This window comes from Suncus etruscus, chromosome 9 (assembly GCF_024139225.1).
Source record: "Suncus etruscus isolate mSunEtr1 chromosome 9, mSunEtr1.pri.cur, whole genome shotgun sequence".
Classification (NCBI taxonomy): Eukaryota; Metazoa; Chordata; class Mammalia; order Eulipotyphla; family Soricidae; genus Suncus; species Suncus etruscus.
This window is the reverse complement of record NC_064856.1, coordinates 12,781,343-12,852,960: the sequence shown is the minus strand read 5'-3', so window position 1 is coordinate 12,852,960 and position 71,618 is coordinate 12,781,343. Positions and strand designations below refer to the sequence as shown.

The 71,618-nt window shown below is 43.1% G+C and overlaps 3 protein-coding genes and 2 non-coding genes across 5 annotated transcripts; 4 read left to right on the top strand and 1 right to left on the bottom strand.

The window, feature by feature from the left end:
• The first annotated feature begins 2,988 nt into the window (after positions 1 to 2,988).
• On the top strand, positions 2,989 to 3,095 carry LOC126019668 (U6 spliceosomal RNA). The gene has a single exon (XR_007499298.1). It is a non-coding gene; the product is annotated as a U6 spliceosomal RNA (small nuclear RNA).
• A 127-nt stretch (positions 3,096 to 3,222) lies between these two features.
• On the bottom strand, positions 3,223 to 4,547 carry LOC126017488 (BLOC-1-related complex subunit 7-like). Its single transcript, XM_049779432.1, is given in 2 exon segments — positions 3,223 to 4,291; positions 4,293 to 4,547. Coding segments are annotated over 2 exon segments (321 nt in total). The 5' UTR covers positions 4,539 to 4,547; the 3' UTR covers positions 3,223 to 4,216.
• A 15,072-nt stretch (positions 4,548 to 19,619) lies between these two features.
• SIRPB2 (signal regulatory protein beta 2) lies at positions 19,620 to 25,905 on the top strand. Its single transcript, XM_049779509.1, has 5 exons — positions 19,620 to 19,695; positions 21,825 to 22,190; positions 23,586 to 23,927; positions 24,731 to 24,796; positions 25,859 to 25,905. The coding sequence occupies exons 1-5, from the start codon at positions 19,620 to 19,622 to the stop codon at positions 25,903 to 25,905; spliced, it is 897 nt and encodes a 298-aa protein (XP_049635466.1).
• Positions 25,906 to 34,687: 8,782 nt separating this feature from the next.
• Positions 34,688 to 62,897, top strand: NSFL1C (NSFL1 cofactor). Its single transcript, XM_049779305.1, has 9 exons — positions 34,688 to 34,800; positions 36,604 to 36,701; positions 43,550 to 43,624; positions 47,864 to 48,029; positions 48,497 to 48,589; positions 51,084 to 51,193; positions 51,928 to 52,065; positions 60,556 to 60,720; positions 62,393 to 62,897. Exons 1-9 carry the CDS (start codon positions 34,696 to 34,698, stop codon positions 62,553 to 62,555), a joined length of 1,113 nt encoding a protein of 370 aa, XP_049635262.1. The 5' UTR covers positions 34,688 to 34,695; the 3' UTR covers positions 62,556 to 62,897.
• Positions 49,593 to 49,755, top strand: LOC126019240 (U1 spliceosomal RNA). The gene has a single exon (XR_007498978.1). It is a non-coding gene; the product is annotated as a U1 spliceosomal RNA (small nuclear RNA).
• Positions 62,898 to 71,618: the final 8,721 nt, after the last annotated feature.

The window sequence follows — 71,618 nt, the reverse complement described above, 5'->3', positions numbered from 1 at the left end:
TAACAGACAGACCAGACTTCTACACACAACGATGACATTAAATCCCATGACAATTATCTCTCTCAACATCAATGGACTAAATGCACTTGTTAAGAGACACAGAGGGGCCAGAGCAGTGGCGCAAGAGGTAAGGCATCTGCCTTGCCAGCGCTAGCCTAGGACAGACCACAGTTTGATCCCCAGGCATCCCATATGGTCCTCCAAGCCAGGAGTGATTTCTTTTTTTTTATTTGTTTGTTTTTCCATTTTATTTATTTTTATTTGTTTTTTTTCAGGCCACACCCATTTGATGCTCAGGGGTTACTCCTGGCTAAGCGCTCAGAAATTGTGCCTGGCTTGGGGGGACCATATGGGACACCAGGGAATCGAACCGCGGTCTTTCCTTGGCTAGTGCTTGCAAGGAGACACCTTACCTCTAGCCGGCCCCTATTTTTTATTTCTTATTATAAATAATAAAGCATCATGATTACAAGAGCTTGTACTTGGGTTTCAGTCATAAACAGAATACCCCCCTTCACCAGTGCAACATTTCTACCCCCGTTGCCCCCCTCCCTCACCCCTGCCTGTATTCGTGACAGGCATTCTACATCACTCATTTTTTAACATTGTCATGCTAGCTGTTAGTGTAGTTATTTCCCTAACAGCTTCACCACTCTTTGTGGTGAGCTTCAAATTGTGAACCAGTCCTTCCGGCCTTTCCATTCCTTAACTCTATTGTCTCTGGACCTTATTACAGTAATGTCTTTAATAGATGAGTGAGACTATTCTGTGTCTATCTCTCTCCCTCTGACTTATTTCACTCAACATAATAGGTTCCATGTACATCTATGTATAGAAAAATTTCATGACTTCATCTTTTCTGATGACTGCATAATATTCCATTGTGTATATGTACCACCGTTTCTTTAGCCATTCATTTGTTGAAGGGCATCTTGGTTGTTTCCAGAGTCTGGCTATTGTAAATAGCACTGCAATGAATATAGGTGTGATGAAGGTATTTTTGTTTTTCATTTTTGTGTTCCTAGAGTATATCCCTAGGAGTGGAATGGCTGAATCATATGGGAGCTCAATTTCCAGTTTTTGGAGGAATCTCCATATCATTTTCCATAAAGGCTATACTAGACAGCATTCCCACCAGAAGTGAATAAGAGTAATTTTCTCTCTACATCCCTGCCAGCACTTATTGTTCTTGTTCTTTGTGATGTATGTCAGTCTCTGTGGTATGAGATAGTACCTCATTGTAATTTTGATTTGCATCTCGCTGATGATTAGTGATGTGGAGCATTTTTTTCATGTGTCTTTTGGTCATTTGTATTTCTTCTTTACTTAGGCATAGCAATACAGTTCTGCTTTCTAGTTCCTCTGGCCAATCTTGGTGAATAAACTCCATATGCTTTCAGGAAGGAAGACGTCTTCTGGCTCTCAAACCTCTCCAGATAAACTGGGGGGTTGGGAGGTTTTAGGAATAGATTGCAGGACCATTGTCAACTCCTTCTCTTGTGCCCTCATCCACTTCCAATGTAGTTCCCTGCAGCTCTCTCCTAATCTGCCACACACAGAGAGACTTGGGAATAATGCCTGTTTCAGACAATAACTGAAGAGTGAGTGGGAAATATAGAGGAACAGTCTCTAGAGGAACCTGAATTAATTTTTCAATCTTAATTTATTTATTTAAATCTCAACTTCTGAAACCTGAACCTGAAGCTGCATTTTTTGTTTTTGTTTTTGTTTTTGTTTTTGGGCCACACCCGGCGATGCTCAGGGGTTACTCCTGGCTGTCTGCTCAGAAATAGCTCCTGGCAGGCACGGGGGACCATATGGGACACCAGGATTCGAATCAGCCACCTTAGGTCCTGGATCAGCTGCTTGCAAGGCAAATACTACTGTGCTATCTCTCCGGGCCCGGCATTTTATTTTCTATTTTCTCAATGATAGCCATCCATAAGACAGACTATTAGATGAACCAGCTATCTAAAAAGGTCAACAACAAAGAAAAGAAGGAAGCAAGGAAAATTAGATTGCAGTACTCTAAAGAGTCACCAATAAGACACATTAAATTTGCATATCAGGACCCTGTGAACTGTAAGATACATTTCAACTCTATGAATATATTAAAAACATTTAAATGTTGTACACCAAGTGAGAAATTAAAACTGTAAAAGACAAGAATCAAAACTTGGAGTCAACACAAAGACTATTTAATGGTAACTGAATAAAGAAGCTGCAGTATGGGGCCGGAGAGATGGCATGGAGGTAAGGCGTTTACCTTTCATGCAGAAGGTCATCGGTTCGAATCCCGGCGTCCCATATGGTCCCCCGTGCCTGCCAGGAGCAGTTTCTGAGCACAGAGCCAGGAAAAACCCCTGAGCACTGCCGGGTGTGACCCAAAAACCACAAAAAAAAAAAAAAAAAAAAAAGAAGCTGCAGTATATCTACTCAGTGGATTACTACTTTGTCATTAAAATATAAAATTGTGCTTTGGGGACAAAAATAATAGAACTTGATACAATTGTCCTAGGTGAAGTAAAAGACAATTATTGACTATATTCAGTAAAAAATGAACTATAAACAAATAAAGCAAATAACTGATTTTAATCATTAAAAACAGGACTGGAGAAATAGTACAATAGATAGGGCATTTGCCGTATGTGAGGCCAACACAAGTTTGATCTTTGGCATCCCATATGGACCCTGTTCACTACAAGAAGTAATTCCTGAGTACAGAACCAGGAATAACCCCTGAACACCTCCAGGTATGGCCAAAATAATAAATTACATTAGTTAATGATAAAAAATTAAAACAAAAACCTGAGACTTCAAAGAAACAATGTGATTACCAGAGATAAAGAGATGATGGTGGGAGAAATAGTAGAAGGGTCTCTTTGCTGGTGACACAACCTAGAACACAGGATGTAGTTTATGTGGTAATAATGCTAAAATTCTCAATTATTGTAAGATAATGAAAAATGTTTGAGAGAAAAAAATGAGGTGCTCGCTTCAACAGCACATATACTAAAAGTGGAACGATACAGAGAAGATTAGCATGGCCCCTGCGCAAGGATGACATGCAAATTCGTGAAGCATTCCATATTTTTTTTTTCACTTTAAAAGCAAACACAATAAAGATGGTCAGCTATGGCAAGTGACCATGGCAATACCATTTAATAAGAGGACTTCTGTTTACAAATAGGTTTCACCATGGCCCAACCTCAAATCACTATCATTTAACTGTCTTGGCACTTATCATCCAAGTAAATTTGCTGATGAATAGCAAAATTACAAAATGAACCCAAGGCCAGTGAATCAAGATTCACAACATCCCCCAGGAATGTAGGTCAAGGTAGGGATTGCAGCTGGCCAGAGTAACCCTGGCCCAAATTTCATTTGGAACTTCGCTACAATGAAGAGAGCAAGTCACTGCTCTGACAGGTAAAAATTAAAAATAATTACAAAATAAAAGAGTGATTATTACCAGACACCATGAAGTTACTAGTTCCTGAAAGTATGATGAGAAAGGATCAAGTCTGCAGAGAAACTATTGATCTTTCTTATATGCTCACAAATGAAGCTCTACTAAAGAAGGTAAAACATCACTAAATTTTTTCTTAGGAATGAGTTTAGAGCTGGAGTAATCAAGTATGGTTATCTTTTCATTTTGCTTTCGTCAGAAAATTTAAAAAACACACACATCCAAACATTGAGGGCAGGAGTGATAACATAGCAGGTAGGGCATTTGCCTTGCACACGGTTCAATCCCAGGCATTGGATAAGGTCCCCCGGGCCTGCCAGTAGTAATTTCTGAGTGCAGAGCGAGGAATAATACCTGACCACCACCAGGTTAAGCCCCAAAACCAAACAAACAAATAAAAAAAGACATTTAACCATTCAATAAGAGGCCCAGAGAGCCAGTACAGCAGGAAGGGCATTTGCCAAATTCAATATTCAGTATCCTGAGCAGTGTCAGGTATAGCCCCAAACCAACCCCTCCAAAAATTCAAAACATAAATAATTCAATAAGGACATGGGGTTAATGCAATTCATGAAGTACCTCCAAAGCAACTACCTAACTTCCCTCAGGAGAAACTACACATCATCCACAAATCTCATCTACAAAGTCTGGCCAAGGTGGGACAATCAATACACAGCACAAGGCCTTCCAGAGCTCGCTTCTCCTCAGCACGAGGCCTGAAATGTCTCTGCCCTCTGGTGAGCTGTCCTATTTTAACAGATGATTCAACTGGTCCTGTAGATCCAACGACTGTTCAACATTTTTCTGAATAGCTTCTTGCTCACTGGTACTGAAGATGTGTGGTGATTATGGCCATTTTCCTTAAGCTATCTTCCGAGTGCAAGATGGCGTCTTCCTGGAGCACCATGTTCCGAGCTGCCTGACCCAGCAGCTCAGAGCTCCGCGAGCCCTTCAGCACCTGTTTCGTGAGCGCTATCACGTCAGTACCACAAGTGTTCACCTTTTCCGTCAGCAGTCCCTTCACGGACTGACCAAATCGCGCTTGCGAGTCTGGCGTCCCAGTCGCCATCGCCTCGGCCTCCGGATTAACTACGGCGAGTCTCCGAGGCCGAAGCATTCCATATTTAAAAAAAATAAGGGAAAAAATAAAAAAGGAAAACAGAAATTAGCTAAAGGGGGAAAAAAAAGAAAATAGGTAGTTACAAAATGGGAAGGTTGTATAGTTTTTTTTTTTTGTTCAATAAACAATACAGACATCCCACAAATATCACCCTGTAAGCCCAGTTCATTAGATTCATGAGTAATCTCTGAAGAGGCACAAGCCATACTGCTAAAATTTACAGAAAACTCTGGGGCACTCTTGGGAGCTGAGTCCCCACCCTGCCCAAGCCCAGGCAACAAAATGCACAACTCAGAGCCATACCAACAGCCAAGTTTCACTATTTTATGACTAATCTCTAAAGAGACACCTATGGGCCAGAGGATAGCACAGCTGTAAGGCATTTGCCTTGCACATGGCCAGCCCAGGATAGAACCAGGTTGGATTCCCAGCATCCCATATTGTCCCCTGAGCCTGCTGGGAGCGATTTCTGAGTGCAGAGTCAGGAGTAACCCCTGACAGCTGTAGGGTGTGACCAAAACAAACAAACAAACAAATAGACACCAAATGGACAAAAACTTCAGGTACACCAATTTGGAGGCTAAAAAATTCAGGCTCTTCTCAACAACCTGATTCCCTCCTCCCCCTATAATTCCAGAAGCCCAGTCAGCCACACTCACATCACACAACTGCAGACATGTCAGATCATAGGCCCAGTTCTACAGATCCTGGAGTTTCAGGAGCATGTGGCCGCACAACACTTCCAAATTCCTCAGTACTGACATGCAATAGGAGTGTCAAATTAAATGAAAAAGGAGCATAGAAGCCAAGTAATCAAAATAAAAACACAGAATGCTCATCTAGGAACAGCTTAGTAAACCCTCAGACAATAACTTAATGACCCCACTGTGAGATATAACAATTTTCAGAAATTTATTTTCCTGAAGTGTTTTTCAATAATTCTATTAGCCACTTAAATGTAACAAGTAATATAAAACAATTTATTAGTTTATAATAATAAAATGCCCCCAAATGGGCAGGCATGGGGGTGGGTAGGAAACTGGGGACAATGGTGGAGGGAATGTTACCATGATGGTAGGACTGGTGTCGAACACTAAATGCCCGAAACAAATTTGTAAACTAAGTTTATAAATTAAGTAATAAAATAAAATGTTCAAGAAGAAAGATCTAGTTCCAGCCTCTTTATACTTTCTAATGGAGATGATCTCAGGTAGAGGGAAAGGATGAAAAAGAAAAATTATGTTTCTGGAAAGTTTGGTTAGCAACAACTTATCGGTTTTCAAAATCTTATATTTAAATCTGCCAATGGTTTCGACGACACTTTAAAAATGATGATTACTGGGGCTGGAGCGATAGCCCAGCAGATAGGGCTTTTGCTTTACACATTGCCAATTTGAGTTGGATCCCTGACTTCCTATGTGGTCTCTCCCGAGCCTGCCAGGAGTGATGGCTGAACACAGAGCCAGAAGTAACACCTCAGAACTGCCAGGGTGGCCCCCAAAAAAGCAAATAAACAAACAAATATTGAGTCATCATTGGAAGGTTTTTCATATTCATCATTTGTACACAGAAGAAAATTTTATTCCATTATTCACCAAATGACTATTCTTACATCTGACTGGTCAGGATTCCAACACTTGTCCCAGCCTTGATCTATTACTCAACCATTAATGCTTAAAGAATTCAGGGAAGTGAGGGATATCCAGGATGTTAGAGAGAGAAACTGCCATGTCTGGAGTGAAGATTAATTTCTTGACACTGTGTTCAAGAGCAGGAATTGCTGTATAGAAGGAAGTTCTGTTTTTCAGGTGCAGCTGTGAAACACTCAAAACAGGATGGGTTCTTGACATCGACAAATAAAATTTTCCTGTGTACAAATGGTGAATTTGAGAAACCTTTCAATGGTGAATCATAATTCCAACACTATACCGTCACGAGTGTACCATTTTCCTCTCCCACGGACCCCAACACTTCGCCTGTATGCCCTCTCTCTTCCTACCCAACTCAATTAGTTTCTCTCATTATATTAATCTCTAAGATTTTTGATCCATCCATGGAGTTGTTGGGTCCAGGGAACATGGTTCCCAAATATTTGCCAGAGAAATTAGACCTCCAGAAATTAAATCCTTGCTTCTTTCTACAGGAGGCAGCCCAGAGACACCAAGGACCCATATCCGGTAAGATGTCCCCCCTCCAACCAATGCGGGGCCGATTTCTGCCATGTGATTGGGCACCCAGAGCCAATATAAAAGACTGCTGCCCTGCTCTTCTTTCTGTGGGAGGCGGCCCATAGACACCAAGGAACATAATCTTTCCAGCCCCACACCGGAGGAGCACGGCAGCAGCCTGAACCCCACTTCTGCACATTGTAAAAAGCAATCTGCAAGCTTAACAATGGGGAAATTTGGGCCCGGAGAGAGAGCACAGCGGCGTTTGCCTTGCAAGCAGCCGATCCAGGACCAAAGGTGGTTGGTTCGAATCCCGGTGTCCCATATGGTTCCCCGTGCCTGCCAGGAGCTATTTCTGAGCAGACAGCCAGGAGTAACCCCTGAGCAATGCCGGGTGTGGCCCAAAAACAAAAACAAACAAACAAAACAAAACAAAACAAAAAAAAACAATGGGGAAATTTTGCAGTACAACTCCATGTTTATAGAGAATCAAGACAGCTGCTCTGATAAGCCGAAATGCACCAAACAGGTATCCTCTCAAATAAGATGTTAAGAGAAGAATTATGGAAGATGTTCAGGGAGCTCAAAAAAGCATCAATAGACTTGAATGGAGCACAAATAAGCATCAAGAGGATTTGACGATTGAAATTAGAAAATTTCACACTGAAATAACAGGTCTGAAAAACTCGGCTTATGAATTGAAAACCTCAATGGAAAACCTCTCCACTGGAGTAACAGCAGCTGCAAACGGGGTCAGTGAGCCAGAGTAGAAGAAGCAGAACAACTCCATACAACAGAAGAGATTAGAAAAGAACTTTAAAGCAAATGATCAGACAATGTCTAAACTACTCAAAGAATGTGAACCGTTGAAAATAGAGGTCTTTGAGAAACTCAACAGAAACAACATAGGAATCAGTGAAGTCCCAGAAACCCAGAACAAGAATAATAAGAGTTGGAGGAAGAAGAGTGATAACAGGAAGAGGAGGAAGAAGAATTTTAAGAAGAATAAGACGAAGAAGAAGAGTAAGAAAAATAAGGCAAAGAAGAGTAAGAATAAGGTGAAGAAGAGTAAGAAGAACATTGTGAAAAATAGTAAGAAGAAGAAGGGGAAGATAAAAAGGATTCATCCTTTTCTTCTGAAAAAGAAGAGGAGGAAGGAGAGTAAGAAGAGGGCAAAGAATAGTAAGAAGGGGAAGAAGTGAAAAAGAAAAAGAGGAGGAAGAGGAGGAAGAAGAAGAAAAAGAAGAGAAGAAAGAAGACAAGAGGAGGAGGCTAAGGATGTGGTTCAATTTGTAGAGTAGATGACCTATATATCTCAGTGACTAGGTTGGATCCCAAATGATCTCATGCCCATGCTTTATTATTCTCACAAATCGTATGCATTCAATATATCTGTATGTATAAAAATATGTGATAGGCTTATGCATACTAACTTCTGTAGTTAGTAATAACTACAACTGTAAAAAAAATACAGGCAGGGGTGGGGCAGGTGGGAGGGGACAATGGTGGTGGGAATGCTGCACTGGTGAAGGGGGGTGTTCTGTTTATGACTGAAACCCAACTACAATCACGCTTGTAATAATGGTGCTTAAATAAAGATTAAAAAAAAAAAAGAAAGAAATTAGATCCCTTATGTAGCTGGGTAGACCGAGGTCAGGTATGTCTGATAAAATGGCAAGTATCTTCTGTCATTACTTCCACATGGTATAGAAGAGTGCACAAATCAATTTAATAGATTTGGAGGGTGGAATCAGAGACATACATATGGTATTTATTACTAAAGGGGGAAAATAGCTTTAGGGAGTAGAGAGATAGTACAGGACTTACTCTTTTCCTAAGGGAGAAATGAAGAATTTAGGTAAGAAGTTTCTAGTTCCTTTACTACAGGTGAGCAGGGCACCAACCACATCCAAATCATATATAAAAAAGTTTTATTATTCATTCCCTGTGGGAAGCAATTGTAGAAAGGAAATTCTCAGCTCCCAATTTTTCCAAGAGGAAGAGGGAAAAGGAGTGAACCTAATTAAACCTTCAGACTTTTCTAAGAGTTTCCAAAGGGACTACTCTAAATCAAAATTAATATAAATGATTACAAGAATAGTATTGAAAACCAAATTCAGACCATTGAAAACCAAGTGAAAACCAGTGGCTTGTTGTCAGACTCTGCATTACTAAAGAGAAACGTTAGGTGGCGTTCTAGTACCGGAGCTCCTGTACTACAGTAAACAAACCTTGCTGCTGTATTGAAGGCAGACGCTACAGAGAACTCCTGAGTGATGAGCAAACTTCCTAATTTTGGAGATCCATTCAAGCACAAATCCAGAGACCCTATGCCCAGGAAAGGCTTGAGAGGGATCCAGAATCTCTAAATCAATTGTCAAAGAAACGCTTTCTGAAAATGCAGACTGTAAAAGCTGTGCTGAACTGGTTGAGTCCAATTTGATTCTAATATTATATGGTCCCAAGAGCACTGAAGGAGCAACTCTTGAACACAAAACTAGAAAAAAGACTCACTTTTGTCTGCTGTGTTGAACGTTTCATTGAAGTTCAGATCTGATCAAACTTAGCTTGGGAGCAAAGGTTCTTCGGGCTGACATTAGATAGAAAAAGAAAAGTTTCTAAGAAATGGTGTTGAAAAAACTAGGTGTGAAAAATTCCCCTATCTCACGTTATTCACAAAAGTTAATTTGAAATGAATTTAGCCTCTATATTGGGACCAAATTAATAACATTTATTAAGTAAAATGTTGGCAGAATTCCAAGGATAGTGCCTTCAGAAAACCTATTCTATTGGCAAAGAAACAAATGAAAAAATAATGCATGCAACTTCATCTCAATAAAGTTTCTTGGGGGCTGAAGTGGTAGCACAGCAGTAGGACATTTGCCTTGCATATGGCTGACCCAGGACGGATGCAGGTTCGATCTCCAGCATCCCATATGTTCCCCCCAAGCCAGGAGCGATTTGAGTGCAGAGCCAGGAGAAACCCCTGAGCACTGCAGGGTGTGCCCCCCCCCCAAAAAAAACCCAATGAAGTTTATCCACAATGAAAAAAATTACTATAGTTAAATATAAAAACACCTTCCAATGAATTGGTAAAAATAGTTACACATTATATATCTAAGAGCTAATCTACGATCTATCAAAACTTACAGAACTCAAGAATGAATTCTTAATGAATTCTATTTCTCAAACAACCCTATCAAAAATGGGAAGAGGAGAGGGCAGGCATGTGGGACCCTTTGTCCCTGGAGTCCTGGATGGCTCCCCACCCCCTCTCAGTTGTGGGACCCCATTGTGGTAGAGACTGAGAAATTATTTAGACCCAGGGAGATGAAAACAATTAGTTCGAACAAGGACAGTGTCTAAAATGGAATTCAGACCTTCTGATTTCCATATTGAAACCTTAGAGCTCCCTTCAGATGGGGTAAGCACTCCATCAGGCACTTTGTCCCACCAAACCAATCATAGAAGCTACTCTCAGCAGTTTCGGGATGTCAAGACTCTTCCCAGCCTGATTCTGAATTTTTTCTCTTTTGGAATGCATAGTGTTTATAGAGTTGTTAAGAAAATTTCTATTCTTGGATTAATCTCACCATTGAATCTTCTCAGGTAAGCCCATCTCTGGGCTGAGATCTCTGAGCTTTTTTGGCATGGCGGTGGGCTAAATCCCCACCCTGCCAAGAAGCCCAGCATCCACCCACACCCGACATCCTTCAGCATATAAACAGTCCAGCTCCATGACTAATCTCAAAGAGACACCAATATGCTGAATCATCCCAGTTCCACAGTCCTGGAATATGTGGCCACGTATGTAGTCACGTATACAACATCTCTCAATTTCACAGTACTCACAAATCAGGAGAAGCGCAACAAGTTAGACGGGGAAATTACATAAAAAGTCCACCAAGCTCAGTGAGCAAAAATCGATAAATAGAAGGCTCAACTAATACCTAATAACCTAGTATATTCTTAAGCAATGACATTAGTAACACCATTGTGAGATGTATGTTGTAATAGCAATATAAAGTAAGTTATTTTAGAATGGTGTCAGCACATTGAATACCCAAAATAACTGTAAACCATGGTGTTTAATTTCTAAAAAGAAAATAAAAATATGGAGAGTTAAAAAGACTCTTCTCTTCCTCAAGGAAGATATACAAATAGCCAGCAAGCATATGAGATAGTGTTCATCATAATCATGACTAAAATGGCAATGAGACAACATTTCACACCAGTGAGAATGGCTTATATGGGCCCGGAGAGATAGCACAGCGGTGTTTGCCTTGCAAGCAGCCAATCCAGGACCAAAGGTGGTTGGTTCGAATCCCGGTGTCCCATATGGTTCCCCGTGCCTGCCAGGAGCTATTTCTGAGCAGACAGCCAGGAGGAACCCCTGAGCACCGCCGGGTGTGGCCCAAAAACCAAAAAAAAAAAAAAAAAAAAAAAGAGAACGGCCTATATATATATATATAATCCCAGAAGTAATCAGAGCTTGTTCCAGTGAATGAAAAGCAGTCATTCCCTGTTGGTGATGATGCTTCAACTTCTATGGAAAAAATATGAAGATATCTCAAAAAAATTAATAAAACTCCCATATTACCCATATTACCCAGTAGTTTCATTCCTTAATGTCTTTACCAAGAAGATAAAGTATTAAAGTATTAAAGCAAGCTTAATGTTATAATGGTTTTCTTTATCACAATGAAGAGAAAAAAATCCTACACATCCTCCTCAAAATAAAATTAAAGTCAATGAAAGGCCAGAAGAGGCCAGTCAGTCACCATGACTGTGAAATTCAGAAACCAAGAAAATCAATGGATGATGATAAGAATCAGAATGAGATTATAGTTGACTTTTGAATGTAGAGAGGTGATTACCTGGTGTACTAAGATAGGAAAAGTTTTCTTACTTTTTAAGAAGACTCATGTATTACTTGTATTCTTGGTTTTTTTGTTTTGTTTTGTTTTGTTTTTGTTTTTGGGCCACACCCAGTGGCCCTCAGGGGTTACTCCTGGCTATCTGCTCAGGAATAGCTCCTCGCTCCTCGCAGGCATGGGGGACCATAAGGGCTCGGGGAGTCACCGAGATTTGAACCACCCACCTTTGGTTCTGGGACGGCTGCCTGCAAGGCAAACACCACCACTGTGCTATCTCTCCGGCCCCATATTCTTGTTTTAATTGTAGTTTTATTTTGTTTTGGGGCCACACTCAGTGATGCTCAGGGGTTACTCCTGCCTCTGTACTCATCAAGCATTTCTGGCAAGTTCAAGGGATCATATAAGATAGTGGAGAGTTAACTCAGGTTGGCTGTGTATAAGGCAAACACACTATCACTTCTGCCCTTATTTGTGCTCTTATGTACAATATGTTTCAATAAAACTTTGGTACAATACAAAAAAAGATATCACAGATTTGACATAAAATATCCAAAAATGAGACATAAAACATGACATAAAATAGAAAATGACATAAAATATCCAAAAATGAAAGTACAGGACAAGCTAAGTTGAAAACAGCTGAAAGTCAGGTTCAGAGACCTTCAAGTCCAGTCTTAGTGAAACATCAACCACTTCCACCTAAATGAAAAGAATGGCAAAAATGATGTTGGATGCCTTTCTAGGGTAGGTCAAAGAAATCTGTGCTCTCTTTCTGCTCCTGGGAATGTTGGGATTTGGTGCTTTTAGATCATGAAACAGTCTCACTCCTTTAGCTACCAGTTCTCTGCTAGATCTAAAGCAGGGGTCTTCAAACTACGGCCCGCGGGCCACATGCGGCCCGCAGAGGAGTCTGGTCCTGCCGCCAGCAGTGAGCTCTGTTTGGTTGCCAAGATACCTGCCAGCATATACATTCAGTGTATATCCAAATATCAGGAACCATGCACTCAAAATGGTAACCATCTTTGGTAGCACTTATGCCTGTGAACAGATTTTTTTCAAGAATGAAACATCTGAAATCTTCAACCAGATCAAGATTAACTGATGCCCACTTGCATCACTTGTTACGGCTGGCAGTAACAAATATGGAACCGGACATTGACCATCTCATTAGCCAAAAACAGGCCCACAGTTCCCATTGAAATACTGGTGTATGACCTGTTTATTTATAAATGGTTTTCATTTTATTTATATAAGATATGTGCAGTGTGAGTAGGAATTAGTAGCTCATATAGTCTGGCCCTCCAGCTCTCTAAGGGACCGTAATCTGGCCCTCACTTTAAAAAGTTTGAAGACCCCTGATCTAGAGAATCAAGGATCTTTAAAACTCACAAGTTAAAGCTGCATATGCCACAGGCAACTTTTACTGCATAATCATCACTATCATATAAGTATTGCATCCTGTTTTTAAGCGATACTAGCATATTTTTTTCAAACTACACATAATGTTTGAACCATACATTTTTTGGCTTTGCCTTTGGGGGAGGGGGTAATAAGGGAAGGCCACCAGCAGTGCTGGTGCTTGGCTGTGTGCTCAGGGAACAGTCTTGGTGGTCCTTAGGGGAATTTCCACTTCTTTTGAAAAAAAAAAAGTTGGTATAAAATCTGTGATTATGTGGTGAAAGTGTGGTAAGTGTAATGATGTCACTCAAAAAAACCTCACTCTGCCTTCTGTGAATACTCACATGTCTGCTCTTCTCTATTTCTAGAGATGCTATCATGCCTCTTTTTCCCTTTCACCTTCAGTATGAATGGAGGTATCCTTCTCATCCATAGACCCTAAATCAGAACAATGTAAGGAATTCTGAAAAATGGGTTCCAGGGTTTCAACTCCTCAGATCAAGAGAAGGGCAGAAAAAGGATTGGAGAAGAATGTTGAAAATTATATTGTTCTGCTATATCTTGAATTGGTATTTACTTATATGACTGAAGATGTTGAATTTCTTTCCCATACTTGCTTATAATTTTTTTCTATTTTTCAATAAACAATGAGGAAGCTATTGTTTGAACAAAATTCCACTTTTGCAGAGAGGAAGTCAGTCTAAAAACAAAACTGCATTTGTCTATGCCTCAGTGACTGATGAGAAGAGCTTTGACTAACTCCATAGTATAATGTAAATGTAGGCATTTCCAGTCCTGCAACAATCAAGTATCCTAACCAGGAGGAAGATTTCTGCTTTTAAGCAATGTTGAGATCTAGTATCCTCATACTATGGCTTAGCATTCCATTTACAAATGAATTGGGAATATATAATATCTCTTACATGCTTCCTGTGCACTTCCTCCTTGCAATAACATGTTTCTTTCCTGTGTAGTCTTTCTTTTGTCAAAACTGGAGTTTGGGGTGTGTTGCCTACAGGAGAGGGCTGGAGGCCTTCCAACTAAAACAAAGACTGTGTGTTAGGAAAGTTCCTATAGGAAGAAAGTTTCTCCCCATATGACTCCATGAGATTGCCAAAAGAAAGAAAGAAAGAAAGGAACAGGAGATGAGATGCTGAAATCCTGGTAATTCCTGCCTTGAAATGACAAATCTGAGTGGAGTAGAAATAGGAAGTAGAAATTCTAGGTTTCTCTAGTAATTCCTGTATCGTAGGGGACCATGGCCTTAATTCCTTGAACTTTGTCTAGGTGACCACACCCCACATCAAGCCATCATGGCCAACTGACTTCTGAGAGATAATCAGAAATGGGAAAGAATGGCAGCTCTATAAATAGATTAATTTTCTTAGAAATTTCTTAGAAGGTGAATTCCTTGGGAAGGAATATTTAGTAAGTGAATTCCTTAGCAGGTAAATTTCATTAATAGGTGAATTGGAATACTCTATAAAAGAGGTGCATGCTCATAAAAGGAGGGATTGGGGTTTGAAACTGAATTCTTAACCTTTTGGATGCCCTAGGAAGTTTAAATGTGTCCACAATTCTTATGCTCTTCTTATAGAAACCCCTTTTCAAAACGATGTTGTAACCGCCCTTATTTTCCATCTTGTAAATCTGGTCCAGTCTTATGACTTGCTCCAACCAAAATAAATGTGGTAGAAATTTCCATTGTACCTTGCAATTTCAGCTTTTTATCAAAACTGGCTCTGTTAGGCTTCAATTGGAGAACAATAGACCTCACAAGAGAGGGATGAGATGGCCATGTGAGTGGGGGGCAGAGCAATAGTATAGGGGCTAAAGTGCTGCTTGCCTTGCACACAGCAGGCCTGTGTTCTATCCTGGCATCCCATATAGACCCCTGAGCCTGCCAGGAGCGATTCCTGAGTGCAAAACCAGGAATAACCCTTGAGCACCTCCAAGTGTGACCCCTTACAGAGAGAGAAAAAGAGAGAGAGATGGCCAACAGAATCAGAGTTCAGAGTTCCCTCTTCAACCCACTACATTTCTCAAATGCCTAATCAAACACAGCCAGTATCAGCTGAGAAGAATCATGAAGTCAAATCCAGATGATAAAAATCATCAATCCACAGAATCACGAACTAAATAATCAGTTCTTGTTTTAAATCACTACCTGTGGAGCAGCTTGTTACATAGCAATCGCTAAGCAATAATGACTCTACCTGTGAGAAAAAATAAAGATGGGCCCGGAGAGATAGCACAGCGGTTTTTGCCTTGCAAGCAGCCGATCCAGGACCAAAGGTGGTTGGTTCGAATCCCGGTGTCCCATATGGTCCCCCGTGCCTGCCAGGAGCTATTTCTGAGCAGATAGCCAGGAGTAACCCCTGAGCAATGCCGGGTGTGGCCCAAAAACCAAAAAAAAAAAAAAAAAAAGAAAAAAGAAAGTTACTTTTTCAGTAAAAGTTGAGAACAAAAGAAGCAGTTAATGAAGGAATCCCTTTGGATGAGCAGGTGATTTAAAAGTTCCCCACATACCCCAGCACTCCTCTACCGTCTTGCTCCAGATCTCCAGGGCTTCCCAGGTCACAAGCCTGGGCAAGCCGGCGAGGTGGGTCCCTTGGCTGAGCTTGAAGATTACCCTAGGCTTTCCCCCATTCCCCACTCGGCTCCTTAGGGAGGGTCTGGGTGGGGACTCTGAACGTCCGGCCTCCCATCTTCTTGAAGGATCTCTTTTTTCCTGGGAGCCTGGAGTCTCTGTCAGCATGGGGTTCGGCAGGCCTCTGCCATGCCAAAAGCCTGCTTAACCAGGCCTAGGGGGGTGCGGGACTTGGGTGACCCCAGCACCCCTCTACTGCCTTGCTCCAGATCTCCAGGGCTTCCCCGGTCACAAGCCTGGGCAAGCCAGCGAGGTGGGTTCCTTGGCGGAGCGGCTTAACTTGTGGGTTGCTCTAAAGCAGTCATTGGTAATCTTTTACCAATCCATATGTTCAAAACTGCGCGGGGGCATAATTAGCACAAGATACATTAATAGTACTCACTGTCATTGAATTATGTTCTTGTGTGTGCGGAATGTCCATTTTGTACTCTGCACTTTCGCACACCCCTACAAAAGCTCATTTTTCTCTTTAACTCTCTCACCCCCTATCATCATTACTCCACATTTACCCTTTTTAACTTAAGTAGAGTCCTAAGTCACAGACCAAAGTGGTGCCCTGGAGTTAACACCCACCCAACTATTATATATATTTATTTATATATATTTATATATATTCCACGTATATCGTTTCAACATTTTATGTGTGTTTTCTTTGACAGATATAGTTCTTGCTTAATATTTTCTTATACAGTGACGATTTCTTCTTTTTGTGAACTGTTCAATAGGGAATTTGGTGAAAGAGTCCCTCAGTTTAATGCTTATGTTTGAACCAAGTCATATGTATTGTTGGACGTGTTCTTACGCCCCCATATGCTCTGATAACGCCACATGGCTTTATTTCTTGTTTGCATAGACACATTACAATGGGAAAATACTATACATACAAATAAGTTCTTATCTAATAGAGATGGGAACACACAAATCCTGTAGTGCAATGGGACCTTACACCCTGAACATTGACATAATGACCTGGCACAGGCCTCAGAAGAATGGGCATTCTCCATTCAACCCTGATCTAGGGAAGACATCTACGAAACATCAAAGGTTGTCTATAACATCACCTGGAAGCAATTCTCCACCAGGGAAGACCCTACCACTGCTCTGACATGGACCTACTCAAAAGAGACTTCCCTTAACACTGAGAAGACTTAACAACAACAAAGGGGGCTGGCGCGGTGGCGCTAGAGGTAAGGTGTCTGCCTTGCCAGCGCTAGCCTAGGACGAACCTCAGTTCGATCCCCCGACGTCCCATATGGTCCCCCAAGCCAGGAGCGACTTCTGAGCCAGGAGCAACTTCTGAGCACATAGCCAGGAGTAACCCCTGAGCATCACCAGGTGTGGCCCAAAAACAAAAACAAACAAACAAAAAACCAACAACGACCTGCTTACTGGCCAGGGCTTTCTGCATTGCCCTTTAATTGTGAGGTGAAACTAGAGGATGCTCCACACCAGCCTGACTTTAATGTAGGATGTGCAGATTCCAGGATCTTTAATACAGAAACCTGATGTCAACAACAGAGACTGCATGAAAAATAAAACTGTATTGGCACTACAGACAATGACTTGGATTGAACAAACTTGTTTGCCTGGAGCCTAGAGTTGGTCTTATGCCAGGAAACTTCAGGGGTAGGGTTTCCTTGTATTTAGGCCAAGGCTTTTCCTCTCCATGTCCCCCATATTTTGGTGGGCCTATGCAAACAATATTTACACTCTAACACCGTTTTTACTATGCTCCTTTGACTCTAAACCTTAAAAAAAAACACTTAAACTTTTGATGTTAACTTAAACTAATATGCATGTGCATGAAGATATAAAAAATACTATGCCTTTAATGTTTAAGGAGTCACATAAATTTCATGGCTTTAGATTGCTTTGTGTACTGCTAAGAAATGTTATAATGCACTACAATCTGGGGACTTGTGGACAAAGTAATTGTACATGGGTTCTGCCTTATTTTTCTTAATGTGCTTTGACTGTAAGTTCAAAATTTAGGCGTCAGCGAGGGGATTTCTTCTGAGAACTCTGTTTATGGGTGATTGTCCTTCCACTGTAACTTTACCTTGTCCTTTTTCTTTGCATCATTTTTCTCATAATTAAAAATAAAAAAATAAAATAAAAGTTCCCCACATAAAGCTGTCAACTGATCTGGTGGAAATTTTTAGGTTTATCGGCATCTTAATATATGGTTGTCCTCAATAGAAGAACCACAGGATCGAGAACAATTGCAGTGCAAAGTCCCAAAGGGCTACAGACACAAACACCCCAGAAGACCCAGGACCCAGTGCACAGCAACCAGACCAGACCAATATTCTCCTTAAGATACCAGAGCCAGATACTCATATCCAAAGCCTCTCATCTTCCTAAGAGGAAACATCAACTTCTCCGGTACCAGCACATTCTGGAGCAGAAGTAGGGGAGATACGGAAGTTTGAGTTTGTTTTATTTTGTTTTGTTTTCTGAAAAATACTGAGTTAACCTAAAATAAAATAATGACAGAATTTACAGAGCTTACTCTACCCTCATGTAGGCAACCAAATTTCTATTTCTGTTTATAGATCAAGAAATGCTCCCAGGTTACTCATAAGGTTGGCCAGACAGCCAGAATCAGGTAAAGTCTATGTTTAAATAAGAGCAATGCAGTTTGAGAGACTCTCAACCAGAAGTACCTGGAGTTGCTGGAACTGGCAAACTTGAAGCCTTTTCTTCCTCCTAGCCAATATGTTGGCAGTTGCTAGGGAAGTTGAGAACAGCAACAGAAAATTAAGCTTCTAGCAAAACAAGATTTCCCCCCATAATTTTTCTTCTCTTTTGACCCAGGAAATAGAGGAGTAGAGTTGCCTATTATCATACCATTAGGTGTGGAATGGTCTACAGAGTCCTCCAAGTGTTTTGCTTTCTAGAAAATCCTAATCCTAATTTTAAAATATTTTTATTTAAAGCATTGTGATTTATAGGATTATTCATAGTTGAGTGTTAGACATACAAAAATGTTTCAGCACCAATTCCACTACCAGTGTCAACCTCCATCCAGCAATGTTCCCAGAGTCCATCCTATGCCACCACCCCCTGCCTCATTACAGACCTGTTTTGAAGTTTGGTTGTTAGAGTCTGGGTATCATGATATCATTATTGTTTACTCTGGCTTGAATATTTCGTCCTGCCTTTTCTTAATCCCACCAACAAATCTGAGACCCCTTAGATCCTGTCTCCCATTATTTCAAATATCTTTCTCCTCTTCCACTCAATTTCTTTCCTCCACACTATGTCATAATTATTAAGTAAACATCACCTTCTCTCTTGCCTTCTGATCATGAAAAAATGGTAGCCAATATGTTTAGCACTTACACTGTGCTGAGCCTTCACACACACACACACATACACACACACACATCATACAATCCCCATACTCCCTTTCTTAAAGGGGATTGTTAATGTCCCCATTTTTCAGATAAAGAAACAAAAATTCAAAAATGGTGAGTGACTTTAAAAGTTCACATAAGGGTTGGAGAGAGATATAGAGCAGGTTGGACACTTGCCTTGGACTGCAATGACCCAGGTTCAATCCCAGCACCCCCAGACGTCAAACCTGAGCATAACCATGAAAAATAAAAAAAGGAACTCAACAGTCACACAGCCAGAAAAGGCAGATTCTATATTTGACACAAAATCCAGCTCAGTTCCTAAAGGAAGGGTTTAGAAAGATTTTGAAAGCGTGATTACAGGAACCACTGCCTGGTCACCAAAGTCGGAAATTGCACACACTTTTCCTCCTTCCTCTTGTATGAGCAGACTAACTTATATTGCAGTAAAAACATTTCCCAAAATAGTCTTGGCCCCAAAGCAAGAACAGCCTTTTGAACAAACAGTACATTGGACTCCAGCAGCTACCAGACAACAGAACAGCAATTATTCCTGAGGGTGCAGGAAGTGCCCTGCAATGCCTATCCACACTTATCTGGTTCATTCACCCCAATGCTTCCTGCTGCTGCTGATCCTGCTCCATGTCATCTCAGGTGAGTGCTACCTGGAATCTATTCCTTGCTGACCTCAGAAAGGGGTACCATGGACCCTGCAGGGGCTTGATCCCACCAAGATGGTGTGAGAGGGAGAGCTAAGAACTCTTGGGATCTCAGTAGAGTGTAGTGAGGTTCTAGGATCCAGGCTGATGTAGCTGCATTCTGGCTAGTATGCCCAGTCAGATGCCAAGTCAGAAGAAAAACATTCTTCTGTCTCTCTTCAATGTAACAGGGTTCCAAGGGAGCTTCCTTGGAGTGCTGCATTAATTGTAATCAGCAGAACCAGCCACATAGTTTTTTTTTAATTATCTTTATTTAAACACCGTGATTACAAATATAATTGTAGTTGTATGATTACAGTCATGTAAAGAACACCCCCCTTCACCATTGCAGGATTCCCACCACCAATTTAATTGAGAAACAATGATGCAAAGAGGACAAGGTAAAGTTACAGTGAAAGAACAATCGCCCATAAACAGAGTTATCAGAAGAAATCCCCTTGCTGACGCCTAAATATTGAACATACAGTCAAAAAAAATTAAGAAAAATAAGGCAGAACCCATGTACAATTACTTTGTCCACAAGTTCCCAGATTGTAGGACATTATAATATTTCTTAGCAGTATACAAAGCAACCTAAAGCCATGAGATTTATGTGACTCCTTAACTTTGAAGGCATAGTATTTTTATATATTCATGCACATACATATAGTTTAAGTTAACATCAAAAGTTTAAGAGGTTTTTTTTGGGGGGGGTTATTCAAAAGGGCACAGTAAAAACGGTGTTAGAGTGGCAAATATTGTTTGCATAGGCCCACCAAAATATGGGGGTCATAGAAAGGAATAGCCTTGGTCTAAATACAAGGAGACCCTACCTCTGAAGTTTCCTGGCATAAGATCAACTCTAGGCTCCAGGCAAACTAGTTTATTCAATCCAAGTCATTGTCTGTAGTGCCAATACAGTTTTATTTTTCACGCAGTCCTATTGTTGGCATCAGATTTCTGTATTAAAGATCCTGGAATATGCACATCCTACATTGACGTCAGGCTGGTGTGGAGTATCTTATAGTTTCACCTCACAATTAAGGGGCAATACAGCAAGCCCTGTCCAGTAAGGAGGTCATTGCTCTTGTTAAGTCTTTTCAGTGTTAAGGGAAGTCTCTCTTGAGTAGATCCATGTCAGAGCAGCTGTAGGGTCTTTCCTGGTAGAGGATTGCCTCCAGGTGATGTTATAGACAACCTTGGATGTTTTGTAGATGTCTTCCCTAGATCAGGGGTGAATGGAGAATGCCCATTCTTCTGAGGCCTGTGCCAGGTCATTGCCATGTCAGTGTTCAGGGTGTAAAATCCCATTGCACTACAAGATTTGTGTGTTCCCATCTCTATTAGATAAGAACTTATTGGTATGTATAGTATTTTCCCGTTTTAGTGTGCCTAAGCAAACAATAAATAGAGCCATGCCAGCCACATAGTTTTCAGGGCCTAGTGCACAACAAAAACATATGTCCTTTGTTCAAAAGGCTTTACAAATGTAATAACAGACAGTCCCAGCCAGGTTGAAAATAAAGGGATCCTTCCTTCTAAGCTCAAAGTTATGTGTGACATTTTAAATCTTATACTCAACAAAACTTATCATTGTTTTCTGCTTTGAGTTTGGTTTTGTTTTTGTTTGGGGGCCACACCCAGCTGTGCTCAGAGTTTATTCCTGGCTCTGCACTCAGGAATCACTGCTGGGGCTCAGGAACAGTGTTCTCATATATGCAAGATAAGCACCCACTATACTCTGGCTTCTTTTATTCAGCATAATTGTTTTGAGGACCACTCATGTTTCACGTATCAACCATTCTCACCTCTCCTCTTTCTCTTTTCTTCTCTAGTCTTCTCTTCTTAACCTTCTTTTCTTCTCTTTTCTTTTCTATGCACTGGTGGGACGATGTTCTTTTTTATGACTAAAACCCAACTAAAACCATACTTGTAATCATGGTGCTTAAATAAAGATATTGATATATGTGTGTGTATGTATATATGTATATATGTATATATACATATATATATATACATATATATATATATATATATATATATAAAGCTCTCCTCCATCAGCCTTCTGCCATCCCTTCATTGTAGGAACCAATGAACAGGTTAATGGGAACGATTGGCAGGTGCTACAGCCTGAGGGTCCCATGCTGGTGGCAGAAGGTGAGACCCTCCTACTGAGGTGTACAGTAGTTGGAGCCTGCGCTGAAGTCATAATAAAGTGGGTCCAGGGAAGCAACCAGCATCAGCAGGAAATCTATAACTTTAAACACGGCTTTTTTCCTGGAGTGACACCCTTGATCCAGCAGCCATTGGATCCACTTAATTGTGACTATTCTATCTATATCCACAATGTCACCAGACAGCATGCTGGCACCTACCACTGTGAAGGGATTGATGACTTGGATGAGAGCTCGAGAAAGGAACTGGAGGAGGGCACCTCAGTGCTTGTGAGGGGTGCGTACTGAATCCTCTGCTCTGGCCTTCCTTCCAGCCAGTCACCTTATTCACAATCTCACTGAACAACCAGAATCTCAATGGAATTATATTGAATATTAATATTAAAGAAGTACATCTCATTCACACATTGACAGGCAGCCAGGGTGGTTCTGTTCCAAATGTCATAATCTAGGGTCTATACTGGGGATGTGAGCAACCACTCCAAATATCTCATAAGATGGCAAAAACCCAAGGGGTGAGGCCCAACACCATAAGTATATGTCCAGCTTCTACTTGCTTAATATCTAACTTCTACTGGCTAAAATAAGCATCTAGGTCCAAAGTCAAGAGACAAGCAATTATCCCAGCTCCCATGAGGTTATAGTAATGTTGATCCAGAGACATAATACAGGGATTAAAGTACTTGTCAAGAATGAGGCCGACCTTTATTCAAATCTCTGGATCATATATGCCACCACCATGTACCCCCTCTCCCCAGCATTATCAGGAATGACCCCTAGGCATAGAACCAGGAGTAAGCCCAGAAGAACTGAGCTGATCTCTTAATCTACTATATACCCAAGGAAACCTAAATACCCATTCTGAGACTCTTATCCAATGGCATGTGTTCTTATATCAGCTCTGTCCATAGTATGCACTACTAGAGTTCCACAAGTAAAACAGGCAACAGAATTACAACTTTAAAGGCCCTTCAGGTGATGGAATGAAAGGATAAAGGTTTCCCAAAAAAAGGGGAAGGGAGATAGATTCCACAGCAGTAGGACGTCTGCCTTGCATGTGGACAGATGATGGTTCAAATCCCGGCATCCCATATGGTCCCCCGACTCTGCCAGAAGCTATTTCTGAGCATAGAACCAGGAGTAACCCCTGAGTGCCACCGGGTGTGACCCAAAAGCCAAAAAAAAAAAAAAAAAGGATAAAGGTTTGTCAGGCCACGCTGAGAACTGTTGGCATGGAAGGGAGGAGGTAGTTCATTCTAACTTGAAGCAGAAATTTCTGGAATGTTTTAAACTCTGACAGGTACCTCCTTTGGGTCCTTGCATTCTCCTGGTTTTCACACTCATGGAAATTTTCTGGCTCATCTCCACTAGTGGACTGAGAGCTTCTAGAGTCTTCAGGATATGCAGACTATATACCTTACCATTCCACAGGGCTTGATATCTGTGGGACTTGTGCTTGCTTTCCCTCAATCCTGGCACAAGTGCAGATTAGGCCTGATGATGATTTTACTGAGTGAATTGCCAATAAATAATGATGGAATGAACAGAGGTGGCTGTGGAAGAGGGACTAGAGAAAATGGCTGGGTGACGTAATCAGGGAAGGGAAAAGAGGCATGATTGAGGAAGTAAATGCAAGGGCAAAGAACAATAAGGATCTTCTCTTTGGTGTCAGATGCTGAGGGCCCAGAGCCAGACCTGTGGATCATCCAGCCCCAGGAGCTAGTGTTGGTGAGCTCTGGAAACAATGTGTCCCTGAACTGTACTGTCCTTGGAGCTGGTCCCCCAGGATCCATAAGATGGTTTCGGGGAGCTGGCCTGAACCGAGAGGCCATTTACAATTTTGGAGGCATATCCCAACCCAATATCACAGCCCTCCAGACCTCCAAAAGCGACTTTAGCATTCTTCTGCAAGGAGTCTCAGCAGAGTATGCTGGCACCTACTACTGTGCAAAGTTTGAGAGGAAACGCAATAGGCAATACCTTTCTGGACAAGGCACCAGGCTGAAAGTAAAAGGTGAGAAAGATTAGATTGGGTACTCTAGGAGAGAGGGGAAGATGATCTGCAAAGTATTTTCCCCATGTCCTAAACAAGCAATGTTTTCTCAACCTTTATATACCTTTTCCCTCTGCCTGGAATGTATTTTTCCTTTTCTCTGGTGAACTCCTATTTTATTTTTTTCAAGTTCAAAGATGAATAGTCCCTCTCTTTTCCCAGCCATGGCTTCCTTCTGATTTTTGCTTCCTTTCTCTGTCTCCTTCATATCCTACAAATTGCCCCTCTAGTCTCATGCTGTTTTTGCATTTACTTGTTCTTCATCTAGAACTGTCCTGGAGCCTACAGGGAGCCATATGTCCCAGTTGAAAATATATTAATTTTGAGAGTGATAGTATAGCAGATAGGGAGTTTGCCTTGTTCATGGCTGACCCAGGTTAGATCCCCAGCATTCCATATGGTATCCCGAGTCAGTCAGGAGCAAGTTCTGAGTGCAGAGCCAGGAGTGACCCCCGAGCACCACTGAGCATGGCCCTCCAAAAATGAATACTGATGTAAATTATTACTGGTTCGATCAGCATTGATTACAACCCTGTTATCTGTTCTGTGCTGTCATAGGTGATGTATTAATCAGAAAGTCCCTACCCCAGAGCTATTCAAGCAGGTCTAACCAGTCCATCTGAGTTACAACTTTGGACTTCTAGTCCTATCCCAGGTAGAAACTGGTAGGATCATCTAGTGACCTCACCCCCTAGCAAGAAGTGCTCAGGAAGTGGCAAGACCGAAAGGAATTATGAAATGACCTCTCTCTCTCTCTCTTGCAGCAAATTCCATATCACCCCATAATACAGGATTTACCATCTCATATGTGGATGGGACATATGAATCAGGTGAGTATGTCTGCCTGCAGTGGAGTTAGTCAATCCTCCATAGCAAGGTAGGTCATGGGAAGATTCATCTCCATAGCAAGGTTTGGCCATGGGAAGATTCATCTCCTACTAAGAAATTTCCCAAGGCTCCATCTCATCTGAGAACCAAAAATCCAGAAAGCACCTTCTAACAGCCAATGCTAACTGTTCTCAGATAATATAATTTGAGAGGTTGTGAGTTTCTGGTGTTTTAGTGTGGGGTTCTTTGTGAAACTGTATATCAGTGTTTATGAACTTGATCCTATAACCTGACATTTTACATCAACTCCCTTTCTAATGGTATGGTTGCTAATTTCTGAACTCTGGGTTCCTGCTCTGTGATCTGGGGGAGAGAGAAAATAAGAATTGTAGGGGCCAGACCGATAGCACAGTGGGTAAAAAATTTGCTTTGAAAGTGGTCAAATCATATTCTATCCCTGTGGGACAAAGGTGCTGAACCATCAGTCAAAATGGCAGCAGGTTTATGCACCATCAGAGGTCAAGGATGTTGTCAAGATGATCAAAATACAAGAAGACTATCAAGCAGAGTCTTGGGGCCTGAGACAGAGAAGAGAAGTCTTTGACTTCCTTATCCAGTAGAGAGGACATGACCCTACAGGTTGTTTGGTAGCTGGGCCCAACCTCATCAGGGGAGCTCTGAGGTATGGGATAGAGGATCCTCACCAGCTTTCTGTCCTGAACTCTTCCCCTCTGTGTCCTAGGCTACCTATTTGTGCTTCTACTTGTGATCCTGGTATTGAAATTAGTGATTTTTGCTCTACTCCTATTTGCCCTGGTTAACCAATGGAGAACACTTCGAAGGAAAACATCAGGACTCAAGACCCAACAGAGCTGCACATCTTAGTATGAAACAGAGGGAAGGTTCCATCCCAGAATGTATGCCCTGATCTATAGAGGGCCCAGGGCTCCTCCACTATTCTACTTCCAGCCTGAGACTACAGAGAACCCCAAAGCCTCATAATGAACTCCTGATTCCCTATAGCTGGTTTCAGTAAAATCTGATCAAATTTCCCCACTTTGCAGCTGATATCCACCCTCTGTGTCCTCCTCTGCCTTCTCAGCCTATTTAAGACCATCAAAGCCTCTCTGGGTCCCTTATCTAATACCTTCTTCCTGCTGCAGCCCAAGTTTCCCTGAGCATCTCTGAGCTTGCCCACTCAGATCTCTTGGGCCCGCCACTTATTCCTTGATTCCTCATTTCCTCCATTGGTGCCTTGTCCACTGTGACTGTCTTGGCAGTCTATTGTAGTTAAATACAGACTTGGAAACTTGAACAAACTCTGAAGAAAACAATTTCAAAACAATTTTTTGATTTCTCTTATTTAAGCATAAATGGATCAAGCAATACTAATTCAGGATTCCTAGTATTAAGGCTCAGGAACCCTTGATTTCCTAGCTATCAGATCCATATCCTAAGGCAAGAGCAGGATAAAGAATTTGTCCCCCCTTGACCTCTAATTGGCTGGCATGTGGTTACATTGTCTTTCACTGCAAGCCAGGAAATGTAGTCTTTGCAAGGTGGGTGTTTGGTTTTTAGGCCATCCAATACTAGCAATCAAATCCATATTAGCAATCAAACCCGTATTGACTGCAAGGAAAGCACCTTAACCCCTATGCTATCTCTACAGCCTGAGAAATTTAGTCTTTATTTTGGATATGGTGCACTCAGTTAAAAATTGTTATTGAACAACCTGGATATAAATATCAGCAGCTAACTAGTAATTGCTACCTGCATAGCAGACAACTGTGGGATACCTGGGTTCAATTTCCAGCTATAAAAGATAGCTTGGAGGGAAGGGGGCCTTTGGGTCACACCCAACAGCACTCAAGGGTTATTCTCAGTTCTGCTCTCAGAAATAGCTCCTGGCAGACAGGCTCAGGGATACATCTAGGATGCTGAAGATTGAACTCGGGCCTGTACCGGGTCAGCAGTGTGCCAGGCAAATGCCTTACTGCTCTGCTATCACTCCAGCTCTAAAAAAGATACCTTTTAAAAGACAGCATGGTAATAATTTACAGAGACAATGTAGATGAGGGTCAGGAAAACCAGTTCATGGTAGGAAGCTTGCCACAAAGTGCAGTCAGTGATTGTGGTTAGGGTAGAAAAGGGTCCACTATGACAATGAATAATCGGAACTTATCACGCTAGACATGAATTAGGTGCTGAAAGGGGATAAATGATATGTATTGTAGAGATTCAGTAACAATAATGCAATACAGACTACAGTGTCAAAATAGAATATATAGAGTGTAAAATGCCTACCCCAGAGGCAGGCAGGGGTGGGGATGTGGGAGGAAAACTGGGGACATTGATGGTGAGAAATGTGCACTGGTGAAGGGTGGTGTACATTCTATGACTGAAACTCAATTATGAACAATTTTGTATCCACGGTGCTTATATAAAGTAATTATAATTTAAAAATAAACATAAAGTTAAAAAAATAAAAAGACACCTTTTGTATTGCCATTTCCATTGGGGGAGCATAAAGGAGGACAGAGTTACTAGGCATTTAGCCCTATCTAGAGATGCATATTCATCACAACTTGGGTGGTACTAGTGGGTCAAAATTAGGAATGACGGGAACTAGCCTGTGATGTGCAGGGAGTGCAGAGCCAGAGGTAATCCCTGATCATCACTCAGGTATTGTCCCAAAACAAACAAATAAACAAAAGAATGCATTGCCAGGGGCTGGAAAGATAATACAACAGATAAAGCATTTTCCTTGTATTTGGCCAAGTCAGCTTCTATCTCTGGCATCCCACAATGGTCCCACAAGCACCTCCAGGAATGATTCCTGAGAACAGGGCCAGGAGCAATCCCTGAGCATTGTTGTATGTGATTCCAAAACAAACAAACAAACAAAAATACATTGGTCAATGCTCAGGAGCCCTGAGCATAGCTGAGCTGGGTGGGACCAAAACCAAAAGAAAATGAAGCAAAATAAAAAAGAATACATTTGTTCAAGGGACATGGTGAAGAAGAGAAAAGAGAGAGGACTGTCCAGCATAGCCTCCAGATCCTTTTATCTTTCTTAGACAACTGTCCAAGAGGAGGTCTTTTGGGTGGGGAGGATAAGTAAAAAATTCTATTGTGGCTTTTTGATTCTGGAGGCTACTCTTGCCAGGCATGAGGTGTGGAGATGCTCCAGGCAGAAGGGGTGCTGGAAGGCTTGGCAGGCCCCAGCTGTCCCTTTCTTTCTCTCCTGAACTCCAGGCCTTCCCTGGGTGCTGGTCCAAATTGCCAGAAGGTGGGTACCAGGTAGACTCTATAGGGGTCCTCAATCTTTCTCCCCTCTCTCTACATTACGAGGGAAGAGAACGGGGAGGAGGGCGGGCAGATGTGTGGCTTTCGGTTCCCTTTTTGGTTCTGGAGACTAGTTCTTGCCAGGCTTGAGGTTTGGGGAGGCCCCAGGCCAAAGGCCTTCTCCCTAGCTTGGGGGGGTGGTGCTTGGAGGCTTGGCACGCCCCCTGCTGTCCCCCTTTCTCCCCTGGACTCCGGGCCATCCCTGAGTGCAGGCCTAGGTGGCCAGAAAGTGGATGCCAGAGTGGACTCTATAGGAGTCCCCCTACATTATGGGGGAGGGGAACGGGGAGGAGGGCAGGCAGATGTTGTGCTGGGTTGTGTTGGGGCAGTCACTGGCAATTTTTTCTCATTCGTCTCCATTTTAAAAACCTCACAGGGACAATATATATTGATAGTATTCTATGCATTTATTTTACATATGCAGAATGTTCATCTTGTATTCTGTCCTTGACACTGCCCTACAAAGCTCATTTCTAGTCCTTTAATGCCCCAGTCCCAACGATTATTTTCCCCATTTACCCTTTTCACCTTCAGTGCCATACAGGTCAAATCACAGACCAAAGTGGTGCACTGAATTTAACACCCCACCCAACTATTTCAAAATTTCCCCTCTACGTATTTGTTTTGTCTGTCTTTCTGTTTTGTTGTTGTTGTTGTTGTTGTTGTTGTTTTTGGTTTTTGGGTCACACCCGGTAACGCTCAGGGGTTACTCCTGGCTATGCGCTCAGAAGTCGCTCCTGGCTTGGGGGACCATATGGGACGCCGAGGGATCGAACCGCGGTCCATCCAAGGCTAGCGCAGGCAAGGCAGGCACCTTACCTCTAGCGCCACCGCCCGGCCCCTGTCTTTCTGTTTGTGATCTGTTTAATAAGGAAGTCTGGTAGAAGTGTCCCTCTATTTAAAGTTTATGTTAGGAAAAAAAATTCTATTGTGTTACAAGCCAGTAATCTTGCCAATTTGTGATGACCTCGATGGGGAGGAGCAACTACAGGAGGAGAGTATAGAGAAAGTTTAGGGCGTTTCTGGCCATGTCTACTGGATTCCATGGGACTTTTCAAAAATAAACCCTGGCAAACAGACCAGAGATATTTCCATGGGAACTAAGTCAGACTACCTCTCATTTTCCATGGCCTGTCCATCCACCATGACCTACCTGTTCAGCTTCGGTTGCCCAGTCATTAGGATGAACTCTCTCCATCTTAAATGACCTCTTCTCTGTGATTTTTCCACCTTCCAAAACTTTCCACCATGACCTCTCCATCCTTCTAATTCTCATTCCCCTCATGCAATATAGTGTATGTGTTCTTTAAAGCACTTTACCTAATAAATATGTCTTTTTGATGATTATCTCTGCTAAAATTTGAACCCAGGAACCTACCTTTTAACCAAGTTATCCAGAAACCAAGTTTCTGGAGTCATAACTTATAGTCTATTGCTGACAATGTGCAGGCAGACACTAATTATTTTGTTAAAAATAAAACAAAAAAGATAACTTAGAGCTTATATCCTTCTGGTAAAGTCATACAACAAGTATTAGATAAGTAATACATATATATAATGATAATGAGAACTGGAGGCTGAATGAAGCAGAATAAGCAGTTGAAAGGTGCCAAAATGAGGGATAGATAATGCTCTTTTATTTAAGATGATCAGAAGAGAACTCCTTGAAGGAGGAGTAGGCCAACTTCCTGCCTGGCTGAAGTTGCTAGACCTGGTAAATCATAATGTAGGTACAACATTTATAAATTCTATGTATGACTATGCTCCTTGGTTCTTAAAAATCTTTATTGAGGTATTGTAATTTACAATATTGCTAATATAATGTCACGCATACATCATTTTAACACTGCACCTGCCACCTGGGTACCCACTTCCTTCCACTAAGATCCCAAAGACTCCTTCCATTGTTGTACCCTGTAAGTTTACTTCTATGGAACTCCACTTCTGTTTCCTTTGGCCATTGTTCTTTCTTCCCTAATGTGTGTCTTTAAATTCCAAGTATGAGATAACATTTTGTATTTAACCCTTTACTTCTGACTTCACTCAGCATGATACTCTCCAGCTCCAAACATATAGCAAACTGCATGATCTTATTTATACTTTCTTACAGCTGTGTAGGATTCCATTGTGTGTATATACCACAGCTTTAAAAGAAATTAGTTTGGGCTGGTGGCATGAACTGTACTTTGGGAACATTGGTGGAGGGAGGCTGACACTGGTGGTAGGATTGGCCCTGAAACATTGTATTTTTGAAACCCACCTATGAATAACTCTGTAAATCACAATGGTTTCAATAAAAACATGTTTAATTTAGTTACCATAGCTTATTGATCCATTCACTTTTACTTGTTTCCATATGAATTGGCTATCACACTGAGCACTCCAGTAAATTTAGTTATGTATATGCCTATTAAAATTAATGTTTCTGGAGCTGGAGAGATAGCACAGCGGAAGGGTGTTTGCCCTGTAAGCGGCCAACCCAGGACCAATGGTGGTTCAAATCCCAGCATCCCATATGGTCCCTTGAGCCTGCCAGGAGCTATTTCTGAGCCCAGAACCAGGAGTCACCTTTGAGCACTGACGGTTGTGGCCTAAATACCAAAAATAAAATAAAATAAGATTAATGTTTCTGTGTCTAGGAGAATTTCTGAGTCATATAGTAGTTATATTTCTATTTTTTGTGAGAGGTTTCCATGTTATTAACCGTGACTTTTTGAATTAACAAGATTGGCTAAATATGGAGCCGGAGGGTGTTTGCCTTGTATGCGGAATGACAGTGATTGAAATCCCGCCATCCCATATGGATCCCTGAGACTGCCCGTAGTGATTTCTGAGCGTAGAGTCAGGAATAACCCTTGAGCACTGCTGGTGTGACCCAAAAACAAAAACAAAAAAGATTAGCTAAGTACATGTATTTTAAATTTATTCATATTTAATTATATCTATTCCATTGTATCAATTCACAAATATCACAATATTAACATATATCATATTTGCAAATTCTGCTAGTTAGAAACCCACTTGTTTTAGTGTTTCTCTCTCATACACAAAGAAAATGTACTTTGTGTCTCAGGGACAGTTCACCTAAGATACATGCCCTCAAGACGAGTTGGTAGGTGATAAAGATCCTGTGCTTTTTCAACCCTTGGGAAAAGTTGTTATCAGTTTCAAAATGACAGAATCTTAAGAGCAACCTCATATTATAATAGATACCAAAAATATAATGCCAGTTATTCCTGGGTTCCATCAACTCCAAACTCATAAAACTGCATTATTAGCTTCAAGTTAAACAAGAAAATTCTCTGAGCAAACAATGTATGATATTCTTTCACTTATTCTTTGTCTGATTTTCACCATAATTTGAGAGTGAATAAATTAATGAGTGTAAAATATATATATAATGCCGAAAAGTGAGTGTAATCATACTGGTCCAGTTCCACTGCTGCTCAATGATAGTCAATTGAGTGAAGTGGTCAGAAAGAACTTGATTGTCAGCTCTCCGGCAGGTTGGATGATGGTGTCTTGTCTGCATAGACTCAAGCTACAGAGAAGCACATTTTTAGGAAGAGTGGATTGTACTAAAGTGGATGGAAGTAAATTTCATCATGGATGGTTCCTTGAGGTCCACTCTTCATGATCTACAAACCTACAGAGATTAGCAAGGGTTAGTCTTTGAGGAAAGGACAAGATAAGGACAACTGTTCCTGACCAGAAGAATTTAATGCCTTAATTTTAAATTCAACCCTTAATTTATTTTTGGTCAGTTTCATGAACAAGACCTAGTGCAACTGGAAACCTATGTATTTCTGGCAAAACAAAACAAAACAAAACTATTGTCTGGGGGACATTGGGGATGCACACCCAGAGATGCTACAGAATTACTCCTGGCTCTGCATTTAGGGAATCATTTGGAGTGTCAGGGATCAAATCAGGGTCAGCCTAGTGCAAGACTTATCTGCTTTTGGTAGGGTAACAACCTACTATTGCTCTGGCTCCACGAAATCTAGGATGTATGGGTGTGGTTTGTTATTTTTACCATTTTGAAAATTTATATCACCCACAAATACAGACACTATTTCAAGCATCTATGCACAAACTGAACATAGAGGCAAGCATCTCATTGCTTTGTTTTGCCTTGTATTAAACTTATACCTGAGAGTGAAATACAGATCCTTTTCCTCAAATTTATTTCCCTTTCTCCATGAAGAAGAGGATAGGGAAGGAATAGGAGAGTGAAATAACCACAGGGGTGGGGGGAAAAAAGAAAAGAACCACAGAACAGAATGGAAGAGACAAATATGTTGCTTTTTGTCTTATGTAGCTTTGTTTTGTTGTTTTATTTGGGGGGGTCACACCCTGTGGTGCTCAGAATTTACTCCTGGATTTGCTCTCAGGAACAGTCCTGCTCAGAGTTTCATATGGGACGCCGAGAATTGAACCTGGTTTATCTGCATGCAAGGCAAGTGCCCTCCCTGCAATACTATTGCTTCAGCTCTGCCATATATAAGTTTTATTGTCTCTGTGTTGTGCTATTGTGTCAAAGGAGCAATACAAAATGTTGGCAACAAGTGGGCGTGGCTCTAAGGATGCTATGAAACTAAGATGGCCACCCTACACTCCATCTTCTTCAAAATTAGGAGCTGAGGGGGCCAGAGAGATATCGCAGTGGTTAGGACATTTGCCTTGCATACAGTCAACTCAGGTTTGCCCCCAGAATCCCAAATGGTCCCATAAGCCTGCCAGGAGTAATTTCTGAGCACAGAGCCAGGGGTAACACCTGAATGCCACCAGGTGTGGCTCAAAAAAAGTAGGAGCTGATGCCATAAGAAGACATGAGGCCTGAACATGTTCCCCACCACCCACCTCCTAGCTTGTCCAGGGAGAGCACAACCCACAGCAAGATGCCAACTGGCAGAGACTGTTCAGGCACCACACTTTGTGATAGCGTGTTTTTGAGTTTAGAGAGAGAGAGAGAGGCCACTTCTACTCACCACACAGGCAATCTGTGTTATGGGACATGGACATTTTCTTTACTCAAATGAGAACACTCCTACTACCAGCTCATCGGGTCTCAGAAGTTGAACCCTGCCATGCCTCCTTATCCTGATTCTGGACTTTGCATTTCTCCCTAGGTACATAGATATTCAAGATTTCCAGAGTCATATGTGGCTATTTCACTATAATGTGAAAATATAGCTAACAGCAGTCAAAGTGCATGGTACACTGGGTAAGGTGCTTGCATTGCACATAGCTCTGACCTAGATGATCCTCAGCACCACACAGTGTTCCCTGAACACTGCCAGGAGTAATCTCTAAGTATAGCATGGGGATAGGGCCTATGCATGGCCAGTTTGAGAGAGAGAGAGAGAGAGAGAGAGAGAGAGAGAGAGAGAGAGAGAGAGAGAGAGAGAGAGAATGTCTCCCATAGAGGCAGAAGTGGAATGTTGGATGGAAGGGATACACTGGTATTGGTATCGGGAAATGTACACTATGTTGATGACATTGTATGACTGAAAACTTAATCATGAACAACTTTGTAATTGTGTAACTAATGGCGATTTAATTTAAAATTATTAATTAAAAATTTTCAAGTCACATTCGCTGCTCTCAGCACTTCACGGTGGATCCTTGGCGGTAGGTAGCATGAGGAGCTCGATGTGCATGTGGACTCAAGCTTAGAGAGAGCTCTAGAGCCCAAGAATATATAGATATAGATAGATAGATAGATAGATAGATAGATAGATAGATAGATAGATAGATAGATAGATAGATAGATAGATAGATGTGCATATATATTCTTAGAGATATACATATTCTTATATATAAAATACATATTATTATATATCATACAAACAGGAATATCTGGAACAACCCCAGCCTGTGTCCTCTGACGCCCTGAAGCCCTGGAGATGAACACCATCCCTGGTGGACACTTCACATGGTGTCCCAATAACCCATGCCTAGGGGACCAGCGAGGAAGGGACACCTAAATTGAGATGGGTCTCAGAAACTGACGATGGGAAACAACTCGAATGGGTGAGGAAAACATCCCATACAGCGTGGCCAGGAGCAAGAGATGAGGACAAGCAGGCAAGTCCTGGGAAGATGCCCTGCAAGAAGAGACCTCAAGAAAATGAAGGGGATCCATCCCTGTCTCTCCAGGGGGAGCAGATCCATGCAGAGGCCAAGAGTGGCGCCGTGGCCTCTGATACCCTCCAGGTCGTTCAGGACCCTCCACACAGACAGCCGGACCTGGAGCCGAGAAAGCCAATTGGGAGCACAGTGGGGATACAGCCAGTAGCATCCCTGCACGTTTGTCCGGGGAGGAAGCGCCCCTCCTGGCCCAGCCGTGAGTCTGCAGTTTCGCAACTCCATCGCTAGGGGGCGTCAGCGCGGCGCCGTTTCCAGCACGGAAGGTTTTCCGTGCAGCACCGTCTGGAGGCGGGGCCAAGAGCGTGCGCCTGCGCGTTGGGCCGGTCCGGGCCGTGCGGTGGGCGGAACGCAAACGGCGGGGTTGAGGCTGCGCCGGAGCAGTTTGGCCGGTGCACAAGCGAAGATGGCGGCGGAGCGGCAGGACGCGCTGCGGGAGTTCGTGGCGGTGACGGGCACCGAGGACGACCGAGCGCGCTTTTTTCTCGAGTCGGCCGGCTGGGACCTGCAGGTAGCGCGGCGAGGCGGGCGGTGGCGGGGGGTCCCGGGGATCCCGGGGCTTTGGGACGCCGGGCAGATCCGCCCACTGGGGCCGAAGCGCACAGTCATCCCATCCCAGCCCGCCCGGCCCAGGCCCGAGCCAGGCCTCGGCACCCCGGGGGGCCGCAGGGGTCGTGGGCTGGGCTGGGATCGGATCGGATGGGAGGACGGCGGGGGACCCCCTTGCAAGAGGCCACCACCGGCTGGGCCAGGCCCGGGACCCGCCCTTTGCCTTGGGGAGCCGATGATGGAGGTTTCTGGGGTTCACAAAATGCCCCCTCCCGGTGCCACCAGCCCTTTGACCTTTTGCAGCCAGCCAAGCTTGGCGATACTGGCAGGGACTTGTCCTGGTCACCCCACTTTGCCCCAGATCCATCACTGGCCCCCCTCACCATCAGCCACCCCACCCCCCCAGCTCAGCCTGATGCCCGAACTCCCAGCCATCCAGTGCCAGGCTCCCGCCACCAGTGGGGGTTCCTTGGTTCCTCCCATTGGGATCTGTCAGTCAGGTCAGGTGAAGAATTAATTGCTGGTCCCAGGTTGCAGGATTGAGGCCCAGCAGGCTCTCGGGATGGGTGATGACACCTAGGTAAGCACCCTCCCCAGCACACAGTCACGTTAGGCTTTTGCACTGGATGTTCCACCTGCCCCATTGGGCCCCTCCAGAGTCAAAACACTGAAGGGGATGCCTACATTGATTTCTCCACCACCACCACCCAGCCTGAAGTTCCCTAGGCCTGGCAGAAATATAAAACCCAGCTTCCACCACCAGATAGCCTGCTGAGTTTTGGTAGGTGATAGTTCATCAGTCCTGATCATTTTATTCTGCGGGAGGGGAAACTGAGGCTTGTGCATATGGCATGACTTGTCAGGCAGGGACAGGACCTGCATCTTGCCCTCAGTTGCCAGTTTTCCTGGCTGCCAGAGTGCCTCCAGCTTGCTGGCTGGCTGGCTGACAGCTTCTGACATTAGGCCCCAGACCCTTTTAAAAGGCCAGAGACCTTCAGGGCAAGAACCATGGCTTTTCTTTCCGTCACTCTAGGCAGTGGTCTTGCTTAGGTCTTTGTGCAGAGTTAGTGATCAGTAACTACCTTTCCATCAAGTATAGGGGAGACATGTGATCACAAGTGGCCAGAGGACTCCCATGTGTACATGCTAAAGGAGCTTTTCCATGACACAGAGTTGTTGGGACTATTGTCTTTCATATACAGGTTGGAAAGAGAAAGAAAATGGAGCTTTTTGGTCTGAATTGATAGCTCCTGACTGGCATCACATCAGAGCTAATAAGTAAAGAGACAAGCCGAATGCCCAGAATCAAACCTGACTGAATCAAACTCCACTCAACTGTGTGACTTAAAACAATTTTCTTAACTTCTCAGTGCTTCTGTAACCAGCAGCAAAGTGTGGCAGGACAGTTGTATATAAGAGATAGGACTCTTTGAGGAACTGCATTTAGAACATGTGGAGAGAGATACTCAGAATAGCATGCACCTAAAGACATGCTTAGCAAAAGTACGCTTTTATTAGAACACATTTCCCAATAAATGAGAGTGAGGAATATCTTCATCCAGACCGTTCTTTCTGCCCTCTTGATCCTCATTACATAGAATTCACATGCTATAAAGAGGTAATAATTGAAACTATTTTTTGGTCTCTTTTTCTTTTTCTCTTTTTCTTTGTAAGTGTGGTCCATATATTAGGATCTTTTCCTCTGTACTCTAAGGAGATGTATGAGATACGGCCTTTTTAAGGACCCCAAACCTCTCTGTTTCAGATTGCACTAGCAAGCTTTTATGAGGATGGAGGGGATGACGACATTGTGACCATTTCACAGGCAACCCCCAGTTCAGTGTCCAGAGGCACAGCCCCCAGGTAAGAGTCATCTTGAATTACTGCTTTATCAATTTGCTTCCATCAGTGATGAATTGCTATTGTCTAATTTGATAGAGGGTTCAGGCCTAGGGATAGAATTGGTGGGTTTGAGTGAGGATTTTAGACTGCTAGTGGGTAAGAGTCAATCTTTTCCTGTAAGTGGTTCTTTGAGAGGTGATTTGTGGTCTATTCCCAGGGAAACCACACTGCATTTCTTTTGTTTGTTTGTTTTGGGCCCACACCCGGTGACACTCAGGTTGCTCCTGGCTATGTGCTCAGAAATCGCTCCTGGCTTGGGGGGTCATATGGGACACTGGGGGATCCAACCATGGTCCATCCTAGGTCAGTTGGGTGCAAGGCAAATACCCTACTGCTGTACCACCACTCGGGCCCCCACACTGCATATTTTTAAAGTATTTGAGTATCTTCTATTTAGTAAATGTGAAGCAGTGTCTGTATCTCTATTGTCTTTTCTTTTCTTTAAGGTATTTTTTTTTGTTGTTTCATTCCAAAAATAGATGTATTTATGGGGCCGGAGAGATAGCACAGCAGTAGGGCATTTGCCTTGCATGCAGCCAACCCAGGAGGGATCTGGTTCAATTCCTGGCATCCCATATGGTCCTCAGCAATATGGTCCCCAGCATGTCAGGGGCGATTTCTGAGTGCAGAACCAGGAGTAATCCCTGAGCGAAGCTGGGTGTGACCCAAAAACTAATCAGTCAATCAATTAATAAAGTTAAAAAAATTTACAAAAATATATGTATTTTAAAATAGACAAAGTTAAAGAATCAAGGAAAACAGGAGAGTTTAATATTAAAATTGAGAGGAGTAAAAGATTTAACACACATACTTTGCTTTAACACACATGGTTTGCTTTATGGCTATGTTTAAGCTAACTCAGACTTAGTACTGGACTTTGGTGAAGCCAAGAAAAAGGAAGGAAGAGGGCATAGTTTGTTTTATCATTGTACTTGTCCAGTACACACTACTGTGTTGTCAAGCTAAAACCTGTGCTAGTACTTCAGAGAAATTCTGTACGGGACCTGCCTTTCTGTTATTTTGCTGTTTGACCTAACTATTACAGGAAACTTACTATGCTTCTAGCTTCTCTCTATTCCCCATTTTCATCTTCTCAAATACCCTCATGTCATCACAGGGAGGCCTGGAACATCACTTAATTAATAGGTTCTTCCTACTCTAGAACGGGGTGTGTGTGTGTGTGTGTGTGTGTGTGTGTGTGTGTGTGTGTGTGTCTTTTTTGTGTGTTTGTTTTTGTTTGGGGGCCACATCTGGCAGTGCTCAGGGGTTACTCCTGGCGGGCTCAGGGGACCATATGGGGTGCCGGGGATCGAACCCGGGTGGGCCACATTCAAGGCAAGCGCCCTTCCCACTGTGCTATTGCTCCAACCGTACAACAGAGGCTTAATATGGAAATCCTGCGCTCTTGGGCAGAACCTATGATAGTGGTGAAAAGGTCTAAAAATCATCTCTGAAATTGCAGGCAAAAAATTGAGAGTATGCTATCTGCTTTCTAGTGAGGGAAGAGAATAGCACAGCAATCAACACATAGGTGGGTTTTTGTTGTTTTTCTTTTTTTTTTTTTGTTTTTTGTTTTTTGTGCCACACCTAGTGACGCCTAGGGGTTACTTCTGGCTATGCGCTCAGAAATCACTCCTGGTTTGGGGGATCATATGGGACATTGGCGGATTGAGCTGTGGTTCGACCTAGGTTAGCATGTGCAAGGCAGACACCCTACCGCTTGTGTCATCGCTCCAGCTCCTTTGTTTTTCTTTTTTGTGTGTGTGTGGTTTTTGGGCCACACCCGGTGACACTCGGGTTACTCCTGGCTATGTGCTCACAAATCGCTCCTGGCTTGGGGGACCATATAGGACATATGGGGGATCGAACCACAGTCCGTCCATCCTCCTCAATAAACTATCCTTTACTGAGCACTGGTAGGAGCTAGGTTAACTATTATATAAACATTTCACTAACTCTCTATGAGGTCTGTACTGTTATTGTCTCTTTTTCTAGTTGAAGACACAGACTGAGCACCTTCCCAAGATCATACAACTAGTAAAACAAAGTTTTTTTTTTTTTTTTTTTTTTTTTTTTTTTTTTTTTTTTTTTTTTTTTTTTGGTTTTTGGGCCACACCCGGTGACGCTCAGGGGTTACTCCTGGCTATGCGCTCAGAAGTCGCTCCTGGCTTGGGGGACCATATGGGACGCCGGGGGATCGAACCGCGGTCCGTCTCCTAGGCTAGCGCAGGTAAGGCAGGCACCTTACCTCGAGCGCCACCGCCCGGCCCCAAAACAAAGTTTTAACTGCAATTATGTTTCTGCTCCTACACCTAGTTCAGCCAGAATGATATGCTGCCTCTCCTATGGACCTACAAGGACACAAGATTCAGAGATTGCTCTGACTTAAATCTGCTCCAACCAAATGGATTTTTATTTATTTACTTATTTATTTTGGTGTCTTAGTTCTGCCTTATCTTGTTTTCCAATTTTTGTTTTAGTCTCTCACATGACAGGTCATGCCCACTTTTAACTTTCAGCTTAGACAAACTACTGCATCCGTCTGATTTATCTTTACACACTTTCTCTGTTTGGCATATCCTGAACCCCGACCTAGGTAGTGTAGCATGGTCTATTCAGAAGTCCAGGCACTACTATAATTCTTTAACTTCCATATCCATGTGCCTTTTTTTATGACTGAACTGTCCTTCTGATATTTAACATAAATGTTTCTCATTCAAAATAATTTGTATATTCCTGGAAATGGGAGGGCTCATATTAGGATTGCCTCCCATTTATCTAGAAATGCCAGTTCTTTTCACCTATTGTTATATCTTTATGACACACCAGCTTAAGGACCATAAAACTAGATCATTGACACTTAAGTTTCTGATTCAGAAGTAGTGAAATATGTCATCAACAGTTTTCACAGTTGGGGCTCCTGATTCAGAGGCCACTCTAACACTCTTAAGGATCACTGTTGAAGAGTAATAGTGGGAAATGTGCCCCATGATGTAAAAGACTTAGTATCCACCAGTGCTCTTATCGTTCACATAGAGCCTGTGCAGTTGGTGCTATGACTGCCTGCATTTACTCTTAAGAAAATGCAGTCTTGGGGCCAGAGAGGTAGCACAGCGGTAGCGTGTTTGCCTTGTAAGCTGACCCAGGACCAATGGTGGTTCGAATCCCGGCATCTCATATGGTCCCCCGTGCCTGCCAGGAGTGATTTCTGAGCAGAGAGCCAAGAGTAACCCCTGAGTATTGCCAGGTATGGCCCAAAAACCAAAAAAAAAAAAAAAGAAAGAAAGAAAGAAAAGAAAAGAAAGTGCAGTCTTATGGAATATCATCAATGTGCCCAAGAGGCCAGGGTGTCAGGCCGAATGGGGATCAGAACCAAAGAGATGGGCACTGAAGTCTGCATAACAGTCGTAATCTGATGAAAGAATCAAGCACAATCAGATGGAGTTGTTTGCTCAAGCAAGTGTACAGTGTATTTATAGATGCTTAACAAAGAGGGTCTGCAGCGTTGTCTACTTTCTATTCGCTCTCGCTCTCCCTCTCCCTCTCCCAATCCCAATCCCTTTCCCCCCTACTCCTGGGAATTAGCTATAGGTGCAGATCTTAAACACTTGGACCCTTTTGAACCATGCAGTACAAAGATCAAGGAATGCCCAAGAGGTTCCTGTCAGCTAACTCCAGAAAGAAATGGATTTGTTTCATCGATTAGTCTTAGTTCTCATTTCCTGTTGATGCACCTTCAAAGCTTGCTTTGCTTACCATTGGCATCGTAAAAATTGAACTGTTGACATCCTTCCTTGTAAACAACTCCTTTTCTTGTCTCTAAACCTTCATTACCTTCTTTCCCCTTTATTATAGAGCTATATTTTTCCCCCAGAGAAATACAAAAGAAATTTTTAAAAATACAGTATGTATTGAGTCCATTAGGCTGATGCACATGTTTTGAATGCTGTAGACCTGAGTTCAGTCTCAGCACCATATGGTCCCCATACCTGCAGGTTGTTACCTCTAAGTGCCAACCCAGGTATATCACTGGGTTTGATACAAAAAAAGTAAGACATTTATCCCATGACCCCTAAAAAACTAAGATTAGGGGCCAGAGTGGTATCATAGTGGTAGGGTGTTTGCCTCGCATGCGAATGACCCAGGATGGACAGTGGTTCGATCACTGGCATTCCATATGGTCCCCTGAGCCCAAAAAGCAAAAACAAAACAAAACAACAACAACAAAAAAAAAACTAAGATTAGTCCTTGGTGCCAGGAGATTGTACAGCTAGGTTTAATCCTTGACACCACAAACCTCTCAGATATCACTGGGTATGAATTGGCAGTACCCTGAGGAGTACCAGATATGACTCTGAAGTCCCCAACACCAAAGGACCCACAGCCACAGCACTGCATGACTATTGTTTGGTCACACCCAGTGACACTCAGGACTTCCTTCTGTCTGTGCACTCAGGAATTAGTCCTGGCAGTGCTCAGGGGACCATATGAGTTCCAGGGATCAAACCTGTTCTGTTTTCATGCATGGCAAATGCCCTACCCACTACGTTCTCACTCAGCTCTAGTACTGCCTGATGTGAGACGATGTGACATGGAATAGCCAACTAGAAGTCTCTAGGATTGAGTACCACTTGAGACTCCTTCCTCCTAACCTCCATCACACCCTTTGCCAAATCTAAATTCTTCCTTGAGAACAGATTTAAACTAGAAAAAAAAAGTGACAGTGGTATACAGTATCAAAGGAATTAACCGTTCCCACTTCGATTCTTAGTGCTCCTTCCCCACTATCCCACACAAATTGGTTTTGTGCTTTTGTTTTTGTTTTCCTGGGCGCCATTCCTGGTGATGTTCAGGGGTTACTTCTGGTTCTACTCTCAGTAATCACTCCTGGAAGTGGCCAGGTCTGGGGGATTTTGGATTTGGGATGCTGGGGATTGTTCATGCAAGACAAGGGCCCTACCCACAGTACTATATCTCAAGCCCCACAAATAACACTTTCTTTTTACTCCAAACACTGATAGCTTTTCTTGACTGATCTACAACAGAAATATATAGGAGCCCCTTCACTGACATCGTTAATTTTTTCTCCTTAATTACTTGTTCTTTCTTTAATGCCACATTTCTAAACATTACTTGGCATTGACCTACAACTGCCCCACTTTTAAAAGAAAATAATTTAGTGCCCCTTAGTTGCAGCAATACTACTATTGGATCTTTTCAGCAACCCCTTAGTGGGTGGTAAGTCCCACTTTGGGAAATACTGCTACAATGTTCACTTCTTTCACTCTGTATTTACATAACCTGCTTTCCTGTAATGCCTTGCTGCTCCCCTCCTTACAACCACACAGCCTGTTCTTTATCTCACTGTCCAAATTGGCTGTGTTTTTTTCCAGGAAACCTTTCTTGATGTCCATCCCCTACTAAGAACAAGAGGCTCTGAGTCTCCATCTTAGCCCCATTGCAGTGCTGTTTTCCTGAGCTGTCTGCTCAGAAATAGCTCCTGGCAGGCACGGGGGACCATATGGGACACCGGGATTCGAACCAACCACCTTTGGTCCTGGATGGGTTGCTTGCAAGGCAAACACCGCTGTGCTATCTCTCCGGGCCCTGTGTCTTACCATCTTGATAGACCTAGAGCATCTACATAGACATTCCATCTCAGCTCTTTAAAATTGTATGGTGCAGGGGCCGGCGAGGTGGCGCTAGAGGTAAGGTGTCTGCCTTGCAAGCGCTAGCCAAGGAAAGATCGCGACCGCGGTTCGATCCCCCGGTGTCCCATATGGTCCCCCCAAGCCAGGGGCAATTTCTGAGCACTTAGCCAGGAGTAACCCCTGAGCATCAAACAGGTGTGGCCCGAAAAACAAAAACAAAAAAAAAAAAAAAAGAAAAATAATTGTATGGTGCAAAAAAAGGAAATCATAAAGAAACGAAAAGAAATTGTGTGGTTGGAAATTGCAGGGCTGGAAAGACTGACTATAGCAAATAGCAAACTGGGCACTTGACTTGCAATGTGGCCAATCCAGGTTCAATCTTCAGCACCCCATTTCATCCCCTGAGCACTGCCAGAAGTGATTCCTGAGTTCAGAGCCAGGTTAAACCCTTGGGCATAGCTGGGTATGCCCCTCACATCCACCATCACACTACCCCCCCCTCCAAAAAAAAAAAAAACCTTCTGTGGCGAGGGGCTGGAGATATCATGCAGGAAATAAGACATGCATGTTCCTGACTTCAGTTTGGTTCATATCCCCAACACTACTACAGGTTCCCTGACCACAGAGCCAAGAATAACCCTGGAGACTGAGCCATGGCTAGTGTGGCACAAACCTCTTCCCACAGAAAAAACTGATTAAAATCTTAGTTGCTATTGTTGTTGTATGTGACCCACACCTGGTGATGTTCAGGGGTTACTCCTGTATCTACACTTAAGAATCACTCCTGGCAATGCTCAGAGGATCACGAGAGTTGCCGAGGATTGAACCCAGGTCAGCCATGTGCAAGGTAATCACCCTATCCATTTGTCCATTGTGCTATTTACTCTGGGCCACTAGTAGGTTTTTTTAGCAGAGCAAGCCTATCGATTCCCTTCTCCAGGAGAACATTAATAAAATATGACTTTACTGCAGTACTTTTTTTTTCTTAGTTCTGTGTAATCTTAAATGCCACTTCATTTTGCATACAGTCCTTTCATAAAAATCTACTTTCTGCACACCAGAAAAAATTTAACCCTATTATTCTCAACTCCTAAAAAATGATGAGTCTTATCTTTTTAACTCACCCTGAGATCATTTTGTTCCTTTTTATCTCTCCAGCGATAATAGGGTGACATCCTTCAGAGACCTCATTCATGACCAAGACGAGGATGAGGAAGAAGAAGAAGGACAGAGGTGAGCCTTTGGTGGGGGGTAGAACAGGTATAGTGAGCAGGAAAGTCTGATAATATGTAAATTGTATAAGGCTTTTAGCTCTGTTATAATTAGCTAGTACTACTGTGGGCTGCTCTGGGTGGGTTATATCCTAGTAGCAGTTTACTATTCCCACTTAGAAATGACTGTGTAGGGGCTAGAGAGATAGTACAGTGGGTAAGGTGCTTGCCCTTGCCCAGCACACAGCTGACCTGGACTCCAGGTCCAGGTTGGATTCCAGCATCCCATATCGTTCCCTAATCCCCACCAGGAGTAATCCCTGAGCTCAGAACCAAGAATTTTGGGAGCATGCAGAGTGTGCTCTCAAAACAAAACCAAAGCGAAAAGAAATTATCCTGGTATTTGTTAACTAATTTTTTTTTCTTTGTGGTATTCTTGGTTTGGTTTTGAGTTTTTCAGTTAAAGAATGTATTTTTAATGGAGACTGTTAGGGGAAGGAAGACCAAATCATTCATAATACCACAACTAGAAGAAACTAGATATCAGTATACCGGTTGTATTTCTTTCCCTTTGAGGGGTGGGGGACCTGTACTTGGTAGTGTTTAGGGTTTATTCACAGCTCTGCTCAGGGATCACTGTTGTCAGGCTTGGGACCATATGGGATGCTGAGGATCGAACTCAGGTTGACTGCATATAAGGCAGGTGCCCTCCTCACTATACTAGCTATCTCTTTGACCTCCTGGTTGTATTTCTTCACAACTTATTCTTTTTCCTTTTTTTTTTTTTTTTTTTTTTTGTTTTTGGTTTTTGGGTCACACCCGGCAGTGCTCACGGGTTACTCCTGGCTGTCTGCTCAGAAACAGCTCCGCAGGCACGGGGGACCTTATGGGACACCGGGATTTGAACCAACCACCTTTGGTCCTGGAACGGCTGCTTGCAAGGCAAACGCCGCTGTGATATCTCTCCGAGCCCAACTTTTTCTTTTTAACAAAAATGTTTTATATCATAATAAACAGATTAAAGGCAGAATAAAAGCAATAACTTGTATCTTCCCCAAGTATGTTTGTTTTTAACCTTTAGCATGTTTACAATGTCTTAGTAATTTTGGTGTTCATTACAATAAAGAAAGAATTATTTTTATGTAAAGAATCAGTTAACTTTATTCTGAATAAAATTGATTTCTTGTACTTAAAAATGATTACATTTAAATATACTGAGTCCATTTTACATGCTATAAAATATACTTAGTATCTTTTCTTGAAAATGAAAGAAAGAATTTTGTAACAAGTATTTTTATCCTGTGGCAACTACAGATATTATTTTTGACATTTTTCTCTAGTCTTGGTCCTATGTATAAATACATGTTTTTAGAATTCTTTTCATTGAAGTAAAATGGTTTTATTGAAAGAAATTACCCAGAGGAATGTGGGAAGTTAGGGAAGAGAGTGAGAGAGAGGTGTTCAAGAGAAAATATGAAGGCTTCTCCAGAGAAAAGTCTAGGTTGTATTTTGTTTGTATAATGAAGGTCAGATCATTTTAATCTTTTATTATATTTGATGCTGCATCTTAAACATTTCTCCTCATTGAATTTGTTTATGAGCATTTTCAATGACTAATCACAGTCCTCTAGATGGCCAACATTTAGATCATTTCTGGTTTTTTGCCACTAGAAATAGCAAAGCTGTGAAGATGATTTTTGTACTATTTATTTATTTTGGTTTTTGGGCCACACCCGGCAGTGCTCAGGGGTTACTCCTGGCTGTCTGCTCAGAAATAACTCCTGGCAGGCACGGGGGTCCATATGGGACACCGGGATTCAACCTGGATCGGCTGCTTGCAAGGCAAACGCCGCTGTGCTATCTCTCCAGGCCCTTTTTTTTTTTCTTTTTTTTTGGTTTTGTACTATTTTTTTTACTTATTTTAAATTCTCATTTCTTGACATTAAAATAATCGGGTAAAGGAGATGAGTACCTTTATTTTTGAAAGGCATCACTCTATTGAAGAGTATGAATGTGTGGGTTGGGCCACATACTCACCTGTGCTCAGGCGTCACTTCTGGTGGAGCTTGGGAACTGTATGCAATGCCATGTATCGAACTGGAAGTGGCTGCACCTGAGACAACATCTTAAACCCTTTTCGTGCTCTCCATAAAATTTGGGGGGATGGGGCTATCACAGCAATGCTCAGAGGTTACTCCTGGCACTGCACTGGCTCTCTTGAGAGTGCTTAGGGGACCATATGGCCAACCAGGGATTGAACTCAGGGCAGTCTGCAATACAAGCTCCCTACCTGCTGTACTATAGCTCCAGCCCCAGCATGAATTTGAGGGGGGAACTCTACGCAGACTTGGGGGACCTATTTGGGAAGCCAGGGATCAAACCTGGTTCTACCGTGTGCAAGGCAAATGCCTCCCCGCTGTGCTGTTGCTCCGCCCCCCAGGTTTGAATATTTTGAAGACACTTCAAAATCATAGGCTGTTATTTCTTGAAGGTTTTAATATTTTTTTTCTTTTTGAGGAGGTAAAGAGTAGTATTTGGGCCATATCCAATGATGCTCAGGGGTTACTTCTTAACAGTCTCTTAAGCAAAACTTTATTTACCTTGAGTGAACAAGGATGAATTTGCTCTAGCTGTACTTAATGGATTTTGTTCTCTAGATCTGCCTTGGTCTGTCAAACATCCCGAGAGTATGTGTATAATAATCATAATGGAAATAGTTACCTCATCACAGTCACTTTTTGGGAATAAGACCGAGAAATGACCTGTATTCTACCCAATAGTAGTCATCAATGTAGTAAACTTTACTCTGCCTTAGAACCCCTTCTGTTTAGACATACTCAGAGTTCAAGACTTAATTTCAAGATTTTATACTTGAGTAAAAGGCAGTAACATCAAATGTGAATGTACAACTTTTATAAAACTTCTTTTTCCACTACTTTCCTCTTATCCTCTAGGAAGTAGATTTCCTTTTGTAGCCATTACTTCCTTGGCCCAGCTTTTTTTTTATTTTTTTGTTTTTGGACCACATATGGTGACACTCGGGGTTACTCCTGGCTATGTGCTCAGAAATCGCTCCTGGCTTGGGGGACCATATGAGACGCCGGGGGATCGAACCGTGGTTCATCCTAGGCTAGCGTGTGCAAGGCAAAAGCCTTACCGCTTGCTCCACCACTCCGGCCCTAGACCCAGCATTTTTTATCTAAAATATGATATTGGGGGCTGTTGTCCTTACCAGTGTCTTCAGCTTTGTCTTAAATTTCCCAGGAAATCAAAATCTGAAACTGTTTTTATAGGGTCTTAGTTCTCCTCACCCAGAGATATACCATTGATTTATGTGAAACTAGTAGTGATAAGGAGGCAGCTGGTCAGGCTGTGTGACTATTATTAGGTTTTTCATACCCAGGTTTAGAGGTGCCAACTTAGTCTTTTGTCATGGTTGGTCCATTACAAACCCTGGTGTGAGTTTCCTGAGGCTTATTTTTACATTTCCCCGATCCTCTCTGAAGCCCTTCCTTCAGTTCCCCAGGAAGGGCAAGATGAAGTGAGAATTGGGTGAGCTCACTCTGTTGGGTCACACCTCCTCACTTGTGTGCATTACTTTGTGCTTATGTTTTTGCATACATCCGCTGATTTGAACCTCACGGCCCTGACTTAAGGAGCAGGTAGGTAGGGCATGTGATCCTTCCCTTTCATTTCAAAGACAGGAAAGTGAAGTATTAGTAGACAATGGCCTGACTTGCCCAGGGTCACTGATCGGCTTTGCCAACACTGAAGCCTAGCTGCTTGTACTAATTGCGCCACAGCTGCCATTAACCCAGAGCTGCTAGTGATAGCTCCTTCTAACTCTGGCCATAGTACTGTCTCCTGGAGAGGTGCTGGCCACGAAATGGATAATGATACTCAGTTGCAGTATTCAGAGCTGACATGCTACCATGCATGCCTGGAATGCCCTTCCCTGGTTTCTTCACCTAATAAGTTCATCCTCATCTTCAAGACTCAGCCCAGAAGACACCCTTCTAGGAAGCCTTGACTGTCTTCCCCAGCTCATGTTCCCAGAGCACCACTTACTGACTTCTCTTGCTGCTCACACTGCTTTTTGCCTGCCTGCCTTCTTACATGTGTCCCCATCTACAGTAAGTTCCTTAAACATGGGCATTGTTCCGTTCACCCCAGTGTGCCTAGCATCTAGCCCAGAATCTGGAGCATGCTCTTGTCTTGTCTCCTAAGTGCATTTGGTGTTAGATATGTGTTTTTTGCACAGGTTTTATGCTGGGGGCTCAGAGAGAAGTGGACAGCAGATTGTTGGTCCTCCCAGGAAGAAAAGTCCCAACGAGCTGGTGGATGATCTTTTTAAAGGTGCCAAAGAGCATGGAGCTGTGGCTGTGGAACGAGTGACCAAGAGCCCTGGAGAGACCAGTAAACCAAGAGTGAGCATAGATGGGGGAAGAGATCTTTCTTTCCTGTAGTGACTGAAATGGTTGCCTGTGTTTTTCAAGTCATGTCCTGCTAACATGTTCTGTTTATTCCGTCCAGTTTGGTTTGCTCTATGTTTTGCTTCATTTTATTTCATTGAATGAGCAGCCACCTATTTGACATAAAATCAGGATTGTTTTTTTGTCTTGAAAAAAATTAGTCTTTTCTGCTACAGTCAGAATCCTGCATAACCGCGATAATAAGAGCTTCATAGCAACTGTCCCCTTTAACCAAGCAGCTGTCCTACCCCCATTCCCAGCTTAGTCCTCACTACTGAATTTATTTACCTGTATCACCTGCCATACCTTATAGTTCTGAATTGGGTATCCATAGAAAGTATTAATAGGATTTAGCCACATCATTATATGTGTAAACCACTCTGTGCATATCCCTCAAGTGTCTTTGAATTGGTCTTTTCCAGCCATTTGCAGGGGGTGGCTACCGCCTTGGGGCAGCTCCAGAGGAGGAATCTGCCTACGTGGCAGGAGAAAGGAGGCGGCATTCTGGCCAAGATGTGAGTATGTTTATGTACCTTAATGTCACTACAGGACTCACCTGCCATACATCAGGAAGGGTTGGTCACTGGTATGAACTGATACCTAATATGGAAACCAGCAGGGGCACTGTGCTCGCTGTAGTTCCTGGACAGAAGAAAAGCTTAACCTAAGAACCAAAGGCAGCTCTGTTTATCACAGAGAGGGTGTGGGAACAAGTTGAGTATCCTGTGTGTCCTGGGCAAAAGGACTTTGTGTCTAGAGGTATGGCATGGCTAAAGACCACCAGAAGAGGCCTAAAACGCCATATTTATAAAATTGGCCCTTGCTGTCTTCTAGGCCCTCTGTTCCTCCCCTTATATAAGACTCCTCCCTCCGGGGCCGGGCGGTGGCGCTAAAGGTAAGGTGCCTGCCTTACCTGCGCTACCCTAGGACGGACCACGGTTCGATCCCCCGGCGTCCCATATGGTCCCCCAAGCCAGGAGCGACTTCTGAGCACATAGCCAGGAGTAACCCCTGAGCGTCACCGGGTGTGGCCCAAAAAACCAAAAAAAAAAAAAAAAAAAAAAGACTCCTCCCTCCATTAAATGTGATCCTACTTATATAGATCAGTGTGTTTGGGGGGGGGTATCTTTTATAAGATGCTTTAAACATATTCTTTTTTTTGGGGGGGGGGGTCACACCCGGCAGTGCTCAGGGGTCACTCCTGGCAGTCTGCTCAGAAATAGCTCCTGGCAGGCACGGGGGACCATATGGGACACCGGGATTCGAACCAACCACCTTTGGTCCTGGATCGGCTGCTTGCAAGGCAAACACCGCTGTGCTATCTCTCCGGGCCCTAAACATTTTCTTATACCCTGAAAATTGCTAGAAATAACAGATACACTAGGTAAGGTGCCTACCTTGCATGTGGCCTACCCAGGTTTATTTCCCAGTAGCAAATATTCCCCTGAGCCACCACCAGGAGCAATTCTTAAACTCTGGGCATTCCAGAGTATGGCTCAAAAACAAACAAAAAAGACAACACTTACCTGGTAGGGAGATACCATGATCACGAAGGTGGTTTTCCCAGGGTGAGGCTTATCCATTGCTCTCCGGATGTGCTGACCCCTGCGATTTCCCCAGATGTGGGAAACTTGACTGCATAATTTGTGGTTGTGGGGGACTAAGTTCGTGCTTTCCCCTATTTAAAAAAAAAGACAGTTTGGGGACCGGAGAGATAGCACAGTGGTAGGACGTTTGCCTTACATGCAGCTGACTCAGGACATACCATATAATCCCGGCATTCTATATGGTCCCCATGCCTGTCAGGAATGATAGCGCAGAGCCAGGAGTAACCCCTGAGTATTGCTGGATGTGACCCAAAACCAAAACAAACAACTGTTAAGCATGGGCAGGAGGGGCTAAAGAGATAGCATGGAGGTAGTGCATTTGCCAAGCAGAAGAACAGTGGTTCGAATCCTGGCATCCCATATGGTCCCTGAGCCTGCCAGGAGTAACCCCTGAGTGCTGCCGGGTGTGACCCAAAAAACAAACAAACAAACAAAATGGGCAGGAGGGCTCATAAAAAGGAAACAAAAACAAGATTGGAAAGAGGTCATGGTTAGCAAAAGGTTGAGTTTCATTATTCTGTTTTTTGGGGGATTTTTTGATTTTTGGTTCACACCCGGCACTGTTCAGGGGTTACTCCTAGCTCAATGCTCAGAAATCACCCCTGGCAGGTGCAGGGGACCATATGGGATGCCTGGATTTGAACCACTGCCCTTCTGCATGAAAGGCAAACGCCTTACCTCCATGTTATTTCTTCGGCTTCCGAGTTTCACTATTCTGGACTCTTTTCTGTGTATGTCTTTAGAAATTTGTAAGCGGAAATTGTAGGTTATATTTTGAGGTGGAGCCACAGAGATGTATCACAGATAATATATAAATAGACTATTTTTTTTGTTGTTGTTGGTGGTGGTGTAACCCAAAAAGGTACACACTCAAACCTGCTTAGGGCTTACTCCTGGTTCTATGCCAGCACACCGGCACTCCTATAGATAGTGAAACCACAGTTTTTGTAAGTCACTTGCTTAGTACCAGTTAACTAGAGAGTGCCAAAGTCAAGACAGACCTAGGTCTGCTTAAAACCCAAGCTCTTAACATGAGCCAATCACCTTAACTTTAAGTTAATATTAATCTGATTGGTTATTGACTTAACTCGTGCAAGCAGATGACCTTGTGTACTTAATAATGATTCTCAGGGGCTGGAGAGATAGCATGGAGGTAAGGCGTTTGTCTCCTATGCAGAAGGTCGGTGGTTCGAATCCTGGCGTCCCATATGGTCGCCTGAGCCCGCCAGGAGTAACCCCTGAGCACTGCCAGGTGTGACCCAAAAACCAAAAAAAATAAAAAAATAAATGATTCTCAGATAGTGAAAACATATTCACTTGCAGTTTCATATTGCTAGTTTCTAGATTTATATTGTTCTTGCCATGTTCCTGAGGTATTTGAATTACTTGCCTCCTGTCACAGGTTCATGTTGTATTGAAACTCTGGAAGAGTGGGTTCAGTCTGGATAATGGTGAACTCAGAAGCTACCAAGACCCAGCCAATGCCCAGTTTCTGGAATCTATCCGCAGAGGGTGAGCATAAAAAACCTTCCTGGTGTGGTAGCTGGCAAGATAGTACAGTGGGTTGGGAGTTTTTCTTGTATGTGACCAACCTGGGTGCAATCCCTAGCATCCTATATGGTTCTCCTGCACTCACCTGCCAGCAGTAATTCCTGAGTACCTCTGCATGTAGGAAGTCTCCTTGCCCCCCAATAAAAGCCTTTCAGGTTTCTTACCATTGAGTAATATGACTAATGAGGAAGAAGCTGCTCTAGATGTTTATTATTTCAGAAGTAAAGGTTTTTAAGTATACTTAATTAAGTTTGAGACAGATTTATACATCTGGTCCAGGGGTCTCAAACTCGCGGCCCTCCATACAACATTTTGTGGCCCTGCCCTAGAGGAATCTATTTTGTTTTGTTTTGTTTTAGTTGTTGGGGTCACACCCCCAATGTTCAAGGCTTACTACTGACTTTGCACTCAAGGATCACCCCGACTTTGCCTCCTGCGGCCTCCAGGTAAATTGAGTTTGAGACCCCTGATCTAGTCCAAAAATCTTGTATGTCCATTTTGCCCCCAGGGACCTGAAACAGAGCTGAGTGACCAGATAAAATAGAAGTTTCTGACTTGCTGGTGCAGGCAAGAGAGAACGGGTAGTAGATGGGAGTTTCTAGCCTTCTATGAAGGTTCAAAAATTTTCCCAACCCCCATCACCATCATTCCCATCCTGCTCTGTGTATCTCCCAGCTTTGTCTCTTCTCCCACAGGGAAGTGCCAGCAGAGTTGCGGAGGTTAGCACACGGCGGACAGGTGAATTTGGACATGGAAGACCATCGGGATGAGGATTTTGTAAAGCCCAAGGGAGCCTTCAAAGCATTCACTGGCGAGGGTCAGAAACTGGGCAGGTAAGGAGGAAGACAGGCAGGAAGGAGTATGGCTGTCATTCAGCCCTGCCTAGCCTGATCATTGTGTGCAGCTCTTTACTTACTTGCAAGATCCTTCTTTTTTTCTTCTTTTTCCGGGAAGAAGAGTATGAAGAACATGAGCTTAGGTGTTAATAACCTAAGGTTAATTTTAAATTTCTTTACTTCTCTAGCTTTGTGACCTTATGGTGTCTGTTCTCAATTTGATCATTATAATGAAACTAGTAGTCAGTTGTTGTAAGGAGCATAGAGAACACTATCTACTATAGTGAGTAGACAGCGAGCAGGAAGGATAAGACTTTGACTCTAGTAAAGTGTGTTGAGAGTAGGGGTGACCTTCTCGAAGACTAAGCACTAAAATGGGCATGTGTATTCGTTACCTGAATTAATGATTCAAATAAATGAATCCATTTTCGATCAGCTAGCTTTACAGAAGTGCTCTCAATGCAAGGAAGCTCCTGGATGCTGTTGGCTTGTATAAGCAGCTGCTCCATCATTGGGGAAGCTCTTAACCCTGTTTGTCTGTTCTCACCTGATACTTCCACAGTCACTTCCTATAACTTTCTTAAGTCTTCTGCCACTGCAGGCAGCTTTTATTCTAACCCCTCATGGGATCTGATTGATTAGTCATTGTTGCTTCTGATAGGCAGAATTCCCTCTCTGCACCTTTTGCCAGCCCACGGGCACATGCCTACAGAGTCCTTTGGTTATTTTCTTCAAAGGGAAGAGGCACAACATAGTCTCCTTCTCCACAAGTACAGTCCTTGCAGTATTAAGCAATGCATTGGTCTGGATGGAGTATCTCAAAAGTTGGGCACATTTGCATTTATTTGATTTTAGTTCATAGCCATATGTGCTAGAAATTTACTGCTGACAGTGTTTTCTGATTGCTCAGCAAAGCTGTAGTCATTTTTCATAAAGGGGATAGCAGACTCCGAGGACTTGTAATTATGGAAACAAATACTTCAGTACTCAGTTTGTCTCTGCTGTAAAAGAAATGAACAGTTGATTACACAGACTCTGTCTGAGTGAGACTTTTAGTGAATTATTCTCATATGGCCCAGCTGCTCTAAGAGTGAAATGGCTCAAGTTATAGTCCTTCTAAGGAAGCACCAGACCTAGGCAGTTTTCTTCGAGCAGGAGCATATTGTTGCATCTCTAATCCACAGTGATTGTACTTCTAAATGTATGTCATTATTTATCAGGCCAACCTAGTCGATCTTGTTTTATTTATTTATATATATATGGAACACTCAGAAGAGACATAGCAGCAAATCCATATATCAAGTTTTCTTTGACCATCTCATGATTAGTACCAAATTAATTAAAAAGGCTATGTTGGAAAAAAAAAAGCCAAAAGTAACTGTTAACCTTGTATAGAAAGTTTTTGAAAAGTGTGGCAGTTGTTGTACCTTCCACATGTTATTTCTTCTGATTCTCATAGCAGAGTAGTTCCTTATGTTACACATGGAAACACTAAATGGAGTAGCTTCCTGAAGGTCACACCACTTATTTTACTTGTAAGACCTGACATCAGTGTTCGTACACACTGAATATTCCCAATAATAATTGCTGTTGCCTAATGGCTTGCCTACTGTACCCTAAAATGAATAAAAGGTGCTGGGTATAGTATTCCTATTTTACAGAAAAGGAAATTGAGTGGCTATAAGGTAGTACAGGAGTATAGACACATGTCTTGCAGACCCAGGTTGGATCCTGACACCAGGGTGTTGGCCCTGTTGGTTCCTGACACTGTGGGTCCCGAGTGGTACTCATTCATGTGTCCTAGCACTGATAACCTATTCATTGACTGAGTATTGTCTGGAATGACTCTGGTTCCCTGAACATTGCTTGTGAGATTCCATCACCAAAAGAAAATTCTTTAGAGTCAGAGGAGAAGTAATAGTAAATTTTCAATATAAGTATTCTTTTCCAAAAGTAATGCTTGATGATATCATGGCTGTTAAGAACACATAGGATAGAAACTAGAGTGATGATATAGTGGGTGAGGCAATCCAGGTTTGATCCCCAGAATTCCATATGGTCCCGTAAGCCCCCAGGAGTAATTCCTGAGCATCCCAGGTATGAGTCCTAAACTTGTTCATTGGCTACTGGCTTTAAATTTTAAAACTGCCCTTCAATGTTTGCTTTCTTTTTTTTTTTTTTTTTTGGTTTTTGGGCCACACCCGGCATTGCTCAGGAATAGCTCCTGGCAGGCACGGGGGACCATATGGGACACCGGGATTCAAACCAACCACCTTTGGTCCTGGATCGGCTGCTTGCAAGGCAAACGCCGCTGTGCTATCTCTCCGGGCCCCGATGTTTGCTTTCTGTCTCCTCATCTAAAATGAAAATAATAGCCATCTCAGAGGGTAGTTAGAATTGGTAACTGAGGCTGTGTCATACCCCTTACCTGCCAGAGATTGCAGACAAAGGACAGTGATTGTTCAGCCATTTTCCCTCCCTCCTTTCTCCACCCTTACCTGGACTGACAAGTGAGGTCAGGTACCTTAGAATAATGTATTCTTTCTTGCTTTTTATTTGGTTGAAAATATGTTTCCTTTATGGTAGGGAAAATACTTTATTGAGTACCTGGAATTGAGTACTTGGAATTGTCACAGCTGAGGGACAGGCTGCTTGTAGTCTAATTAGAGAGTTGACCCTAAGGTCCATGAAACAAATTTTCCAAACATATTTTAAGACCTGTAATGGCTATATCTATACATCTGGCCCACATTTCAGTCTCATAATGCAGAGAGGCTGTGATGAGACTGATGTATAAAAGTTTCTCTCATTGGGGCTGGAGCAGTGGCGCAAGCGGTAGGGCGTCCGCTTGCACATGCTAACCTAGGACGGACTGTGGTTCAATCTCCCGGTGTCCCATATGGTCCCCCAAGCCAGGAGCGATTTCTAAGCACATAGCCAGGAGTAACTCTTGTGTGTCAATTGGTGTGGCACGAAAACCAAAAAAAAAAAAAAAAAGTTTCTCTCATAGCTGTCACAGTAAATGTGGCCAATATTCTGTTCTGAGCTCTACTTTTAATTATCTACGCCAATATTTTTTTGTTTGTTTTTTTGTTTTGTTTTGTTTTGTTTTTGGGCCACACCCGGTAACACTCAGGGGTTGCTCCTGGCTTGGGGGACCATATGGGACGCCGGGGGATTGAACCACGGTCCGTCCAAGGCTAGCGCAGGCAAGGCAGGCACCTTACCTCTAGCGCCACCGCCCGGCCCCTAAGCCAATATTTTTTACATTGTCAGAAAAGAATATGATCACACTTCAATTTTTGTTTTGTTTTCTCTGGATTCATGAACTGGGTTCCATGAAATACTTTCTCTTCAGAAGATTAACAAGTGTAATAGCACTTTTTTTTTAAGCACATTGTATACTGAAGTCAAGATAGCTCAATGGGCTAAGTGCATGCTTTGCATAATGGAGACCCAATTTAGTTCCCACAGCCTGTGCTGGGTATAACCTCAAAATAAATGACTGAATAAATTTGTTTAGCTACATTATCTTTCATGACGTTTAATGTTCTAGTGATCTGTGATGCTACTAATGTAATATGTGACACTGAAACTTTTCTGGAGATCATTTCAAAGAAAAACACCTGAAAATATTACTGTTGGACTTGCTAATAATATACATTTGGGGTTATAAAGACCAGAGGGAAGGAGTAGATCTAGGAATTTTATCTAATTAGAGGCTTGGAGATAGGAGCAAGTGAGCGCTCATCTAAAGGCCTTTCTTCACTACAAAGATCTAGACCAGGGTGTGGGGTTTATGTGAAGCTTGCTGGTTGGCTGGTTTCCTAGGGTTGATGGCTGCCGCCTGCAGCTTTTAGCCACCTGCAGTTCATGATATACACTGTATTCATGTTTGTGCCAACCCTAAAATGGACAGGTCAGCAGCAAAGGCATCACACAAAAAAAATCAAACGAGTCACAGGAGGAAATGCATTTTGGCCAGTGGAATTGAACACCTTCTTGATCTTAATGAGACAGCCAAGCTTCTATATCTGTGTTGTTTTCCCTGCACTTTTTTTTTTGTTTGTTTGTTTTTTGTTTTGTTTTTGGGCCACACCCGGCAGTGCTCAGGGGTTACTCCTGGCTGTCTGCTCAGAAATAGCTCCTGGCAGGCACGGGGGACCATGTGGTACACCGGGATTCGAACCAACCACCTTTGGTCCTGGATCGGCTGCTTGCAAGGCAAATGCCGCTGTGCTATCTCTCCGGGCCCTCCCTGCACTTTTATTAGTCAGAATTTTAACAAATCATCTGAGGTTCAGGGTTGAAGTAATTAAGACTACTTGTGCTAATGCAAAAGGTGAAAGGAAAAAGTAAAGGTATTTTACAGGTGTATGGCAACACCAAGGTATCTGCTAAGAGAAAGGCTGAGAGTGAGATAAAGGTGGAAGATTGGGAGTTCAATATGCATTGACTGTATTTGAGCCACCATACATGCTTTATGTACTTCTTTGATACTCATAAAACCTGAGCTAGGTGGTTAATGGATGATTCTCCAAATATGACATGGGTCATTTTCCAAATTAGATCACATGCTATCTCATAAAACATACCTAAATAAGGGGCCGGAGAGATAGCACAGTGGTAGGTAGGGCTTTTGCCTTGTAAGCAGCCGCCTCAAGACCAACAGTGGTTCGATTCCCGGCAATCTATTAGGTCCCCCATGCCTGCCAGGAGCGATTTCTGAGCAGAGCCTGGAGTAACCGCTAAGCGCCGCCAGGTATGGCCAAAAAAAAAAAAAGATACCTACATAAATAAATAGGATAGAATTGTACATACTACCTTTACCTTCTCAGAGCATAATGCACTGAAATTAGAAGTGAATTACAAGTAGACACAGAGAAAAATTTTCAACACCTGGAAATTAAAGAGCTCACTACTGAACAACCAGTGGGTCAGAGACAAAATCAAAATATTGCTGTAAACAAACAAGAATGAAGATAAATTATCAGACTGTAGGACACAGTAAAGCATTACTAAGAGAAAAATGTATAGCTTTGCAAGCATTCATCAGGAAGAAAGAAGGGACCTACATAAATAGCTTAATGGCACAGCTTATAAAATTGGAAAGTGATCAAAATGAGCCAAAAATAGGAAGACAGAAGGAAATAATTAAGTTTAGAGCAGAAATTCAAAAATAAAAATCTGAAAGATCAATAACAGCAGGAGTTGGTTCTTTGAAAAAATAAACAAAATTGATAAGCCACTAGTAAAACTCAAAAAGAAAGGAAGAGAATTTAATAAACCTAATTTGAAATGAAAAGGGGGAGATTCCTAGATACTACAGAAATTCAAAGGGTAATCAGGTTTCTTTGAGAAACTATGCCACAAAACATGAGAACCTAGAAGACATGGATAGATTCTTGTACTCGTATAACCTCCCAAGGATGAACCAAGATGATCTAGCACCGTGATGACGAACCTGTGGCACTCGTGCCAGCAATGGCACACGAAGGTCTTGTAGCTGGCAGGAGGGAAGGTCATCAATTAAGATATGCAGTGCGTGCCACATAGTTTTTAGAAACTAAAATCTTGTTATTAGGGCTTAATTGATGTGCTGGCACTTTTGAGGAAATTCTTTGGTTTTGTGCGGTAGTTTGGGCACTCGGGCTCAAAAAAGTTAGCCATTACTGATCTAGCATATCTAACAAACCCTTCACTATTGAGGAAATTAAAATGATAATCAAGGGCCTGGAGAGATAGCACAGCGGTGTTTGCCTTGCAAGCAGCCGATCCAGGACCAAAGGTGGTTGGTTCGAATCCCGGTGTCCCATATGGTCCCCCGTGCCTGCCAGGAGCTATTTCTGAGCAGACAGCCAGGAGTAACCCCTGAGTATGGCGGGTGTGGCCCAAAAACCAAAAAAAAAAAAAAAAGAAAATCCTAAAGACTATCAAAAAGGCTCCTAGAGGCCGGAGAGATAGCATGGAGGTAAGGCATTTGCCTTGCATACAGAAGGTTTGTGATTCAAATCCTTGCATCCCATATGGTCCCCTGAGCGTGGCCGGGTGTGACCCAAAAAGCAAAAACCCCCAAAAAAAAAGGAAAAAAAAAAAGGAAAAAAGGCTCCTAGAAACAATAGATTCATACAGCAAAGTGACAGGCTACAAAACTTAACACATAAAAATCAATGTCCTTCTTATAAACAAATAATGATAGAGATGAAAAAGACACTAATAAAAGCAGTCCCATTCACAATAGCACCACACAAACTCAAATATCTTGGAGTCAACTTAGCTAAAAGAAGTGAAGGACCTATACAAAGAAAACTATAAAACATTGCTTCAAGAAATAAAAGAGGATACAAGGAAATAGATATATTTTTTTTATATATTTATGCATTGGGAGGATTAACATCATTAAAAATGGTAATACTGGGGCCCAGAGAGATAGCACAGTGGCATTTGCCTTGCAAGCAGCCGATCCAGGACCAAAGGTGGTTGGTTCGAATCCCGGTGTCCCATATGGTCCCCCGTGCCTGCCAGGAGCTATTTCTGAGCAGACAGCCAGGAGTAACCCCTGAGCATCGCTGGGTGTGGCCCAAAAACCAAAAAAAAAAAAAAAAAGGCAATACTCCCCAAAGCATTATACAGATTTAATGCAACCCTCTAAGGATACCCATGACATTTTTTCAAAGAAATGGATCAAATACTCTTGAAATTCATTTGGAATAGTAAATTCCCAAGAGTAGCTAAAGCAATCCTATGGGGGAAAAAATTGATGGGAGGCATCACTTTCCCCAACTTTAAATTGTGCTACAAAGTAATAATCATTAAAACAGCATGGTACTGTAATAAGGACAGACCCTTAGATCAATGGAATGGACTATTTCAGGCATAATTTAGACATACAATTAATTTTTGACAACAGGGCAAGAAACACAAAATGAATCAAGGAAATCCTCTTCACAAGTGGTGTTGAAATACCACTCCTAGGGATAAACCCTAGGAATACAAAAATACCCTCTGCATGCCACTCATTGCAGTGTTATTTCCAATAGCTAGAATCTAGAAACAATCCTGAGGTCTGATAATAGATGAGTAGCTAAAGAAACTGTGGGACATATACACAATGGAATACTATGCCACTATCAGTAAAAATGAAATCATGAAATGTTCCTATACATGGGTCGATGTGGAAACTCTTAGGCTGAGTGAAATAAATCAGAGGGAAAGAGATAGACACAGAATAGTCTCGCTCATCTGTGGGATTTAAGAAAAATAAAAGACAGTATGATGGTAATACCCAGAGATGAGGGCCAGAGGACCGACACAGAATGTGAAGCTTACCAGAGTGCTGAGCACAGTTGGAGAGATGACTACTAACAACTATCATGACCATGGTCATGAGTGAGAGACATAGAATGCCTGTCTCAAGACAGGCAGGGGGTGGGGGCAAAGGGAGAGGGGGGTATTGATGGCAGGAAGATTGCACTGGTGAAGGGGCTGGTGTACTTTTTATGACTGAACCCCAACTGCAAGCATATATGTAATCATAGTGTTTAAGTAAAGATATTTAAAAAACTAAATTAACCTTATTTAAGAGAAATTACCCAACACCACCATATCTGGTAAGATGAATTCAAACCGAGGATCATCTGATTTTTAGCTTTAAACACCGCACAGAGGGGCCAACTAGATAGTACAGCGGGTAGGTGCTTTCCTTGCACATGGCGACCCAGTTTCTGCCAGGTTGTATCGGGAATTACTTAGCTGCAGACATGATGCCTTTAGCCACTCTAATTGAGGCTAAAATTCATCCTTGTCAATTGTATCCTCTAATCCATGATTGCTTCTTTCCTGCCTGAGGCTATTGTACTTCTTGCTTTCCTTCTTTCAAAAGACACTTTTAGGTAGGGATTCTAAGGAATGAGGATTAGAGGTGAATTCTGCTGGGTTTATAAAAGTCATTAGGGGGCCGGAGAAATGGCACCGTGGTAGAGCATTTGCCTTGCACACAGCTGATCCAGGACAGACAGTGGTTTGAATCCCAGTATCCCATATGGTCCCCCATGCCTGCCAAGAACAATTTCTGAGTACAAAACCAGGAGTAACCTGAGCACCGCCTGTGTGATTCCCCCCCCCCCCCCCAAAATAAAGTCATTAGGGCAGGAATTGTTTGGTCGTTTATTTCATCAGTAGCCCCAAATACAGTGTCAGATGAAGCCAGACAGTAAAGATCTGAAACCACATTCTTTTTTTTTTTTTTTTTGGTTTTTGGGCCAGACCTAGCGGTGCTCGGGTTACTCCTGGCTGTCTGTTCAGAAATAGCTCCTGGCAGGCACGGGGGACCATATGGGACACCAGGATTCGAACCAATCACCTTTGGTCCTGGATCGGCTGCTTGCAAGGCAAACGCCGCTGTGCTATCTCTCCGGGCCCTGAAACCACATTCTAAGCCTGCGAGGGATTTTGTTCCTGAGTCTTAATCTTATTCTCTCTCCTCAGCACTGCTCCCCAGATATTGCATACCAGCTCTCCGGCCCAGCAGGCAGAAAATGAAGCCAAAGCCAGCTCTTCCATCTCAATTGACGACTCACAGCCTACCACAAACATCCAAATACGGCTCGCTGACGGTGGGAGGCTGGTGCAGAAATTTAACCACAGCCACAGGTACCTTGTGCATTCTGCCTGACTTTTCTAGAAAGCTCCCAGAAATTCCCACAGTAGGTGGGAGCTGGGTTGCTACTCTTCCTCCTCAACACCAGCAGGCACACCACTCAAACCACAGGAGACAATGGGACGGGAGGGGCTGAAGTCTTAGTTCTGCTTCCTTTTCCTCTGTTAAGTATGACCAGTGACTACTGTGTTCAACCTAGATCCGATGGGTCTTTTTCCTCTTATGTCAAATTAGAGAATTGGGTTCTTCAGTGTATTTAGCCACTGGATTCTTGGTTCATCTTAAAACCAAAGTGCAGAACAGATAAAAGTTGAATCGCTTTGGATGACAAGAACAAAGCAAATGCAGCTCCATCTCACCAATTTTCCTCTTCCATAGGGTCTTTTGAACCCCACTCAGCTAATTAAGGTCTTTTCTAGAGCTGGCCTTTGAGAAGTTCTGAATTCCTGTTCTACCAGCTCTGGGTTGACTCAAAACAACTGCCTCTTACATTTTAAAGATGGGGAAACTGAAGTGTGGAATTTAGTTAAGCTTAGGGAAATCTGCTTGTCACTAGTAAAGATATTTGGCATATCCTATCTCTAACATACTAGTATGTAAATGTCATCACCATTGACCAACTCATCCAAAATGTATGCTGGGAAGGGGAAGCACTGAATGGTTTGATGACCTTTGAGTGTTCCTTTAGAGGAGAAACCTATGAAACAAGCCCCAAGAGTTAGCGATGTTTGTTCAAGCATTGCTTGCTCCTGGGCCAGAGTGGGTAGGGCACTTGTTTTGCACATGGCCAACCCAGCTTTGGTCCCCAGCATCCCATATGCCCCCCCCATAAGCACTGCCAAATGTGATTCCTGAATGCAGGACCAGGAGTAAGACCCTGAATATATCTGGGTGTAGCCCAAAAAGCAATAAACAAACAAATAAACATTTCTTATTCCTTAGTTTCACTTTAGGTGCTTGGAATTTAAGGGAATCAACCCATACACTGATCTGATCTGAGTTCATCTGTTTTCAGGTGATCCATCTTCATAATTAAAATGTTCAGGACAGTGTCTAGAGAAGGAATTCCAACACTCAAAAATTAGTGACCTTCATTTGTTCCACTCACTGATGGTACATCTCATGATGTACCTTTGTAGAAGTCATGGTCTGTCATGCTCTATGGGGAAAACTTTTACGCTAATCCAGAGTTGTGTAATTCAGATCTATCCTGTATCATGGAAGGAAATAGATATCAGGAGTTTCAAAAAGGCTATCCCCGCATTTGACCTTTGGCTTGAGATTTGATTGGGATTACAGAAAAGGGATTGGGCAAAAACACCTCTGGGAAAAGGGACCAAAATCTGAACAGAGAGCGAGATATAGTGAAGAACTAAAGTGAATGATGAGATAGAGAACAAGGGGAAAGCAGATAGTATAAAAAACGGGCCTTGGAACCACAGAAAAGATATTGGTGTTCATCCCAAGCAAAATGGAAATAAACTGGGAAGATTTTAGGTAAGGAAGGACTTAGGACCCTGTCTGCTTCCTAATAAGAGTTATGGCTCTTTTGTACTAGATGGGCTCGGCCTGGTAGGAGACTTAGGGTGGATCTGAAGCAGCCACCCACTGGGTGGGGTTGTTAGAGCAGAGAATACTCACCAGGATTCACCCCTACTTCACCAGGATCAGCGACATCCGACTCTTCATTGTGGATGCCCGGCCGGCTATGGCTGCCACCAGCTTTGTCCTCATGACTACCTTCCCAAACAAAGAGCTAGCTGATGAGAACCAGACCCTGAAGGAAGCCAACCTGCTCAACGCCGTCATTGTGCAGCGGTTAACATAACCCCCTGGCCCCGTGGGCAGCTTCACCTCCCTCCTGAGTCTCCCACGGCCCGCTGCCCCATGGGGACCACACCCACACCCCTCCCACATACCCAGCCGTCCAGTGCCACGTCTTCTTCGTAGCTCTGGGTTCTTAGATCTCAGTTGGACATTTGTTTTCTTTTAGTTGCATTTCCTGGGTTTTTGTGACGATCAATGGACTTTAAAGAAAATAATAAAAACAAAAACACCAAAAAAAATCGAAGGAATATCACCAGCATGTTGTGTGGAACCTCTCCCACTGAGTAGGTTCTTACTGTAAAGTCATTTATCTCGAGGATCTGTGGGGAGGAACTTCCTTCCATGCTCTGCAGAAAATTGCTCATGGCACACAACATCGTCCACTAGTATGCCCACCCAAAACCACCACAATGCCCAGTGGAGAATTCTTCAACCTTCATAGAGAAGGGAGTAGTAGGGAAACTTCAAGAAAGACTTTGCAGCCACTGATTCCTGTAAGAACAGATCAATTGCCAGGCTAAAACTCTTGCAGGAGGATCTTCCGAAAGTGTGAGGTCAGACCAAGGTAATACACATTTCCTTTACACGAAAATAATTTGTTCATGTACTCAGACCCTGGGCAACTCAGATAACCCAGGCCTTGGCCAGTTGAGATTCTAACTCTGCCTTTCTGTCCCGGCCCTGCCCTCTCTGGCGAGTTTCAACTAACTTCTCTCTATGCTTCATGTACAGAATCTGAGTGTTCCTAGGCAGTAGATAAAGCATTAACTTCATTTGGAAACAGCTTATACCGACCCAGATGAGTTAGAATCAGAGTGTTTTAGCTTGAAATATAGAGAAAAGTCACTGAGCCATTTGCTAATTATGCATGGCAAAATCAAATACTGGTGGCTGCAGTCCCTTTGCTACAAATGTTTGTAACCTTTGCCAGTGTTAGCACTTGCAAGAGGCTTCTACTGAGTAAATTTTGAGGGTGAGTGTAATGCCAGTGCATGGCTTTGGTGTGCAGATTCTGCTTCCATTGTTCTCTGCCCCATTGAGTTTTGATTTGCAAACAGTTCAGGCAATAGTTCCAGTCTGGTAAAGACCAGTATGCTTTCTGTGCAAGTTTTGGAGAAGAGAATCACTAGGGTCTTGGATGGAAGGAAGGCTTTCCACCTCCCTACTAAGTGAACTACAGACTTAAAATTAACCCTGACTCAGAATCTCCTGGTCTTGAATCATAATGTGCCTCAGTCCTCTCTCAAAGCAGTTATTACCAGTCACTTTCTCTTTCCTGCTTCACCCACTGCGATGAGCCAAGAACCAACACTACTTCTACCCAGAACTGGGACAGGGCATGGGGTTTCTACCCAGACCTATCCCATGAAAGAGACGTGGCTTGGTGCTTCCAATCCCAAACCGGCAGGAACTGCCGCATATGCCACAGCATTTCCTCCAGGGAAGATGTCTATGGAAACTACAAGTGGGTCTGAAAAATCTTTGTACACTATTGTCACCTTGACCATTAAAGACCAGAATGAGGACAATGGAGTTTTGTACTTTCTAATGAGATAATTGGAAGAAAGTTGGGTAATGGGCCAGAGAAATAACATGGAGGTAGGCGTTTGCCTTGTATGCAGAAGGACGGTGGTTTGAATTTCAGCATCCCATATGGTCCCCCGAGCCTGCCAGGAGCAACTTCTGAGCGTAGAGCCAGGAGTAACCCCTGAGCACTGCCAGGTGTGACCCAAAACAAAAAAACAAAATTTTTTTAAAAATAGAAAGTTGGGTAAGCAGTCAAGTAATTCCGGTACCTCATTAGTACATTAGCACAAAATATAAAACCCCAATCACCTGATGGAAAAAGATAAAGTCTGAATGCTTCTAGCAGTTATGTTTTTGGTTTTTGTTTGTCTTTTATTTGTGAGGGCTTTTTGGTTTGGTTTGGTTTTATTTTTGAAGAGCCACACCAAGTAGTGCTTAAGGGTTACTCCTGACTCTGCACTCAGGAATCACTCCTGGCAGAATCATTGGACCATATGGGAAGCTGGATTGAATCCAACCTGGCCACATGCAAGTGCCCTTTCAGCTGTACTATCTCTCCAGCCCCAGTGCTTAGGTTTTTAACCCAAAAACATGTATACAATAATGCACTTGACCCCTGCCCCTATCTTGTGCAGTGCTTCAGGATTCCTACTTAAGTTGAATCAGGAAATCAGCTAGGCAGAGGATCTGCTTGTAGCCTCCAGAGTTCAGAGTGACCAAGGTCAAAGGCATCACCCGCCCTAGAGCCAGGGATTAGACTGGCCTGTCTTCAGTTTAGGTGAGGATGTTCTCAGCCCTCATTTTCTGTTCTCAGTTGTCTATATGTCCAAGTTAGATCAGCCAGATTAGACTCACCAGCTTTTTATTTCATTTTGTTGTTTTTCCCTTTTAAAAAAAAAAAAAGGTGGGGGACTAGAGAGGTCATCAACAGCTACTGATACTGGAGCTACTGAGTTTCTGTATTCAAGGCAGTTCTTTTTGCTTGTGGGATGGGTTGGGGTGCTTCCCAGATGTGCTCAGGAGGCCATTCAGTGCTGAGGTTCAATCCTGGGACCTGTTTTTGCTAGAAGAACTTCAGTCCACTTTGACCTATCTCCCTGGTCCTTAGTTAAATGAGGCATTTTGAATGATCCCCCAAATTTGCTATTAAATAGGGGGATCTGATGGCATTAAATTATCTGAACCAAAGATACCAGTGCATGGGACATGTCATGATAGAAAAATAAGTCATGGGGCCGGAGAAATAGCATGGAGGTGGAGCATTTGCTTCGCATGCAGAAGGATGGTGGTTCTAATCCTGGCCTGCCAGGAGAGATTTCTGAGCGTAGAGCCAGTAGTGACTTCTGAGCACTACCGGGTGTGACCCAAAAACCAAAAAGAAAAAAAAAAAAAATAAGTCGACTGGAGAGACAGCACAGCAGGTAGGGTGTTTGCCTTGCATGTGACTGACCAGGGATGGACCCGGATTCAATTCCCAGCATCCCATATGGTCCCCAGAATCCGCCAGGAGCGATTTGTGAGCACAGAGCCAAGAGTAACCTCTCAGCGCCACTAGGTGTGGCCCAAAACTCACAAAAGGAAAAGAAAAGTAAATCAGATTCTGTGAGTAGAAACAAACCGGTCAGAATGTTGCCCTAAACCAGCCTCTACTGTGAGACATGTTTGTTTGGTCCTGTAAACACCCTATGGGGTATGTCAACAGTGGAGGCATTTTGTTGCTTTCTCAAAGATGACACAGGAAGAAGCAAGCAGATATGAACTCTGGACCTGTGATTTTAGATCACATTGCCAGAGTACTCTCCCTGCCCTTTTTATACCCACTTGTCCCCACTCAAGCTTCCTAAAACTGACAGTTGAGTCCAGAGAAGCAAAATGCTGTTCCCTCTGTCGTGATGGCTAGTGTCTTCACAGAAAACAGCCCATGTGTGTGCACACACAAGCACTGACAAGTAGAGGTTCTTCTTTATTAAAATGGGTTTTTAATCTTGTGTTATGGGCTAGATCTATGCCATCCAAGAGATGGCCCATTCCTGTCAGTGACTGTACTCAAGCCAGGATAGGGAAACAAGCTGTCCAAAGTAGTCCATCTAGAAGCAAGTTTCTCTGCTTTGCAAACACATCTCTCCCAGGGAACTCACCCTCATCTGTATTCACTCCATCCATCACTAGTCCTCTAGTGTGTGCTGCAAATACATCCCAAATCCAACCATTTGTCATCACCCTCCTGTGATCTCCCAACTCATCTCCATCTTTTGTACAGCACAGCAGTGATGCTTACTGGTCCTCCTGCTTCCACCCTTCCTTTAGACTATATACAGAAGAATCTAGCCCTCCCCTGATGGCCCCCAGGGGATTTCCATGCCCCTGAGAGATCACTAAAACCTGAAGTGCCTGTGCTATGGCTCTTCCAGGTCCTGGCTGTCTGATGCATTGTAGGTACCTACCTCTGTGTGTTTTGACATCTAGATGGTCAAGCCCATTGTTTTCTTGAACACCAAGTCGTGTCTGACATTGGGGGTCCTCAATAGATGAATCTCAACAGTAGGAACCCTAGTTCTCCGGAGTCTCCAGCTTATGTGTTTAGATGGCTGCAGTCCATCCCTTCCAAAGCAGGTTCTCTTTCAGCCACATGGTGGCATCATACTAAAGAGCACCTTGAGTCTCAGGGTCTTTCCAGGGAAGGTGCTGACAGGGTGGGCTGAAAATTAGCATATATAAATAGGAAGCAGGATGTGAAGGAACTACACCCCAGCCCTTGTCCCACCTGCCTGGACTAAACAAGGAAGTTTATTAAGACTCAATGACTCAAGCCAGGGAGAAAGCCCAAAGGACTAGTGTGCATGCTTTGCAGGTAGGAGGCCCAGATTTGGTTTCCAGCACCTGCCAGGAGCAGAGTAGGAGCACTGAGCTGGAAGTATTCCTTGAGTAATCTGCAGATGTGGCCACAAAACTAAAAGCTAACAAAGGATTATTACTTTACCCAAATGAGCACTCATTTGGGTAAGCATCTTGCCTCATGTAATCTGACACCATCCCAGAAGTATGGTGGGGTAGCCCTTTTTTTTTCTTTCAGGGAAGAGATTGAGACAGCAGTGACGGGATTTCCCCGAAGTCATAGCAAATGAAAGGCAGAACCAGAATTTCACTTTCTGACTACCTGTTTACAAACCCATGACCCTTGACTGCCAGCTCCACTGCTATGAAAAAGGACCGACAAAAGGGACAATGAACAGGGGAGAAGCAAGGCAGGGGAAACTCAGGGAAGGCTCCTTAGAAGACGGGACTTTGAGGGGTCAGAGAAAAGTATGTAGGTAAAGCATTTTCCTCGCATGCAGTCAACCCAGGTTTGATATCAGGCATCACATACAGTCCTCTGAGCCCACCAAGAATGATCCCGGAACATAGAGCCAGGACTAAGCTGGAGCACAGCTGGATGTATCCACCCCTCTAGAAAAAAATCTAAAAGGAGGGCACATTGGACTGAGGTTGTGAAGCTATCATGTAGGTTCTTTGCCTTTTTGGCAAGAACAGGGCCAGAGCAATAGTACAGTGGGTAAGGTCTTTGCATTGCACATAGCTGATCCATATATTCCCCAAACACCACCGGAAGTGATTCCTGAGTTCAGAGCCAGGAGTAACCCCTGAACACCACCAAGAATGACCCCAAAAGCAAAGGCAAAAGGGCTTTTGTTCCTCATTTGAACCCCATCTCAGGAAATGGAGAGATAGTACAAACAGGTACTGAGTCAGTTACCTTGCATGCAGCTAACCAAGTTTGAATCGCCAAAACCATATATTACAGCTAGTGCGGTATTTTTCTTGCATGCACTCAACCTAGTTTTGATTCCCAGAATTCCATATGGTTCCTGACCACCGTCAGTTGTGATTCCTAACTGTAGACCCAGTGGTAAGCTCTGAACACTGCCAGGTGTAGCTTCTAAGCAAACAAAAGAAAAATCCAGGACTATATGAAAGTTTTAGTGGAAGGTAAGCAGATCTGACTTTGACATAGGTTCTCTCTCTTACCAGGTATGACCTTGGCTGAATCACCAACCTCTTGGTTCTAACGTAAGCTAGTACCAGGCACGGCATCTTGTCCCCTCACTAAAGGAGAGTAGAATGGGAAAAAGTTTTCTCAAGAAAGAACTTTTGAAATTGTGGGTGTTTCTCAGTCTACATGTTTAAGACCCTGTGTTGAATACCCAGCACTGAAAAAAAAAAAGTTTCTCATTTGTTTTGTTTTGGGGACACACGCAGCAATGCTCAGGGGTTACTCCTGGCTCTGCACTCGGGAATCACTCCTGGGAGACCATATGGAATATGGGGATCCTATCCAGGTTGGAGACTGCAAGTCAAGACCCTCATCTGCAATACTATTTCTCCAGTCCTCTCTTGCTTTCTAATGAAATTTAGAGCCCTGGGAGGGACAAAAAGATAGTATTAGAGGTTGAAGCACTTACACATGTTCCATGCTCAACCTAGGTTCCATCCTACCTCACAACCCTTTTATGGATCCCTAGTAGGAATTCTTGTGGTCCCTACAGAGACCACAACTCAGGAGTAACCCCTGATCTCAGAATCCTGAGCACCACTTGGTGTTGCCCAAAAGGAAATCACAAATGGGCTGGAGTAGTTTCACAGGGGTAGGGCATTTGCCTTGCATGTGGCCAATCCGGGACAGACTCAGGGTTCATTCCCAGCATCCCATATGATTCCCCGTGTCTGCCAAAAGTGATTTCTAAACGCAGAGCTGGGAGTAGCTCCTGAGTGCTGCAAGATAGAACCACTCCCCACCCCCCAAAATGACATACAGATGCTAGGCTTGATGCCTTCCTCCTTGAATCACCTCTGCAGTCTACCTATATGTATAATGGGCTCTCAGCAGAATTAAGGGAATCAATATACAAAATGTTATTTAATAACCTGTATTGTTGATAACCTGAAGATCAGCCAGTGCTATAGGTTTCAACAGCCACTCTTGCTTCTATGGCAAATCTCAGACTCATAAGATTGAGCTGAATAAGATTGATCTGGATATTTCAGGCTGGCAAGGTGGCAGAGCAACTCCAGTGACCCTTTTACCTCCTTCACCAGGCCCAGTGTTCATCCTATTCTAGAGAATTTTCAACGAAGCCCACTTTGACAAGGGCTGACAGTCTATAAGGGCCTATCAGACTGTCAGCCAATGCTGATCTGTGACTTCTAGAGCTCCTGACAGGCCAGACAATTCCCCAAATCTCTGGTCCATGATGGTTGGAATCCAGGAGAGAATTTAGCCATCTGATCTCACCTGCTACCTGATGGAGATTTGAAGTGGTTTGGAAGTCCCTGGGGGTAAGAGGTCACAAAACTTGAACATTGTTTAAACAAGTCCTTGAACTAATAGAAACAACCTTCACTAGTAGAATCAAGCAAGTGACATGTATCAAGCACATCAAACTGGATCTATTCATTTATGTTGAGGCTTTTTTACATCTGTTGTCCAGAGATTCTCTGCACTTCATCTTTGTGCTCATTGATTTCATCCTCAGCAGCTGTTACTATGCTAGTGAGGCCCTCTGATTAATTTTTCATTTTGCTCACCAATTTTTTAATTGTGACATTTCTGTTTGTATTTTTTCTCTCCCTTTTTGTTTCGTTTTGGGGTCACACCTGACTGTGCTCAGGGGTTACTCCTTGCCGTGTGCTCAGAAATCACTCCTGGATGGTTCGGGGAACCATATGGGATGCCAGAGATTGAACCCAGTTCAGCTTTATGCAAAGCAAACACCCTATCCACTGTGCTATTGCTCTGGCCCCTGTATTTTCCTCATTTCTGCTTTCATTTCCTTCTGTGTTCTATGGGCAGTCAATTCCATTGTTTCTTTGAGCTTATTGAGCATCCACTCAGAACTCCATTTAAGAGAGCTTAAATAGGGGATTACTACTACTGAGTGAGTCTTAGGGATTGCAGCCTTCACCCACCAGGCATGGTGGGGTTTGTGCTGCTTTATCATGATTCCTTGTGATCTCAAGATGCTTCTTTCCTATGTTACTGCCAGGTAAGTCTCTGAGAATCTTATGTAGGTGAAAGATTATCTTGTAGCTTTATAAGCAGCCTCCTTCTCAGGGAGGCCCAGGGGTGAGTCACTCACAATCTTTTCAGGGTTGCTCCTCCTCCAGTCTGCATTCTACCCTCAGGCTTTGACTTCCCAGCTTGCTTCAAATCTGTAGCCCTGGGCATAGCCTCTGTCTAGGTTCCAAATCCAGCTCCAAGTGCAGTGAGCATAGCTACATGCTGGCCTATGAGTGTGGAAATTTTGTTTTGTTTTGTTGTTGAAAGGACCGGACGTCCTAATCTAGCTGCCTGATGCAGAGAAATGAAGAGGCCGAGGTCCCAGCAAATGCTCTAAAAAGTGCTTTATTACTGACCATTCGGAATGGCCAGGATCAATGTGTGCCCAGAATAGGACAGGGACAAAGACCTCGTGGTCCCGTTGTTCTCTCCTTATATAAGATGGGAAGTGGGAGGGGAAGGAGTGACGCCACTTCTTGAGGGCTGGACTTCCGCTACGGTAACACAAATCATTGGTGAGGTAGGGGTATTGGTGGGGCCAGGTAGTGACGACTTCCTTAAGGGGCGGGACACCCGCCAAGGTTGGTGGAGGCGGGGCTGACTTCCCTTTTCATTGTTGAGACACACCCAGTGGTACTCAGGGATTACTCCAGTCTCTCCAGGTTCAGGGGACCATGTGGGATGCCGAGGATTAAACCCAGGTTGGCTACGTGCAGGGCAAATGCCCTAACCCTAAAGCTAACCCTCTACCTGCTGTCCTATCACTCTGGCCCCTGGAAATATTGTTTTATCCACGAAGGCTTCAGTTTTATTATTACATTTAATTATTCTGGTCAGAGACTTTGGTGAACAAGGTCTAGGAAAGCTTCCATATGAAGTGTACCCAGACTGGATCTGTATTTGAATCTTGCACCACCCCTTACTGGCTGAGTGTCCTTGGACCAATTTCTCCCCTTTCTGAGTAGCATGTCCTCATTCGTAAGAAAGGGATTAATTATATCTTCTTCAGAGGGTTCCTGAGAGAATTAAGCTAAATAATGTGTATCGACACCTGCACAAACGTTCCGTAGATGTTGGTGGTTACCTGCATCAAGATGAAAAGTGGGGAGGCTCAGAAATCCAGATCCATTGTCGATTCAGATTTAAAATGAGTGAGAGGGAGCCTGAGCAATGGTACAGTGGATAGGATGCCTGCCTTGCATGCACCTTGGTTTGATCCCCAACATCCATATGGTCCCTCTCTTGGGCCCCACCAGTAGTGATTCCTGAGTGCAGAACCAGGAATGAACCTGAGCGTCATTGGGTGTGGCTCCCCAAAAAGTGAGAGAAGTAGAGTGTGTGGTACCCCTCAGGCAGGGCTGGTGAGTATGTGCTCAGTGCCAGGCTTGATGGTCTGTGATGAGTCAGTCACCAGCCCTCCCAGGGCCTCACCCCTCACTGTAGTCTTCAGAGCACATGGGCTGTCTGTATCTAAAGGACAAT

Excerpts from the sequence above, each read along its gene's own strand:
- SIRPB2 (XM_049779509.1), top strand. The coding sequence starts at position 19,620 with ATGCCTATCCACACTTATCTGGTTCATTCACCCCAATGCTTCCTGCTG. Across the intron at positions 19,696-21,824 it reads CCTGCTCCATGTCATCTCAG|GAACCAATGAACAGGTTAAT; the intron begins GTGAGTGCTACC and ends CCTTCATTGTAG. Across the intron at positions 24,797-25,858 it reads GGATGGGACATATGAATCAG|CTGATATCCACCCTCTGTGT; the intron begins GTGAGTATGTCT and ends CCCACTTTGCAG.
- NSFL1C (XM_049779305.1), top strand. The coding sequence starts at position 34,696 with ATGGCGGCGGAGCGGCAGGACGCGCTGCGGGAGTTCGTGGCGGTGACG. Across the intron at positions 48,590-51,083 it reads GGCGGCATTCTGGCCAAGAT|GTTCATGTTGTATTGAAACT; the intron begins GTGAGTATGTTT and ends CTCCTGTCACAG. Across the intron at positions 60,721-62,392 it reads AAATTTAACCACAGCCACAG|GATCAGCGACATCCGACTCT; the intron begins GTACCTTGTGCA and ends CTACTTCACCAG.